This window comes from Xenopus laevis, chromosome 2L, assembly GCF_017654675.1.
Source record: "Xenopus laevis strain J_2021 chromosome 2L, Xenopus_laevis_v10.1, whole genome shotgun sequence".
NCBI lineage: Eukaryota > Metazoa > Chordata > Amphibia > Anura > Pipidae > Xenopus > Xenopus laevis.
This window is the reverse complement of record NC_054373.1, coordinates 32565464-32637552: the sequence shown is the minus strand read 5'-3', so window position 1 is coordinate 32637552 and position 72089 is coordinate 32565464. Positions and strand designations below refer to the sequence as shown.

At 40.8% G+C, this 72089-nt stretch overlaps 2 protein-coding genes and 3 long non-coding RNA genes across 9 annotated transcripts in view; 1 reads left to right on the top strand and 4 right to left on the bottom strand.

Moving 5' to 3' along the window:
* Positions 1-6304: 6304 nt before the first annotated feature.
* LOC121399859 lies at positions 6305-7724 on the bottom strand. Its single transcript, XR_005965294.1, has 3 exons — positions 7622-7724; positions 6713-7029; positions 6305-6496 (listed from the first exon to the last, which is right to left on the bottom strand). It is a non-coding gene; the product is annotated as an uncharacterized LOC121399859 (long non-coding RNA).
* Positions 7725-7729: 5 nt separating this feature from the next.
* LOC121399860 lies at positions 7730-8917 on the bottom strand. Its single transcript, XR_005965295.1, has 3 exons — positions 8832-8917; positions 7854-8045; positions 7730-7751 (listed from the first exon to the last, which is right to left on the bottom strand). It is a non-coding gene; the product is annotated as an uncharacterized LOC121399860 (long non-coding RNA).
* A 28816-nt stretch (positions 8918-37733) lies between these two features.
* Positions 37734-49297, bottom strand: LOC121399858 (protein kinase C delta type-like). 3 transcript variants are annotated; one of them, XM_041581698.1, is made up of 11 exons: positions 49035-49297; positions 46178-46384; positions 43895-44898; positions 43084-43190; positions 42583-42750; positions 41134-41225; positions 40352-40414; positions 39616-39754; positions 38695-38886; positions 38464-38592; positions 37734-37871 (listed from the first exon to the last, which is right to left on the bottom strand). In XM_041581698.1, exons 3-11 carry the CDS (start codon positions 44649-44651, stop codon positions 37755-37757), a joined length of 1764 nt encoding a protein of 587 aa, XP_041437632.1. In that variant the 5' UTR covers positions 44652-44898; positions 46178-46384; positions 49035-49297; the 3' UTR covers positions 37734-37754. The 3 variants fall into 3 exon arrangements, with proteins under 3 accessions (XP_041437632.1, XP_041437633.1, XP_041437634.1); XM_041581699.1 differs by having other exon boundaries at positions 43895-44665; XM_041581700.1 differs by lacking the exon at positions 49035-49297 and adding an exon at positions 48256-48349.
* Positions 49298-62300: 13003 nt separating this feature from the next.
* LOC121399857 lies at positions 62301-68615 on the top strand. Its single transcript, XR_005965293.1, has 3 exons — positions 62301-62403; positions 64625-64919; positions 68241-68615. It is a non-coding gene; the product is annotated as an uncharacterized LOC121399857 (long non-coding RNA).
* The window catches only part of LOC121399852 (protein kinase C delta type-like), a 15090-nt gene continuing 7763 nt past the window's right edge, over positions 64763-72089 (bottom strand). For all 3 annotated transcript variants that reach the window (XM_041581693.1, XM_041581691.1, XM_041581692.1), the window contains exons 3-11: positions 70989-71759; positions 70175-70281; positions 69670-69837; positions 68221-68312; positions 67439-67501; positions 66702-66840; positions 65724-65915; positions 65493-65621; positions 64763-64900 (exon numbers count right to left, since the gene is read on the bottom strand). In XM_041581693.1, coding sequence (XP_041437627.1) covers positions 64784-64900; positions 65493-65621; positions 65724-65915; positions 66702-66840; positions 67439-67501; positions 68221-68312; positions 69670-69837; positions 70175-70281; positions 70989-71745 — 1764 coding nt within the window. In that variant the 5' untranslated portion in view covers positions 71746-71759 and the 3' untranslated portion in view covers positions 64763-64783. The remainder of the gene's footprint in view (positions 64901-65492; positions 65622-65723; positions 65916-66701; positions 66841-67438; positions 67502-68220; positions 68313-69669; positions 69838-70174; positions 70282-70988; positions 71760-72089) is intronic.

Below are 72089 nucleotides of genomic sequence, written 5' to 3'. Positions count from 1 at the left end.
TTGAGCCGTGAGAGTTAAGATTATTGTTTGACTGCGAGGTGATTAAAAATGTATCAAACTTTTCAATGATGCTCATATTCGAATGAAATGTTTCTTATCTGCTGACTGGATTTAGCCAAAGGGAGTGGAGTGTGAGTGTCGAAAAATTCAGGTCACCTCAGTACCAAAGAAAGTATGAACAAAAAGGTAGCACTGGGGAAGCAGGGAGGCGCATCAAGGAGGGCATAGAATCACTGTGGGATAACATCCCATACCTGTTACTATAGAATCAGGGAATTTCAGATTGAATTCGCGTAGGGCGCTTGGCCTAACACTTTTGCATTTCCCCCTTGTCACAAGGCAAAATTGATAAAGAAGATTATAATCTGGGAAAGAACCCTTCTTAAATTTTGTTAATCTTTATTAAAATTGCAGTTCCTATCCCCAATTCCTATAAATCAGGCATGGTCCAAAGTCGGGCCCGGGGGCCCAAAATTGGGCCGCTTTTAAATTTACACCGGCCCTCAGCTCTCATCATGAAATTAATGAATAATGAGGCCCCCAGGACAGTACGATCAGGAATCCTTCAGCAAAAGGTCTAATCCCATGACGCAAGATTTTTCTGTGCCGAACGACCTATTTTAGCAAAGTCCGACCAATCAGCTTCAGTAGAGACCAAGTGGCAGATCATTCACTAATGTGCCCAAGTTTACTGCTAGATTACTCGATTCGTAATTTAATTATGGTGTTCAAGAGTGTCAGCTGAATGGTCGGCCCCCCACACATTTTCCCCTCTGCCCTCGGTGCCAAAACGTTTGGGCACTCCTTTATAAGCTTTAGGAAACACTCCCTGATGGCTGCCTAAATATTTCTCTTAAACAAACAGGAAAGTGTGGATTATCCTGTTTATTTGAACCAATAAGGACTTTAGGTTTTTTATACCTGTGCTCCAAAGTTTGGTATTTACAGGGGTTTATGCATGACTTTATCTTTATTATTAGCAGCTATCTTGGTTACTGTTCCATTGGTGTTGAATCAGGGTCTATTCTAACCCTGCTATTATAAGATTGTGGTGTGGATCCCTGGGGAAACATTAAGAGCCTGCCATAAGGGACAGGGAAGGTACCACCAAAAACATTAACCATTCTATGATCACTAGATTGGAAGGCTTGGACCCCTGCACAAAACTCCCTGCCACCTGAAGGAGATTCAATCTCTCTCCGCAACACTCCACTCTGTGAAGCACTGGTCTCCAGCACTTTAATGGTTTTCTCCGACTTTCAGACGGATGCGTCCGATTAAGGGATCCAAATGGCTTACAGGATTCCACCATTTAGACCAATATGCATGTACCAGAAAGTCTAACTGGAACGAAGAAAACAGGTACCGGCACACAGGGCAATTCAGAGGAATTAACCCTTGTCGTATGTGAAGTGACGACTTCCTAGGGTCCGAGCACCGGGTTCTTACCACTTCATAGGGCTCGGGTGTGCACGTGATTGGTTCTTATAACAGAAAGTCTAACTCCCAACATATGTTTAGGTACTGCCAGCTCAAGATGCGGCATGTCTTTCACTCGATGGGGACCTTAAAATGGAAGCTACTATCTATTCAAAATAAGCTCCAGCTTCATATTTCTGCCTAGATGTCCTCAAGTCCTATGCTCCCAACAACCAAAGCAACTCGCCTTGCTGTGGTAAATGGCGCAGTTACCTCCCCTCTTTGAAAAAAACTGGGCTTACCATGTTTGTGCATCTCCACTTTGAATGGTATCACCAAGACAGCTAAACAAATTTATATTTATTTATTCTTTATATATTTTTTATTGCGTGCTGACCATACATTTTCAAGTACTGTCCCAGTAATTTGCCTTTGTATTTAAGTAATGGTTCAGAACAACAGAACCTCCCCTGCCGACTGACACTTGGCACAGTTACCTCCAATGAAAAGCAGAACTGGGATAGAGGAAGTGGGTCAATAAAGCCCTATCATTTTACAAACAACGATATTGCCAGGGGATTTAGGGGCAAGTTTATCAACATTTGGCTGCTATAGGCAACAAAAACCACCCTAACAACAGTCCATATTGTTTCTGTAAGAAAAAAATTCACTTGATTTGAAACTGAGATTGTGAGCCATATTTGGACCCCGAACTCCCATCATCCTCCCCTCTTCTTGCGAAAAGTTAATTCAGAGCTAAAATTGTAGTTGTTCCTACTCAAAAGGCTTGTAGTTTGGGTCCCCAGCAAAATAAAATATTAGACTGCCATTTACTACCTTTAATGATAGTTTGTCACTTGTGCACTTTTTAATTCGAATCTATGAGGATACACACACAGCTTGAATGTGTCTCACTGTTAAATTTACGTAAACAAACCTTATTCTGAAGACACATTAATATGAACACTGTTGTGAGGAGTGAAGATAAAATCTGCTGTTTAATGGGCACGTTTGAAGGCCATGTATCACTGACATAAGAGAGGCTTGGAAACATAATAAGCAGATAATGCAGTGGTTGCACTAGTATGAATCTGCACATCACGTTAACCTGCAGGAACCTTAGATGTAACAGTATATTTAATAATGGTGTAATGGATAAGGAACTTTTGGAGGCACACATCTGGCTTGTTTGTCCTACTGTTGGATAGCCATGCTCTAAAGGACACAATTGTATAGTGCAGGGGTCCCCAACCACCGGGCTGCGGCCAAGAACCGGGCAGCGGACAGTCCTGAACTGGGCCGCCTAACAATGAACGTGGTGCTCGAATTTCACCCAAATGGTCGCCGACCCCTCTTACTCCCACTGCTAACCTTCCTTAAACCCCCCCGCCCCACCGTCCCCGACCTCCCCCGGTCCTTGAAAAAAAAATTGCCTCTTTTTTGGTCCAGGGCCAAAAAAGGTTGGGGACCCCTGGTATAGTGGCTACCATCATAAGATAAACCCTATGTTATTGGGTGCGTTAACCAACACGTATGTGCATGTGTATGTACCCCAATCAATTTCTGTCTATGTGTATTTGTTCCCAAATGCTTCCCACATAGCAAGATACAAAATGTGTTTTATGGTAGATTCAGATCCATCAAGCTCAAGCATCAGATCATCACAAACAAAATCAAACAGGTTCATATAATCCAGTTATGAGTGTTGAATGTGTTTATTTCAATTATTTTTATTTGCTCATTTGTACAATATCTAGACTCCAAACTTCTATTGTGAAAGGTGCGGGGTGAGTAATGCCGTGCAGATGCTTAAACAATGTCACTGGTGTGACAGTTGTGCCTCTTAGGGTAAGGTTACACTGGGCGATTTGGGGAGATTTAGGAAACTTCGGAAGACTTTGGAATACGAAGCGACGCGTGTGCCATGCCGTAGGCGATTTTTCATTTTAGCCGGCGCAAGACAGAGGTAAAGCATTTGGGGAGATTGAGGCGATTAGTCACCAGGCGACTAAATCTCCCCAAATCGCCCAGTGTGACCTTATCCTTACCTTTTCGATGGTTATACTTGGAAACACCTGTGGGGAGATAGACAACTATATTGTTATCATCATCCTTTATTGACAACATGCTGAAATATTCTGCTGCCTTTTACAGAGATTATACATCATTCCCATCAGTCCCTTCCCCAACAGAGCTTACAATCTAAGGTCACAATCTAATTTATTACATTCACACATACAAGGATCAGTTTTATCAGGAGCCAATTAACCTGCCTGTATGTAGTTGGAGTGTTGGAGGAAACCCACACAAGCCAGGGGAGAACATCCATACCCTTTAGATAAGCCACAATTGCCTCCATTGATATTTTATAGTGATTGCACAATCAATAATTTTCAACGCTTTGCATCTGAAATTACCCCCACACTGGAAATTGTACCTGGTCTGACACCTCAAGCCATTTTCCCATGTCATTTTGGGCCACATAGTTCCCTCCAGCACCTCCAGCCTGCCTATATCTAGGTAAGTCTCCAACAGTTTTTTATTTGATTGTTTTTAAAAATATCTTATTTCCTGCTGTTACTATAAAGAATGAAAATCACAATGTATCATTACTATTTTTATTCTATCTTTTTTTCTATTTGCAGTTCTGGCAGTGCTGATGGCTTGTTTTTACCTGTAGCAGTCCATTCCACAAGGAAGTAAAGAAGTGCAATTTATTTCTGTAATGCCAGCGCCATGCGATGAAAAAATTCCAGGAGTGAAGTGAAAGTAACAATTGAGTGCAGCCAGTCCTGTACAATGAGTGGAAATCCTGGACAATTACATACCTGAACTGGAAAAGGCCAGTGTCTCCCGGGACATGTATGAATGTGAATGTTTAACTGCAATGAAAATGAAACTGGTAAGTGGACAGAGCTGAACAGAGGCGCCTACAACACAACATATTCATTATAGTGACACTTTGGTTAGAAACTTTATTCCAGTGATTTCCCTGCAATGCCCTCCAGCAATAAAGAACAATACATTTATCAAAGAACAGTTTCAAGTTAAACACCCTCCTAAGAGTTAGAGCTTGTTGTGCAGCCTCCGAGCAGCAATAAGCACAGTGCTCTCTGGTTACGATCTGCTGGAGCTGTAAAGCCCTGTTACTCATATATATATATTCCACCACTTCCACCATGAAAACTGAAAAGAATAGATCAGAATGACTCATGAACACTGCACAAAGCTGGAATATATTAAGTAGTAGGAGGTGAAGGCAATTTGCATACTATTAATAATAACATGTTAGAATCAAGTCTCACAAGTGGTTGAATTAGCACATGGTTACCCATGTGAGCAGTAACGCCACGTCAAGGCTTCAACTCTTGTTACTGTCCATTCACACATCTATTGCAGCAAATGGCTCACCCTATCACTTGCTGCAATAGTTTCCTCTCTGGTCCTGCATGGAGTGACATAAACTGTCATGGGACCTTTCCTCTTCAGCAAATACTGAGAGGTATCTGACTAGTCACACACACACATCATTGGCTTTTACATATTTAGATTTACTTTTACTCAAACATATTTAGATTTAGTTTAAAATTTTGATTTTTAGGTTTAGATGATATATACACAGTACTGATACAGGAATCATGATGGACCTATTAAGCTGACTACATATGACTATGGTAAGAATACGTTTGTTCCTAGTTGGCATTTTGGGTCATACACCTCTGCCCAGTCTGTTTATGAACCTTTCCCCCCATCCTTGAGCTGACCTGCAATTTATTCTAAATATGGACCCAGGTATTTTGGACTAGTTGTTACAACAGAACCAATATTCACATTCACACACACATATCTCACACAACCATACAACATTCCTACACATTACAGAATATCACACATGCTATAATTATTGCTGTTCTTGACTGCAGTTGATTTTTCATCCTTTCGTCCTCTCCTGTACATAGGTGGTGATGATAATAATGGAGATAAAGGGAGGCTTAACATAACCCCAAAAGGAAGTGTGCTACAGTATATAATAATAAATACATTCTTCTTTTAGTAGCCTCCCCAAGAACCCTGCTCCCCTCTAACTACTGGTTTATAAACGTCAACCTGTGACATCCCTATTTAATTTAGTTTTTTGACATGCCTTTTCCATTTTTGTGGGGTTGTATTTAGGTTATATTTATATTTTAATGGGCAATTATTTGCAATTAAATAAATTTAGATGATCCAGAGGAAGGCAAAAAACCCCCTTCTGAGGCGGTCTCCAATCTGCCTCAGAAGGGGAAAAAAATTCCTTCCTGACTCCAAAATGGCAATCGGACATGTCCCTGGATCGACAGTAGCCTTGTAAAGGAAATACAATGCCACATAGGGAGTGTACGGGTCCAATTCTATTGCTCCCGTATTGGCATGCCATTAATGAAGCACCAGGTTATAAAAATAACCTGATACTAGTGACTGATTCCTTGAAAGGGAGAACAGGTCATTTCCAATACAGAAATGCTTGCGGATTCCAAAAGGGAATTCAACTCCGTGTTCTCCTGTTCAAGGAATGGGTGAGCATTGCAAATAAGCTAATTCAACTGATGCACACACACACTCTCACACACACACACATACACACAGACACACTCACACATACACTCACTCTCACACATACACACACTCACTCTAACACATACACATGCACACTCACTCTCACACACACTCACTCTAACACATACACACACTCACTTTCACACATACAAACACACTCCCTCTAACACACACACACACACACTCACTCTCACACACAGACACACACACTCACTCTCACACATACACACACTCACTTTCACACATACAAACACACTCCCTCTAACACACACACACACACACTCACTCTCACACACAGACACACACACTCACTCTAACACATACACACACTCACTCTCACACATACACACACATATATATACAATGGTAAGGTGGTAACAAGAAACCCCTATATATTTAGGTCTCCAGGGGGTATACTTACCACTACTTACCATTAGGGAGCTCAGCGGCTGCTGAGTGATAACAACCCGCCCTACCTTCCCTAAAAGAAAATGATTTTAGATGTATTTTAAGAAAAGTTTCTATAGAGCATATGTTTTCTTTCTACCTTATTCTAGATGCTTGCCTGTCAATAGTTATATAATATCTATTATCCTGTCAATAAACTATTGTATAACATTTTATCTAAAGACCTAAAACCAGCCTAATCTTTTACATTACTCTACACTGTCTCATTTCATCTAACATTTATACTCACGATGGTTAACTCTTCCGTTCTTTCTTTTTCTCTTCTCCAAGTCAAAGCCAGGGATCCCGTGTGGTGGCGACATTGATGGCAGACGCAGGTGGATGAGTTGTTGAGAGGTGCAGCTTGCCATAGAGGGTATGATGTCAATTGGCCCAGGTTGTTGTATTGTCCAGGCAGTATTGATGTTTTCCCATATTAGAACCAATGCCTTACTCCTGCCAACTCCAGCTGGGATCCACGTGGGAGAAATCTGCCAAGTTGGTTTCCTCGTTCCGAATTTGAGAGGAGAATGACAGCGGGATTTCAGTGAAGTCATCTGCTGATGGCTATATGAAAGGAAACAAGGTGCTTCTTACATACTTCATTTCACTCAAGATAAGTCGTAACTTAATATGTGGCTTTAATTATATGTAAAAAGTCATTACTGGATTCAGATATTAATGCCCAAAAATGAGAAAATGAGAAGCAGGTGAAAGTTAAAATCAGACTATCACTATCCACCAAAACCCAACAACTTTATTTTAGAAATAAAATTACAAAAAGTTTCTGAAGGCCAAAGAATGAGCTATTGAAAAAGGAAACGGTCAATAAATGAATAAGGGACCCATTCATTTCACTATGGACACGTGATTATCTGTCTTTGTTACAGCAGTAACCACAGTGGCGACCAAGTCCAGGTTGGGTCAAATCTGAAGGTGAATTGTGTTTTATCAGTCTTGGATATTACTAGAACTTTAGGAAAGTTACTGTTAGCAATATGTTTTCATATCTAAGTGAATCCCAAACCAATGTTGGGAGCCTTAACCCAAAAGCTCCGAAGACCTCTGGCCTACCAAGTGGTGGATGAGTAAAAAAGAGCAGCAGTTTTTCTGCAGTGTGAGAGTGGGTGGATGTATCATATATAGCACATGTATTTACCATTCCTGGCTGGAAAGGGGTCTTCACTCTCCGGTTCTCCAGCTCTTCCCACTTCACTGTGCTGTAGAAAGCGTGCTCCCTGATGTTTCCGTTGACACCGATCCGCTGGATTCTCATCCATCTCCAAAAGCTAAAAAGAAACATGAACATGAATTTCAATATTGCAGGTGCTGTGTCATGTACCTTCTTAATATATATATTATTCTGTAATTCTGCTTTGGCTCATATTTACCTTCGGCAGGAGGTCCAGCATTTCCTTGCTCATATAATATGGGTAATAAGGCGTATTCTTCTTTATTGCAAAGAATTGCCTTAAAATACTGCCTGATGGTGAAAATGGCAAGCTGCCCGTGGCCATTTGGTACATGGTAATCCCAAAAGACCACCAATCCACGCCTGCGTTATACTCTGCCTTTGATAGAACCTATGACATAAAATGATTACAGAGAAAACATGAGTCATGAACTTGATAGGCTACTTGCAGAACACAAAATAACGTGTTATTTCCATATTAAATTGCAGATGGATTACATTTAACTTCTGTATTACTATTAATTAATATATTAATAATATTAATTAATATTAAATGAGCACAGATCCAATACATGTGGAATTATCAGAGATGCTGTTCTCATTTAAATGGGTTGTTTTTCACCTTCAGGTCAACTCTTCGTATGTTATAAAACATAACATTCTTAGCAACCCTGCACTGATTGAATCAGACCTCTCTATCTACCGAAGCGATAAATTAGTATTAAGGGCATCTTCTCTTTCAATTAAGTTTTATTCTTAGCAACCTTTGCATTGGTCTTCATTTTTTATCTTTTATAGTTTTTCAACTATTTGCCTTTCTCTCCAGGATTCAGATGGGGTTTAGTGACACCTTCCGCTAAAATCAAATCGCACTATAAGGCTACAGTTTTGTTGTTACTGAAACTTTTTATTACTTATCTTTATATTCAGGCCCATTCCTTTTAATTTCCCAGTATCTCATTCAATTCAGGCCCTGGTTGCTAAGTTAAATTAAACCCTAGCAACCAGATAGCTGCTGGAACTCCAAAATAGAGAGCAGCTGAACAAAAAGCTAAATAATTAAAAAATCATTTAAAATGAAGACCAATTTCAAATTGTCTCAGAATATCACTCTCTGCATGAGACTAAAGGTTAAATTAAAGGTGAATATGTTTGTATTTTAAATGTTTGTTGTCACCTCTGGTGCGCGGTATCCAGGGGTTCCTATTACTCCGTTGGTTCTTGTCTGGTCGAAGATGTTCTCTGCGGCGAGGCCAAAGTCGGCAGATCTTGATATGGCCGTATCTGTCCACCAACACGTTGTCAGGTTTCAGGTCACTATAGGATAAGCATTAGGAGCAAGTTACATAGGTAACAGTTCTTGGGACCAACATTGCCCTCCACTGCCCCTATAAGTAGGCTGCCATCAGAGTGGGGATCCTGCAGGGGGCCCATAGTAACAGAGAACCCAAAGAAATGTGAAGGTACAATTCATAGAGTAAAAAAGATATTGGACCTGCAGAGGGAATTAGTAGTGTTTGGGTGGGGATGCTGACGTGTTTGAGCAGAACGGAGTGTGTGTTCTATAACATATTCTATATTCTTTTAATTGGGGCCATGTTTTACTTTATTGGATTTGCCCACCTCCCACAGGGGTGAGGGGCCAACCTGGCAGTGGGATAAAAACCTGGGCTTATATGGCTCTATGTAGTATGGGGGTCCCATGACTTCTAACAGCACCCTGCAGTCTGACTGTGTAAGTGCTTTCTTGTATTGGCTAATTTAAAAAGGAGTTGGGAGAGATGAGTAGCTACTATGGGAAATGCTTGCCTACAGCACATGTAGTGGTGACAGTCCATCATCACTCAGTGAATCTATGTGTCAGAAAGCACATAGAGACAACACAATATACTGAGAATTTACTCACCGATGAATGATGCCCTTAGAGTGCAGGAACTGGAGAGCAACCACCATCTCCGCTGTGTAGAACCTTTTACAAAAAGAAAATCATCATCGTTCCTATATCACATTCATTACATAGGATTTTTTACAGTTAACTATAGAGTTGCCTCGCAGTGTTCTCTGTGCTTGCATCTGATGCAAATATCTAAGTGTAACATACAAAAGGGTGCAGAACACGTCTTACTGACAGCACAGGCAAACATGCTACATATGTAACTTGTTATGGGAACAAATTCAGCCCATTCAAGTGCCCAGCGTTTTCTACTTATAAAAGAGCTGTAGTAACACTGTCCCAGAGAAAATCCATTAAAGTGATCCAGCTACAATTCCTTAAACATGTCCTGTTCATATCAGTAAAATTAAATCAGAGAAATAAAAAAGGGAAATGTATGAAATGTGCAAAGTATAAAAAGTACAGTTTCTAATGCAATTCCTCTACAATGGGCCATTGGTTGGGGCAGCTGGGAGGGGTGATATTGCAAGTCTATGGCATCTTTTAACAACTCCTTTAGTATTGGCCATAATCTAAAGATTGCCACCTGAATGAAACACAAGTTCGGGTGCAGGAAAGGGGACACTGCTACTCAAGCTTGTCCCTCGGTAATACACTGCTGCCAGAGAGCAAAAACCTATTAAGGGCCAAGAGGTAGGCAGTGAGCAAAGTATGAAAAACATGGTGAGCTGCATCTATTCTTTCCAGTTTGCTCCCTGTCCCATGTACTGTAAATGGGTCCTAATGTCACTTACATGATTCTTGCCATTGGCAGATTTCCTTTGCGAAGAATCATTTGCATTAAAGATTTCCCGCTGGCATACTCCAGGACGAAGAAGGATTCCAGCTGTTAAAGAGAGAATAGAAGAAGGTGAGACCTAGAACATCCAGCCTCCCACCCAAAAACTTTAAAACTGTCTGAATAGAAGAGGTAATGTGAATAAGTGGAAAGCAACATCTTGGCGCTCCATGGAGATATAGAAACCGCCATGTATGAGGAGCAAATGAGACCCCACCGCATAGTTTGTCTAACACTGGTCTAATTATGCTAAAAGAGATAAGGACATCAGAAAATAACCTTTTTCATTATCTTTCATAACATTGTCTTTGAATGTGATTTATAATTTTGCCATAAAAATATTTGCCGGAAGTTTTTACATTACCTTTCTTACTACCCCGTTCCTCTATGAGGAGGCTGCCATATTTGTGGAGCAGAAATCCGTTAGCATTAGACTGACCGGTTAAGATTGGACAGTCAGGTTGGCAAAACAGTCAGGTTTAAGAACTTCAAGTGTCAATTACAAAAGCAGAACTATCAGCGAAAAACAATCAACATGACCTATAGGTAACTTTTAATGTAGATTAATATTTTGAAAAGAAAATTTTTAGTGTCGGTATCACTTTAAAGTTAATTTTAATGCTAGATTCCATTTAAAGACATTGTGGGACATTCACTAAGATTCAGAGTTGCACCAGGTGTAACTTCGCCGCACTTTGCCGCACTTCGCCAGGCGTAGTTTCGCCAGCGCTCCGCAAATTCACTAAAATCCGAAGTTGCGCTCAGGGGTAGGGTAAGGTTGCGAAGTTGCGCTAGCGTTGATTCGCTAAGCGAAGCGAAGTTACGCTAGCGATGGTTAATTTGCATACGGCGCCAAATTCAAATTTCAATGGAGGAATATGTAGCAGCACTACAAATGCCTGGGAAACCTTCAAAACATCAAATAAAATTTTTATTTTGCCCTACACATGTGCCCACTGTATAGTTAAGTTGCCATAAGTTAGGAAATGAAGGGGGGAAGGATGGGAGCCCCAAAAAAATATTTCAATCTTTTTTAACCTATCACACATAATATAGAAAAAACACCGGCGTTGGGAATTAGAATTTTTTTTTACTTTTTTTGAAGAAATCCCTATCTACTCTATTGTGCTTCGCCTGGTCTGAGGTGGCGAAGGAAGTCTAGCGTAAAAGGTAGCGTTCAGAACACTGCACGCATTAGTGAATTTGCGTAGTTATGTCTGTTGCGCAAATTCGCCAGGTGTAAGGGTGCGAAGTTACACTAGCGAAGTTACGCCAGCGTCCGTTAGTGAATTTGCAAAGTAACGAAAATGCCCAACGCTAGCGAACTGACACTAGCGTTAGGCGCTTCGGCGCATAGTGAATTTGCCCCATTATATGCAATCAGGCACGTTTCAGGGGCTGCTGCCACCTGAGGCAGCAGCCCCAATGCCGCCCCTCCTCCTGCTCCGCTCTTCTAACTGCCAGCGTCGGAGCGGGTGGAGGAGGGGCCGCATCGCTAGTGCAGTGAGCGCTATTGCGCTCGCTGCGCTAGAAGAGACGAATTTCAGTTTTAAAAAACGGAAATTCGGCTCTTAAAGGTACCAGAGGCGGCTTTTTGCCGCCCCTGGTAACTGGCCGCTTCGTGCCGCCTGAGGCAAGATTCTCACCTTGCCTCGTGGCCGGAGCGGCCCTGTATGCAATTAAAAGCAGTATTTACCTCTGATTGAAAAGCTGCGTAGGAATGGCATAAAAATGTGCTTCCTCTAGCGACCGACAGCACTCGGGCCTCCTTCATCATGATGTTGAAGTTGTTCTTGTCTGGACTTTTCTGCATGATCTTTACTGCTACCAGTTGCTTCTTCGGTGTAAACGAAGCCAACATCACCTAATAACGAAGGGCAAATATTAGATATGACATGGTGTTTGGTAAAGATAAATGCTAAACACTGAGAGGCTAAAATGAAAAAGTTATCTGTTTTCACTTTACACCGTAGGTGGAAAATAATAAATAGTCTCCCCAATTTATTAGAAACAGTATCTTCCAGTGATTCCTTCCCCAACATAAATGTCCCCGTTCTATATCACCACTTTATAATGATATTCTTAGAACTGTATTTACAAAACAATGAGTAATAATACTAAACTACTTTATTCTCGCCTATGTTTTCTGCTTCCCTATGATTTATACTAAGAGAAATCATTCCTGGGAAGCCTTTCACTTACCCGGCCAAAGCCTCCTTTTCCCAGCTCTGAATAAAACCTGTAGTTCTTAATATCCAGGGGGACAGGTCTGCTGATATCCACACAGAGTTTCTTCGCTGCGCTTCCACCTAGGAAAAAAACTCCATTAGTACCTTGTATTACAAATAACCTGTACATAGCATATATTAATAAACCCATCAGCAAGCATAAGGCAGGGCTCCTTAATATGAGGCAGCACAAGGGACTGGAGAGGGGACACCTACACCTATGTGCCTCCCCCAGATGGCCCCCATGAATACATCTCCCAGAAAACTTAAGCCTTTGATTATATATTTAGAAATGCTGGAAGCCTGGGTTTCTGACATATTGACACGGCAGACCATTAGTGATAGTAATGTTCATCAGAATCAATCAGTAATTAGATTTGAACAGTTACATACAAGGTAGAAGATGAAAGCAGATGTGATTGGTTGACATTGGCATCACTGATAATACTAATTTCCTATACTATGGAAAACCAGCCCTGATTGGTTGATACTGGCAATATCACTAGTGATTTTTATTTTCCCTTACAGTAAACCAGCCCTAGTTTCATACCAAGATTAAAAAAGAAGAAGAAAGAATAAATAAAAAGATGGGTAATTTTTAGTCAGAACAAGACCTTGGGTAAATCAGCAAGCTATAAACATCAGGCAAACAAATTAATTGCAGAAATCCTGATAAAAAGACATCCCAGCAAGTTAGGGCAGATAGATCCTATGGGGCCACTTCTTATTAGAAAGTTAGGGGAGAGATTAAGCACAAAAGCGGCAACTGTGTTTTCTTACCTTCTAAGGGATCCTCTGGACTTCTTGATTTTTGATCCTTATTCACTCCTTCGCTGGTCTTTTCCAACTGACTTTTCTTTTCTTCTAACTGTAACTTTTCACTCTTCTCTATGGGGCTTTTCTCCTTGTCTTTTAATTTACTCCTTCTGCTTTTATTGCTCCCATCTTGACGGGTCTTCTTTTCCATGGGGTGTTTCTTCTTTTCTTCCAACTCATCTCCACTCCTTCTCCTTTTATTTCTCCCATCTTCACTGGTCTTCCTTTCCATGGGGCTTTTCTCCTTTTCTTTTACCTGCCCTTCACTCCTTCTCCTTTTACTGCCCCCATCTACACTGATCTTTTTCATTTGACTTTTCTTCTGATCTTCTAACTCACCTTCACTCCTTCTATTATTGCTCCAATCTCCACAGTTCTTCCTTTGTATGGAGCTTTTCCTCTCTTCTATCTGTCCTTCACTCATTCTCCTGCCCCCATCTTCACTGGTCTTCTTTTTCACCAGGCTTTTCTTCTTGTCTTCCAAATCACCATCACCCCTTCTGTTCTTGCTCCTATCTCCACTGGTCTTCCTTTCTTTAGGGCTTTTCTTCATCTCTTCCAGCTCCCTTTCTCTCCTTCTCCTTTTACTGCCCCCATCTTCACTGGTTTTCTTTTTCACCAGGCTTTTCTTCTTCTCTTCTAAATCTCCATCACTCCATCTCCTTTTCTTGCCTTGTCCTTCCTCCTCCGAATTCCGACTCCTCTTCTTCGTCACCTCCATGTTAATCTCTCCTCCTATAGTGTTTTTTTTAATTTTATTTAAGCTCTATCGCAATTTATCTACTTTTATTTATCGCCACTCTCACTCCATGTCTCTTCTCCTCACTGTCCAAACAGCAGTTGGCCTGAACCAACTGAACAAGTAACTGAACTAGGTGAGTCATGTGACCACCAGCAGTGTCATGCAGGCAGGCAACATGGAGCGACAATGGAGAGCCATTGACACTACAGAGGACATTGCTATGGCACTACAGAGAAGAAAAACTTCTCTAAGAGCAAATGTTTAAAGTTGAGAATATGATTTATTAGTAAAACCATTAAGGGGCAGAGCTGAAATCCCTGCAGTCCACAAGGGTTATCAAATGGAACTGCTAACAGAGTTGTATTATATTTACACTGATTGATGCTAATTGTATCAGAGTTCCAGAACTGTGCTGAGATTCTGTGTTCACTTCAGCTCCTTCATGGGAAATCGGAAGTTGCTGATTACCTCAACAGTTCCCACATATTAGTAGGCTGGTGGCCATTATCAGGACAAACACCAAGTTGTTGCTTAGAGGAACTCCTATTTTAAATGGCGCCTATCTATGCTGCCAGAATTCCAAACCTTATTGGAGGTTTAGTGGGACCTATGTCTTTGTTGAAGCATGACATGCTGACAATTATCTACATTCTTTATCTATAGACCCTTCTTCACCATTTCCATATTTCACTGCACTGCATTGTAAACTCCTAAATAGAAAGATTTATAGACACTGATAAATGTAACAGCTCTATATATTTGTGGACTAATGTAAAAGGTAAAAAATAAAGGGCTAAACAGAAGCAAATTATTGTGAGTGCCACGTATAGGTGGCTCTGCTCTGTATTGCTTCTTCTTTTTCCCTGTTAATGTGTAATGTGGAAAACTGTATAGGGCAAATGCTATATAAATACAGCACCTTACATGCATCCAATTCTCACATAGTAACATAGTAGATGAGGTTGAAAAGAAAAAATGTGTCCATCAAGTGCAACATGCACAACTGCTAGTGAATCCAGAGACGGCAAAAAAAACTACCAATCTGAAGCCCTGGGGCTGGGGGAATTCCTTCCTGACTCCCAGATGTCAGTTGGACCAGTCCCTGAATTAATTTTGGATTAAGAGCTATTTTTAGAAACCTTGTGTTTCATCCCTTGCTTAAAAGCCATCCAACGCCTGTAGGCAGTGCCACCATTAGAAATCATGGGGCCCTGTACAACAACATTTTTGGTGCCCAGATTTTATAAGAGTGAAATGTTCTAGACCTGACCTGCTGGTAATTCAACCCACATCCTCTCCATACTTGCACTCTATTGCCAATGACCTGCTCAATGCCCACCTACCATGGTGGATACCCACGGCTATCTGAATCACTGCACGGCCCAAACATGGGGAAATACAATATTAAAATAACCTGCTAAGATCAGTAGTAAGGTGTCATTTCCGTCTTAGCCAGAACTTTGCATTGAACAGCTCAGTGAAAATCTATTGGCAAAACTAGAAGAGATTTGTTTCTTACCTGGCAGCAAACTTTGGGGCAAAGCTTCTTGTCATGTTTATCAAAGAACACTGACGATGGCCGGTCAAGCAAGTCCTGATACAAACCATCCATGTCCATTTCTTGTTCTTTAGTCCTGTCCATGTTGGCCGTTAGCCAGTTTCTAACTTCACAGAGATCTATATGTGACATCTCCAGAGTGGAGCCCCAGGTGACCAGGGCAAGAGGCTGAAGAAAGAACACAACAGGCCACAGCATAATATGATAAGACACAAACGCTTCATTGAAAGCTACAATACAACCCACAGCAAAACCACTGAGGGCATTCCTGTTAAAAAACATAACATATAATACCAATAACATTTTTACTTTCACTGCTCTACCTGCCTGAGTACTCTGTGATCTCACCTCTGGTTCATAATGAGTGGTAATGCTTGGGAACACCTGTGGGAAGCCAGATAACTATACTATTATAATCATTTATTTACAATGCACTCAAATATTCTGCATAAGTCTACAGAGCTGAATAGAAGCACTTACACCACAGTATATTCATTATATCAACACTTTGGTTATGGATTCCTAATCCGCAAACCCAAAATCCAGAAAGCTCAGTATTATAGGAAGCCCATCTCCCATAGACTCCAGTTTAAACAAATGGAGCTGAATAAATCCATATTGGTGGTAAAACAATCCTATTAGGTTTATTCAATGTTTAAATAATTTTTAGCAGACTTTGGTTCAAATTACCGAGGATCCTTTATGCAGAGGTACCGTGCATTCTGGATAATAGATCCTATACCTGTATATTTTATTACATTGATTATTGTGCAATGCCAATAAAGGACAATACACTAATTCCAGATCTGTTTCACGTTAAACATTCTTTGAATATATGCTGAAGCAGGGTTAGTGATTGTCTAGGGGCTGATTTGTGAAGCACCAAGGAGCAATAGCACAATGGCTCTCTGGTTACCTCAGTTCATTAAAAGGGTGTTTCGCCTTTGAGTTAAATTTTAGTATGTCATAGAATGGCTAATTCTAAGTAACTTTTCAATTAGTCTTCATTATTTTTTTGTTATAGTTTTTGAATAATTTGCCTACTTCCTCTGACTCTTTCCAGCTTACAAATGGGGGGTCACTGATCCCATCTAAAAAAAACAAATGCTCTGTAAGTCTAAATATGTATTGCTATCGTTCTGTTTTATTACTAATCTTTCTACTCTGGCCTGCTCCTATTCATATTCTAGCCTCTTGTTAAAATCAATGCATGGTTGCTAGGGCAGTTTGGACCCTAGCAACTAGATTGCTGAAATTGCAAACTGGAAAACTGCTGATTAAAAAGCTAAATAACTCAAACCCCACAAATAATAAAAATTAAAACCAATTGCATCATACAACATCATACTAAAAGTAAACTTAAATGTGAACAACCCCTGGTGACATGCTGTAAAGCCCTGTCCCCCACCTCTCAGGATTACCAACAGCCTGAGTGAATTGATAAGCCAATATAAAAGTTGATGGGAGTCAGCAGTGATTCTGAAAAAGGACTGAAACACGACAAGTGATTGACCGGCACTTAAGCAAAACATTGGGATCATTACAACTTCCCTATGCACAGATGTGGTCACATTTCACACGATCACCCTGATGTCAGTTGAATCCTTACTTGGTATAGCAAATAAATAATATGTATGACCTATACAGTTAAATATTGTCTCAGTGATGTAAAATAAGACAAGCGGGTCATACGTCTCCATAGCATTTCATACTGTACCAACTGCTGTTTTAATAATATGTTTAGAACAATATAAAAAAAAAATAAACAAAGACCGGAAATGCGCCTCCAGGTGGCCCCACGAGGAATACAGTAAAAAAACACACACAGTATTTTTTAAGCTGAATAACTGTTTATCTAAAATTAAATGACCAACTAGTACAAATAGCACTCCTAACCAGGTGGGAGTAAGGCCTCACTAACTAACTTGCGCTGACTATCTACCTAAGTAAAGAAGGCAAAGTCCTTTAATGTCCTTCCACAAAACAGTCTCTGTATCTTCAAGCACTTTTTTAGGGTACTGTCCCTTTAAACAGAATACTCACTTCAAATCCTTTTCAGATGCTTTACAGTTTCTCTTCAGGTGAGTACAGCACATTCAGACATATAGGGGCAAATTCACTAAACGACGAAGCGCCCAACGCTTGCGTGAATTCGCCAGCGTAGCAATTTTCGTTAATTCACAATTCACTAACGGACGCTGGCGTAAATTCGCTAGTGTTACTTCGCACCCTTACACCTGGCGAATTTGCACAACGGACGTAACTATGCAAATTCACTGGCGCGCAAATTATTCTGAACGCTACCTTTTACGCCAGACTTTCTTCGCCACCTCAGACCAGGCGAAGTGCAATAGAGTAGATAGGGATTGCTTCAAAAAAAGTTAAAAATGTTTCTAAGTCCCAAAAAAACGCTGGCGTTTTTTCTTTTTTTATGGGTGATAAGCTGAAAAAGATGGAAACATTTTTTGGGGCTACCCTCCTTCCCCCCTACATTTCCTAACTCAGTGGGCACATGTGTAGGGAAAAATAAAAATTTTATTTGCTGTTTTGTTGGTTTCCCAGGCTTGTGTAGTGATGCTACATATACCTCCATTGTAATTTCAATTTGGCGCCGTATGCAAATTAAGCATCGCTACCGTAACTTTGCTTTGCTTGGGGAATTAACGCTAGCGCAACCTCGTAACCTTACGCTTCCCCTCAGCGCAACTTCGGATTTTAGTGAATTTGCGTAGCGCTGGCGAAAATACGCCTGGCAAAGCGGATGATGGTGCAACTACTAATCTTAGTGAATTTCCCACATAGTGCGACTACCAACCCCTTTGGATGCTCAGATGGAAATCCCCTGCTGATGCTGGTTTCTCCAATCTGGATTTCTTTCATGCTCTCTGTCTCTCCAGGCACAGTATATGGCTTCCCTGTGGCAGCCTGATACAAATGTCTGCATTTGGTGAAGCCTCTCAGCTCTCTGGGCCTGCCGGCAGCTCTCTGGTCTCTCTCTCTGTCCACCGTGTGGTTCTCTATGCCAGGCTTTTCTCTTCTGCCAGCATCTGTCACTTCCTCTTCCTGCCAGCCACTCATTAGCTGCTGTGTCACTTCCTGCTACACTGAAATCACTGAACAGCTGGTTGCTAGGTAACAGCTTACAGCACACAGACACAGGCTCTGTACTTGATCTCTTACAGGGATAAGTGCGATGGTTTTGCGCTAATTCCGTACAATTATGTTACAGGAATCCCATTTGATTGGCACTAAGATTCTCACCCATAAAGCCTTGGCTAGGCTCTATGTACCGCTCAGTACACTCAAGTTACTTCAGAGTCAAATCCTGCCCAATTACCACTCACAACACCATTTCAGATGTCTCTGGTAAATATGTGATTATATGGGAAGAAATTCACCATGGTGAACATAAATATACCCCTCCCTTCCAGGATGAGTTGCCATATGCTCTAATTAACTTACTGTCACTGGTCCTATTGATGTGGGACTAGTGCCCTAGGTGCCAGCACTCCCCAGCTGACGTTTTCCACATGGTGTGGATTTGCCCACTGCTACAGTGTTTTTGGGGGAAGGCAGCTAAATATATTAGAGATAGAACAGGGCTAGTGCTCCCACTAGATCCAATAGTCGTGCCACTTAACCAGGATGAGGAATTGTCGCCCGTCACACACAAAGAACCCTGCTATCTATGGGGGGATGTATGTGGGGGGGGGGAAATGATTTCACAACTCTGGAAATCAGCGGGGGACTGACACTTACAATACGGGAAACCATGATTGAAAATATCATCCCTCTGTATAAACTTACGTATATAAGAAGAGGCTGTCCACAAAAATGTGATAAACTCTGAGCTCAATGGATAGAAGCAGAAGCTGACCAGGACCCCTAAATACACATTGAAACCTAAGGTGTGCCTTTAACTTTACTAACGTCCTCCTCCAGATATAGACCTGCCCAATGAAGTCAACACAACCCCTGAATGCACATTAATGATCCCTGCGTGTCCCACTGTAATCAGGAGTAATTGTGATACATCTTATGTGCACCAATGAGACACGACACCAAGTTTACTTGTTAGTTTGTTTATTGTATAAATAAGCATCCTGGGCATACAGTATGTATTATCAGCCTGTAATACTATGTTTTAAACATGCTAAATAAAAGAATTATTTTAAAAAAAATGAACAGGTTTAATACTACCCAGTCCTGCAAAACCTGTACCTCTAGATGTTTCTAGAGAGAAAAATCTATGGGAAAATTTCAAAAAGATCATTTCTCTCCTGTCTGTTAATGATGGTTACTGCTGAAAGAAACAATAGTTTAAACCCCTCACAGTCTTAGAGGATTCCTGCACATAAGAAACAATATGGAATTCAGCAGTTTAATCCTGGAAAGCACTTTCTGACATAATGAATCCTTATTGGAGGCAAAACCAGCCAATTGGGTTTTCATGATTTTCTAGTAGACTTAAGATCCAGCTTACATAAAGATCCCTTATCCAGAAGACCTCTGGTTCCGAGCATTCTGGATAACAGGTCCCATACCTGTACTGATTGCTGAGGGTGATCATAATGATGTACATTGGCGGCTATTATAGAAGGCCAATGTTTTCCAGGCAGCAGCACTGACAACATGGAACAGGTACGTAGAACAGTAGAAGAAAGCTTTCCATCTTCTATTATTCTCCTGGGGATTTCTTGTGTGGCCCTAGGTGGGCGTTTGCATCGTATAGACATTTTTCAGACAATTCTAGACTGTGCATATGTCCAGCAGGGGAAACCTGTGAGAATGAAAGCATATGGCACCAGAGCAGTGCATTTTTAAAGAAGAGGAGCGCAGGTCTGGGGTAGAAAGTAAGTAATTTTTGGAAAAAAAACAGAGAACTTTCCTTAACATCATAATCAATTTGATTCATCTGCAGGTAGGGCACAGGCTAATCCCTCATGCTGCAGGAAAATAGCTGCCTGTGTGCCATGCTCACTGCTTATTGCCATATTATTGAGAACAATCCTAAACAGGTATGGGATCAGGCATCTAGAAACCCGTCTATAAACCCCTTTTAATCAAATCATTGAAATTTTTAAAAACAATTTCCTTTTTCTCTGTAATAGTAAAATAGTACCTTGTACTTGATCCAAACTAAGGCATAATTAATGCTTATTAAAGGTAAAGCAATCCTATTGGGTTCATTTAAAGGAGAACTAAACCCCCTTTCGGCAAAAGTCTCCACTGACCACCTCCCTGCCTCCACCCCTGAATTCTGACCCCTCTAGAAATAGTGACCACACATGCAGAGTCAGCGCAGCGGAGCTCGCAGACACCATCTTCGGTGCTTCGAAATTGTACGTAATGTAAGCGCTGTATTGGCGCATGCTCAAGTGGAGTAATCTTCCTGTTCGATGCAACTGCGCATGCGCCGAAAGCAGCAGAATTTTTCCGAATGGACTCGAAGAATACTGAAGCATTGGAAGATGGCGCCCGTGAGCTCTGCTGACTCTGCATGTACAGTCACTATTTCTAGAGGGGAAAGAATTCAGGGGTAAGACTGTGCAGGGGGGAGGCAGGGAGGGGGCCAGCGGTGGGGACTTTTGTCAAAAGCGAGGTTTAGTTCTCCTTTAATGTTTAAATGCTTTTTTTTTTTTTTTTTTTTTTTAGCAAACTTCAGATATGGAGACCCAAGAATTCTGGATAACAGGCCCCATACCTGTATATGATATGGCACCACAAGGAGCTTTGGTAGCCAGGGCAAGGGTGGTAATGTAGGGGCCACACTTGTGACACTGCTGTAAATGTGTCTGCGCCCTAAGAAACAAGGGAGTTCATTTATGTAGGGGACAGGAAGAATCCTTCCCCTGTTTGTCTTCCAGTGACATCATCCAGCCCAGTTGCATGCTGGATAGTGACCCGATTGGCTGGGAACCCCAGTGCATCCTGGGGAGAAAGGGTGTGCCTGACTTTGGAGCCAAAAGCACAGGGTCTCCCAGGAAGAGAGCTGAGAGAGCCAGCGTGAGTAGCTGTAAGATTGTGAGGTGCAGAGAAGAAGCTGCTGAATCTGGGGAGATTGAGCCCAGCCTGTCCCCTGCCAAGTTGCTGCAAACTCAGAAGGAGAAAGGTGCCACTAGTGAGACTGATTCTGCTGCAGAGCTGTGTGTGATCTCCTGTGTGAATTCCTCTGAGAGCACCCCGGTGAGTGAGCCACCCAAGGGAGGATACTGGCACGGATACAAGCGTGGGGCCCCATACTGAAGACAGCTGTTAACCCTTTACCTGCTACAAGAGAGCTGCTGCCAACATTCAAAAGGGAGAGGTACTTTTGGGGAATAAGGTAGCGCTACCTGGGGAGTAAGAGCTCTGGGGAAGGGACAATCATTTGAACTGTGTGATTATTAACCCCTTCAGGAGGATTGGGACTGTGATATCTACCAAGGACTGTGTGAAGCAACAGTTAAGCACCTAATAGTGGTTTAGGGAGTGTCCCACGTGTCCCCAGTGTAGGAGTGCAGAGTGTATTAGTTGCCCAAGTGTTTACTTTTTGTTTATATAAAGTTTATATTGGTTCAAATTGCAAACTGTGTGTTTTATTATTCCTAGTGTAACCCCCTGAGGTGTCTTCCTCAGTGTTCACTAGGTGGAGGCACTGCGCTGTAATTCCCAGTTCCCAGTACTTTTCAATGCAAAAGGGACTCAGGGCCCCTGGATTGCCAAGGGTAAGTGGTGATTTAAAGAGACAGTAACCAAATTAGTGTTACATTTTGGAGGCACTGCTGAGATGTCGACTGGGAAGCTGGATATGTTTGATGAAAATATGTCTTCATTTGAAACTCCACAAACTGTTCGCCAGTGGTGTACTGCATTGGGACTTAACCCTCGAAAGGTTGCCGCTGTAGGGCCTATGGTGCCCAGAGTGAAAGAAGAATTTATTTACCAAATTCTCGATGGGGAACAGACTTTTTACCGCCCAAGAGTGGCTGCGTCACGGAGAGATTCTGCTGGGGTCCTACTAAATGTTCTTATAGAAAGCCCTAAAGAGATAGATCGTGACCGGGTTCCCCCTGATATTGATGCTGAAAGTGAAGGGCCCTGGAAGATTGTTCTGCCTGATATGTCTGATGATGCAGATGAGTTAACTTCCCAGGGTGATGCCCTTACTACTCAGTATGCTGTGAAGGCACAGGAAAGTGTGCTGCGGGACAAGACATTGTTTGATTCACCAGCTGGGAAGAGTCAAGTAAAGAGATGTCCATCCTGTGAGAGCGTGGTCTCCAAGGGGAGTCGGCATAGCTCTGGTTGCCGGCTGGATACCCCAGAGATTGTGAGCGCGCTGGGACAACTGACTGACCAACTAACACAGCTGGCCTGGAATGGTAATTTTAAGAGACTTAAAGTGTTTTCCGGCACAGATCCTGTACCTACTGGTGAAGAGTCCTTTGAGAGCTGGAGAGACTCCACTGTTGTGTCCGTGAGAGATTGGACTGGCCCCGAGACAACTATGAGAAGGAAGATCCTTGAGAGTCTCCGCAGTCCTGCCGTGGATGTTGTTAAATCCTATATGGTTGGCCACCCTGATGCTACTTCAGGTGATCTGATTGAAGTCCTGGAGGTGACGTTTGGCCCTGTAGAGAGTGCTACAGAGATGCTTCATCGCTTCCACTCTACCTTTCAAAAGAGAAGGAAGATTTGTCTGTTTATCTTGTGCGGCTAGAACAAGGCCTGAGACTGCTAGTGAGCCGTGGTGCAATTTCATACGGTGAAATGGATCCTCTGAGAATTCGCCAATTAAAGAGAGGGACCCTGAATAGTGACCCTGTTGCCATGACAATTAGAGCACACTACCAGGATAAGTTACCCCCTGGGTACATTGCTCTGATGGAGAGAGTGCGGCGAGAGGAGGCGGATGCCTATGTGAGGGTCAGACGAAGTCCCACTTCAGGGCATACAGAGAAATCCCCTGCTGATGCTAAACTGTTGGAGGAAAACAAGAAGCTTCGCAAAGAGTTGGAGGAGTTAAAAGCTCAACTGTCAGAGAGAGCCAGACCACCCCCAGCTGAGGCTAAGAAAATTCCTAAGTGTTACCGGTGTGGCAAGCTTGGCCACATCCAGCCAAACTGTCCAGTTCCTGATGAAGGTGAAACCTAATCTGCACTGTGTAAAGTACGCCGCAGGCGTAGAAGTTTCTTTGGAAGATGTTACAAGTGCCAAGTGATGGGTCATCAGGCCCGGAATTGTAAGACTTACAAAAATGTTACAGTACAGAAGTCTTATTATGAGCCTTCCATCTGTGAGAGTGACTCCCTTGAAGAGGATAAGGTGTTGAGTCGAGAGAAGACTACTGTGGAGAACCCTATTGGCATGAAGGTGGTCCCTGAAACCTCTGATACCCCCGATAGATCTAAAGGACTGGGTCTGGGTAAGCGCAGGTCTTCATGTTAGGGTCTCAGGTAACAGTAGTGACACCAACATTATTGACTGTTTTACTGTTCAGGCATGCCAGGGCGTACGGCAAGCGAGGTCGTTGCCGTTTTGTCCAAGGGGAGAATGTAGGGGACAGGAAGAATCCTTCCCCTGTTTGTCTTCCAGTGACATCATCCAGCCCAGTTGCATGCTGGATAGTGACCCGATTGGCTGGGAACCCCAGTGCATCCTGGGGAGAAAGGGTGTGCCTGACTTTGGAGCCAAAAGCACAGGGTCTCCCAGGAAGAGAGCTGAGAGAGCCAGCGTGAGTAGCTGTAAGATTGTGAGGTGCAGAGAAGAAGCTGCTGAATCTGGGGAGATTGAGCCCAGCCTGTCCCCTGCCAAGTTGCTGCAAACTCAGAAGGAGAAAGGTGCCACTAGTGAGACTGATTCTGCTGCAGAGCTGTGTGTGATCTCCTGTGTGAATTCCTCTGAGAGCACCCCGGTGAGTGAGCCACCCAAGGGAGGATACTGGCACGGATACAAGCGTGGGGCCCCATACTGAAGACAGCTGTTAACCCTTTACCTGCTACAAGAGAGCTGCTGCCAACATTCAAAAGGGAGAAGTACTTTTGGGGAATAAGGTAGCGCTACCTGGGGAGTAAGAGCTCTGGGGAAGGGACAATCATTTGAACTGTGTGATTATTAACCCCTTCAGGAGGATTGGGACTGTGATATCTACCAAGGACTGTGTGAAGCAACAGTTAAGCACCTAATAGTGGTTTAGGGAGTGTCCCACGTGTCCCCAGTGTAGGAGTGCAGAGTGTATTAGTTGCCCAAGTGTTTACTTTTTGTTTATATAAAGTTTATATTGGTTCAAATTGCAAACTGTGTGTTTTATTATTCCTAGTGTAACCCCCTGAGGTGTCTTCCTCAGTGTTCACTAGGTGGAGGCACTGCGCTGTAATTCCCAGTTCCCAGTACTTTTCAATGCAAAAGGGACTCAGGGCCCCTGGATTGCCAAGGGTAAGTGGTGATTTAAAGAGACAGTAACCAAATTAGTGTTACATTTACAAAGGCACTTAATGATAGCAGCAAATAACATTGACATTGAAAAGGGGAGTTTATGTGTCTTATAAGACCTGCTGTAAAGTGGCTCACCCTACTGCCCCCACTGTATAGTCATAATGGTATTAGCCATTCTAAAGCTTGGAGATAATAATCTAAGCAATTACATGCATGGGAGAGTAAATCCAAAACCTATGATATCATCCCAGCCCCCGTAGCAATGTAGCGAAGAGCAAGTCAAGTTAACTTCCCCTTTAAATTCTCCCCTGCATGTTGTTTTTAGTAAAATCCCTCTGCAATTCTTCCCAGGGACAACGTTTTCCTAATAAAGAGAGTCGGGAGCTTTTAGGGGATGTGAGGAGCCCGGCCATTACTGCGCACTTCCGCACAACTCGCAGCGATCACCGAGATTAGCAGCGGCACCACAGAGCTCAGATGCCCCATCCTGTTTTCTGACTGGGAGGAGTTAGGGGATTTACCAAGAAACACGTCATATCGCCGCACTGTTCTTTCCACTGTACACGCAGCCCAAATACGCGTGACACGATCTATCCAATCAGAGGGCTCCTGACGCTATAGCCTAATCTGATTGGGTGTTGGTAGAGACTCTATACTTTGTGCTGCAGCCTGGTAGAGTCTGTAGCGTCGCTGGCGTGGGAAGACGTGTGGGTTACATGTTACAGGGACTGCCCGGGAATTACCGTATATCTCTCTACTGAGAACACTTGGAGCCTCACTGTACGTTCTAATGAGCCGCAGTTGCCTTTCCCCTGTTTTCCATCGATATTTACAGACAGTGGATATTTCATGTATGAAGTGAAATGGCGCATGCGCTGTATAGCAATAGTTTAGATGGGAATAGTTCTGTTACCTTGTTAAAGAGTTGGGTCACGTTTAATGTTTAATTCTAAGCAACGTTTTAATTGGTTTTATTATTTTTTTTTGGATAGTTTTTGAATTATTTGCCACCTCCTAAATCTTTTCAGCTTTCAAATGGGGGGGTCACTAACCCCATCTAAAATACAAATGCTCTGTAAGGCTACACATTTATTGTTATTGCTACTTGTTGTTACCTTTCTATTCAGTCCCTCTCCTATTCACAGTCCAGTCTATTCTTCAAACCAATATATATAGTTGCTAGGGTTATCTGGACCCTAGCAACCAGATTGCTTTAATTGCAAACTAGAGAGCATCTGAATAAATCACAAATAATACGAAAACCAATTGCAAATTGTCTCAGAATATCACTGTATCATACTAAATATTACTTTTAAAGGTGAACTACCCCTTTAAATGTTATCCCATCTGTAACCTCAGACCAAGTTAATGACTCAGTGTATTATAACACTCAGTATTGTAACATACTCAATATTTCTTTTATAATAAAGGATTATTTTGTTTTATTCATGCCTGTTTGTGGGATATGTAAGTGTCTGCTATATATTATATGGGGTATGGATTAACTCTGCTGTCAAACACTGCTAATATAATAAATGTGTCTCACAAGCGACTCCCACCTCCAGTCTCAAGGTAACACAACAGTTTATCTAAATTCTGCAGAATTGTGGGGGTCAGAGTGATCAGACATGTGTATGAGGCAGTTGGCCAGTGATCTCTTTGCTTTCTCCCACCATTTCTTATTGACTGTTCTACCTCTCAGCCACCGTATTTCTGTCTTGTGCTCTTAGCCTCCCTGTTGCTAAACTGAATAATCTTCGTTTCCATCGAGGTTTTGACATCTTAAATGACATTTTGTAGATGGTTCATCCCATTTTAATTGTATGTATACTAACATCATTAAACAAATATATATGTATGAGGCAGAGGAGCCCCTGTCATTAAATTACAATAATGCCCAAGACTTGAATATGACAAGTTTAATCCCATTCCAGTTGAGCCCAGTTAGGTTTGATAAACTCCATAATTTTGCGTAATAATTTATTAAAGAAAAAAATTAGAAAAATCGCCAGAAAAAAAATAAAGGTTGTATAGAAGTGAATGGGAATATACACTCTAACAACTTTATTTATTTATTCATTTATTTGTCCAGTTTTTTTAAATATTTGGATTTCAGAATGGAAATGAATGGAACAATGTATTTCCCGCTGGCATGTGGCTTCCTATAAAAAAAATCTGTGAGAATATTTTGTTCATTTTTTTCTTAAATAAGCTAGCATTTGAGAGAAAAAAAGTGTGTTTTTTCCCCACAAACTCCAATTTTGATAAATATGCCCTAATGGTTGCCTAGGTACAGTAATAATACTCTTTTACATGCTAGTAGTAGTCATCCTAAGCATGTGATAAGAGGGATACCCACTGGGCAGTTTTTATGTCTGAGACGGATCTGCACCACTTGGGACTTCTTCAATAAGTAGGCGATGTCCCTTAGGGATCATTTCTTGGAGAGGGGTTATGCCCAAACAGATTTTAAAAAGGCATATGATAGGGCGGTGGGTGCAACCTGTAATGATTTATTGAATAACAAAGCCAGGTGTACTAGTTCTAATACCCATACAGGACAATATACAGCGATTCACACTGGATCACGATATCCCCGTGTAATTACTACTTATACATCCGATACCCCCGCCTCCAAAAGATATTACGCAAATATTGGAGTGTTCTGAGTGATCCAGTTTTGAAAAAACTTATACCTGCCCAACTAGGTTTTACATTTAGGAAAGGAAAAAGCTTAGGTTCACAACTATCACCCAGCCTCTACTCAGAGGCTAGTAACACGGCTAAGTCCAATTGGCTGAGTGTTAAGGGATGTTATAAGTGCGGGAGGCCACGATGTCATTCATGTGGTTTTATGAGGCCCTTGAAGGAATTCACCTCCAGGACAGACACCCGGTCTTACAAGATTAATTTTTTTGCTAATTGTGGCACCAAATACGTGGTCTATCTCATTACATGCAGGTGTGGTGTACAGTATATTGGTAAGACCATTAGACCGGTCAGGAAACGCACTTAAGATGTGTTTCTAAGTACGATAAGAGTTCAGCAGTGGCAAAACATCTATTAGAGGAACATGATGGTAGTACATGCATCTCTTTTCAAATTATTGATCTAGTAAACCCAGGAGCTAGAAAAGGAGATATGGAGAAGCGACTCCTCAAGAGGGAGACTTACTGGATTTACACTCTAGATACCATCATGCCCTGCGGCCTGAATAGGGATTGGGAAGTCAGTCTCAGCCTATGGGGAAGGTCCCCATAGGCTTTCTATCAATTTTTAGGTCGAAGACAATCGTTCGATCGATGGATTAAAATCCAGTTCGATCTAACGAATAGCGATAAATCCTTCGACTTCGATATTCGAAGTAAATTTGCCCCATAGTGTGCATTGTCTGTAACCATGGTTGCTATAAAGTTGTGAGGAAGTGCCTTAGTGCACGAAACGCGTCAGTGTTGAGTAATATGCATTGTACCTAAACTGACAAATTTTAATGGATTAAATAAAGTACAATATTTTATATTTTGGAAGTCGTGTCAGAGAAATCCGTATTTATCATGTCAACCAGGAGTAAATATGTAAGTATATGTAAGGTTGATTTATTCCACCAACGTCTTCAATAACTTTACATTGTGCTGACAAGCAGGGAGCACATGTACATTATTGTTTGGTGATGCGTAAGAATCACAAGTAATAGGGATTAGGTCACATGATTGTAGGTGCCTCTGAGAGGACATAGTGGTAGGGATCCTTGACTGGCACAACAAACTTGGCTCATTATGTGTGATCTGCATTATTTACCTAGTGAATACAAGAATATATTGCATACTTTATTAATGGTTTATATTTCCAATATTGTTTTTGCAACACTACAGGGCAACACCCAAGTTCTTCCTTTGACTTGTATTAATTTATAGAGGGTGCATGGGTCTGATGTAAGATCGTGGTGGGACCAGTGTGACAATTCTTTTTCATACTGAGTATCAGGAACACTTTTATACCAGATTGTTATACATCAAATATTTTTACTTGTTTTTAACTTTATCAATTTTGCCCTCATGGTATATATTTTTAACAGAGCTATTAAATGTTACGTTTTATTTCTCTGTTTTAAATATATTGATAATGGGTTGAGTGCAGAGGATTCTTGTAGTTGACTATATGTATTTTGTGGTCACAGCCTCATTGCACCCCCGCCTAATGGTTTTAAAAAATAGTGGTGAGCACAACTTTCCCTTGTATGTTTTATTTAAGTCCAATCTTTTGGTATCTGTGGATTGTGAACAGCCTATCGCATGTTTGGCACTTTAATCACTATAAGCACTTTGGGGGAAATTTACTAAAGGGCGAAATGGCTAACGCTGGCGAAAATTCGCCAGTGTGACGTCATTTCGGCACTTCGCCAATTTACTAACAGTTGCTGGTGTAATTTAGCTGGTGTAATTTCTGCAAGGAGATAGATTCTGGCACAACTTTTCACTCTAACGCCAGGTGAATTTTCACTCTGGCGAAAGAGCACTAAGATGCGGATTTTACTGAACGTTACCTCTATCGCCAGACTTGCCTTCGCCACCGCAGACGAGGCGAAGTGCAATAGAGTAGATAGGAGTTTTTCAAAAAAAAAGTTAAAAATTTTTCTAAGTCCCAAAAAACTCTGGTGTCCTTTTTACAGGGTGATAGGCTGAAAAAGATCGAAACAATTTTTTTGGGGTACCCTCATTCCGCCCTACATTTGATAACATATGGCACCTAAACTAAACTGTGGGCACATGTGTAGGGCATTATAACAACTTTATATAATTGTATTAAGGTTCCCTGGCCTTGTGTAGTGTAATGGATTTGCTGCAACATATACGGCCATTGTTCTTTAACTGCACGCCATATGCAAATTAGCCGACGATATCGTAACTTCGAACTGCTGAGCGTATTTTTGCTAGCGCAACTTCGCTAGCGTTTGTTACCCTGTGCGCAACTTCGGATCTTCGTGAATTAGCAGGCGAATTTATGCCTGGCGAAGTGTTGCGATGTGCGCAGAGCCATCGCTGGCGAATTTTCGCCGGTTAGTGAATTTGCCCCTTTATATTTATGAATTTTTTAAATGAATTTGCACAATTGATTCAATGACCACAAACAGTAGTTTCTTTTTAACACATGAACTTTATTTGAATCACTATGAATTTCTTACATGAATTGAATTAATATATTTTCCAGTTTGTTTTTTCCTTTTGTCCACACAAATTACTTTCGAATTTATAAATACAGGTATAGGATCCGTTATCACATTATCCAGAAGGTTCTGAATTACGGAATGAACATCTCCCATAGACTCCATTATAATCAAATAATCCAATTTTTTTTTTAAAGGATTCCCTTTTTCTCCGTAATAATAAAACAGTACCTTGTACTTGATCCCAACTAAGATATAATTAATCCTTATTGGAAGCAGACCCAGCCTATTGGGGTTATTTAATATTTTCATGATTTTCTAGTAGACTTAAGGTATAAAGATCCAAATTACGGAAAAATCTGTTATCTGCAAAACCCCAGGTCCCAAGCATTCTGGATAACAGGTCCCATACCTATATTGGATTGTGCGACTGCAATAACTCTTCTGGTGGTTCCTTTCTTTTTGGACATTTTGTAACAAACTCTTGATATTAATAATTGTGTTTTGGTTTTGTGGAAAGAAACGCAATATCAAATTTGAAAAAAAATATTAGACATTCGAGTTTTTCTTAAATAAACTCCCAGTCTAATTGTGAGTATATTCAAATTGGAAAAAAAAAATCACATGAATTTGAAATTCAGCCTTTGATAAATGGGCCTCTAAATATTTACATGATTTTCTAGTACATCGCTGGTGGCCCATGGGTCCTTCATTTGTGGCCCGCAAACCTCAGGGGGAATAAATGCAGTTTATATAAAGCCATCCTTGCAGAACATCTGATTTGCATTGTGCGCTTCTCTAGATAAAGTTTTGAGCCGTGAGAGTGAGATTATGTTGGACTGCAGGTGATTAAAAATGTATCAAACTTTTCAATGATGCTCATATTCGGAATTGAAATGTTTCTTATCTGCTGCTGGATTTAGCCAAAGGGAGTGGAGTGTGAGTGTGAAAAATTGCAGTCCTCAGTACCAAAGAAGTAGAAAAAAAGGTAAGCACTGGGGAGCAGGGGGGCGGCATCACAGGAGGCATAGAATCACTGTGGATAACAGGTCCCATACCTGTACTATAGAATCAGGGAATTTCAGATTGAATTCGCTAGGGGGCTGCCCAACATTTGCATTTCCCCCTTGTCACAAGGCAAATTTGATAAAGAAGATTATAATCTGGGAAAGGAACTTCTAAATCTTGTTAATCTTATTAAAATGCAGTTCCTATCCCCAATTCCTATAAATCAGGCATGTCCAAAGTGCGGCCCGGGGGCCAATTGTGGCCCTTTTTTAAATTTACACCGGCCCTCAGCCTCCATCATGAAATTAATAATAATGAGGCCCCCCAGCACAGTACGATCAGGAATCCTATAGCAAAGGTCTAATCCCATAGACACAAAGATTTTTCTTGCCGAACGACCGATTTTAACGAAGTCCGACCAATCAGCTTCAGTATAGACCAAGTGGCAGATCATTTCACTAATGTGCCCAAATATTACTGCTACGATTACTCGATTCCTGTAATTTAATTAATGGTTCAAAGAGTGTCAGGCTGAATGGTCGGCCCCCACACATTTTCCCCTCTGGCCCTCGGTGCAAAACGTTTGGGCACTCCTGTTATAAGTCTTTAGGAACACTCCCTGATGGCTGCCTAAATATTTCTTTAAACAACAGAATTATCTGATTATCCTGTTTATTTGAAACAATAAGGACTTTAGGTTTTTTATACCTGTGCTTCAAAGATTGGTATTTACAGGGGGTTATGCATGACTTTTATCTTTATTATTTAGCAGCTATCTTGGTTACTGTTCCATGGTGGTGTGAATCAGGTCTATTCTAACCCTGCTATTGTTATAGAGATTGTGGTGCTGGGATCCCTGGAAACATTAAGAGCTCTGCCATAAGGGGACAGGGAGGTACACCAAACCATTACCACTTCTATGATCACTAGATTGAAGGCTTGGACCACTGCACAAAAACTCCTGCCACCTAAAGGAGATTCAATCTACTCTCCCAACACTCCACTCTGGTGAAGCCTGGTCTCCAGCACTTTAATGGTTTCTCCGACTTTCAGCGGTGCGTCCGATTAGGGATCAAATGCTTACAGGATTTCCACCATTTAGACCAATTGCATGTTACAGAAGGTCTAACTCCCAACATATGTTTTAGGTACTGGCAGCTCAAGTATGCGGCATGTCTTCACTCGATGGACCTAAACTGGAAGCTACTATCTTTCAAAATAAGCTCCAGCTTCATATTTCTGCCTAGATTTCTCAAGTCCTTATGCTCCCAACAACCAAAAGCAACTCGCCTGCTATGGAAAATGGTCGGCAGATATACCTCCCTTCATTGAAAAAACTGGGCTACAATGTTGCGGCATCTCCTAGTTTGAATGGTATCAGCCAAAGACAAGCTTAAACAAATTTATATTTATTATTTTATATATTTTTATATGGTGCTGACCATACATTTTCAAGTACTGGTCCCAGGTATTTGCCTTTGTATTAGAACCTCGCCCTGCGACTGACACTTGGCACAGTTACCTCCAATGAAAGCAGAACCTTGGATAGATGGAAGTGGTCAATAAAGCCCTATCATTTTACAAAACAACGTATATTGCCAGGGGATTTAGGGCAAGTTTATCAACATTTGGCTGCTATAGGCAACGAACACCCTTACCACAGTCCATATGTTCTGTAAGAAAAAAATTCACTGATTGTGAACTGATGTGAGCCATATTTGACCGAACTCCCATCATCCTCCCCTCTTCTTGAAAAGTAATTCAGAGCTAAAATTGTAGTTGTTCCTACTCAAAAGGCTTGTAGTTTGGGGTCCCCAGCAAATAAAATGAATCTAGACTGCCATTTACTACCTTTAATGATAGTTTGGTCACTTGTGGCACTTTTAATTCGAATCTATGAAGGATACACACACAGCTTGAATGTGTTTCACTAATTCTGAAGACACATTAATATGAACACTGTTGTGAGGAGTGAAGATAAAATCTGCTGTTTAATGGGCACGTTTGAAGGCCATGTATCACTGACATAAGAGAGGCTTGGAAACATAATAAGCAGATAATGGCAGTGGTTGCACTAGTATGAATCTGCACATCACGTTAACCTGCAGGAACCTTAGATGTAACAGTATTATTTAATAATGGTGTAATGGATAAGGAACTTTTGGAGGCACACATCTGGCTTGTTTGTCCTACTGTTGGATAGCCATGCTCTAAAGGACACAATTGTATAGTGCAGGGGTCCCCAACCACCGGGCTGCGGCCAAGAACCGGGCAGCGGACAGTCCTGAACTGGGCCGCCTAACAATGAACGTGGTGCTCGAATTTCACCCAAATTGGTCGCCGACCCCTCTTACTCCCACTGGCAACCTTCCTTAACCCCCCCGCCCCACCGTCCCCGACCTCCCCCCGGTCCTTGAAAAAAAAATTGCCTCTTTTTTGGTCCCAGGGCCAAAAAAGGTTGGGGACCCCTGGTATAGTGGCTACCATCATAAGATAAACCCTATGTTATTGGGTGCGTTAACCAACACGTATGTGCATGTGTATGTACCCCAATCAATTTCTGTCTATGTGTATTTGTTCCCAAATGCTTCCCACATAGCAAGATACAAAATGTGTTTTATGGTAGATTCAGATCCATCAAGCTCAAGCATCAGATCATCACAAACAAAATCAAACAGGTTCATGTAATCCAGTTATGAGTGTTGAATGTGTTTATTTCAATTATTTTTATTTGCTCATTTGTACAATATCTAGACTCCAAACTTCTATTGTGAAAGGTGCGGGATGAGTAATGCCGTGCAGATGCTTAAACAATGTCACTGGTGTGACAGTTGTGCCTCTTAGGGTAAGGTTACACTGGGCGATTTGGGGAGATTTAGGAAACTTCGGAAGACTTCGGAATACGAAGCGACGCGTGTGCCATGCCGTAGGCGATTTTTCATTTTAGCCGGCGCAAGACAGAGGTAAAGCATTTGGGGAGATTGAGGCGATTAGTCACCAGGCGACTAAATCTCCCCAAATCGCCCAGTGTGACCTTATCCTTACCTTTTCGATGGTTATACTTGGAAACACCTGTGGGGAGATAGACAACTATATTGTTATCATCATCCTTTATTGACAACATGCTGAAATATTCTGCTGCCTTTTACAGAGATTATACATCATTCCCATCAGTCCCTTCCCCAACAGAGCTTACAATCTAAGGTCACAATCTAATTTATTACATTCACACATACAAGGATCAGTTTTATCAGGAGCCAATTAACCTGCCTGTATGTAGTTGGAGTGTTGGAGGAAACCCACACAAGCCAGGGGAGAACATCCATACCCTTTAGATAAGCCACAATTGCCTCCATTGATATTTTATAGTGATTGCACAATCAATAATTTTCAACGCTTTGCATCTGAAATTACCCCCACACTGGAAATTGTACCTGGTCTGACACCTCAAGCCATTTTCCCATGTCATTTTGGGCCACATAGTTCCCTCCAGCACCTCCAGCCTGCCTATATCTAGGTAAGTCTCCAACAGTTTTTTATTTGATTGTTTTTAAAAATATCTTATTTCCTGCTGTTACTATAAAGAATGAAAATCACAATGTATCATTACTATTTTTATTCTATCTTTTTTTCTATTTGCAGTTCTGGCAGTGCTGATGGCTTGTTTTTACCTGTAGCAGTCCATTCCACAAGGAAGTAAAGAAGTGCAATTTATTTCTGTAATGCCAGCGCCATGCGATGAAAAGATTCCAGGAGTGAAGTGAAAGTAACAATTGAGTGCAGCCAGTCCTGTACAATGAGTGGAAATCCTGGACAATTACATACCTGAACTGGAAAAGGCCAGTGTCTCCCAGGACATGTATGAATGTGAATGTTTAACTGCAATGAAAATGAAACTGGTAAGTGGACAGAGCTGAACAGAGGCGCCTACAACACAACATATTCATTATAGTGACACTTTAGTTAGAAACTTTATTCCAGTGATTTCCCTGCAATGCCCTCCAGCAATAAAGAACAATACATTTATCAAAGAACAGTTTCAAGTTAAACACCCTCCTAAGAGTTAGAGCTTGTTGTGCATCCTCCGAGCAGCAATAAGCACAGTGCTCTCTGGTTACGATCTGCTGGAGCTGTAAAGCCCTGTTACTCATATATATATATTCTACCACTTCCACCATGAAAACTGAAAAGAATAGATCAGAATGACTCATGAACACTGCACAAAGCTGGAATATATTAAGTAGTAGGAGGTGAAGGCAATTTGCATACTATTAATAATAACATGTTAGAATCAAGTCTCACAAGTGGTTGAATTAGCACATGGTTACCCATGTGAGCAGTAACGCCACGTCAAGGCTTCAACTCTTGTTACTGTCCATTCACACATCTATTGCAGCAAATGGCTCACCCTATCACTTGCTGCAATAGTTTCCTCTCTGGTCCTGCATGGAGTGACATAAACTGTCATGGGACCTTTCCTCTTCAGCAAATACTGAGAGGTATCTGACTAGTCACACACACACATCATTGGCTTTTACATATTTAGATTTACTTTTACTCAAACATATTTAGATTTAGTTTAAAATTTTGATTTTTAGTTTTAGATGATATATACACAGTACTGATACAGGAATCATGATGGACCTATTAAGCTGACTACATATGACTATGGTAAGAATACGTTTGTTCCTAGTTGGCATTTTGGGTCATACACCTCTGCCCAGTCTGTTTATGAACCTTTCCCCCCATCCTTGAGCTGACCTGCAATTTATTCTAAATATGGACCCAGGTATTTTGGACTAGTTGTTACAACAGAGCCAATATTCACATTCACACACACATATCTCACACAACCATACAACATTCATACACATTCCAGAATATCACACATGCTATAATTATTGCTGTTCTTGACTGCAGTTGATTTTTCATCCTTTCGTCCTCTCCTGTACATAGGTGGTGATGATAATAATGGAGATAAAGGGAGGCTTAACATAACCCCAAAAGGAAGTGTGCTACAGTATATAATAATAAATACGTTCTTCTTTTAGTAGCCTCCCCAAGAACCCTGCTCCCCTCTAACTAATGTTTTATAAACGTCAACCTGGGACATCCCTATTTAATTTAGTTTTTGACATGCCTTTTCCATTTTCGTGGGGTTGTATTTAGGTTATATTTATATTTTAATGGGCAATTATTTGCAATTAAATAAATTTAGATGATCCAGAGGAAGGCAAAAAACCCCCTTCTGAGGCGGTCTCCAATCTGCCTCAGAAGGGGAAAAAAATTCCTTCCTGACTCCAAAATGGCAATCGGACATGTCCCTGGATCGACAGTAGCCTTGTAAAGGAAATACAATGCCACATAGGGAGTGTACGGGTCCAATTCTATTGCTCCCGTATTGGCATGCCATTAATGAAGCACCAGGTTATAAAAATAACCTGATACTAGTGACTGATTCCTTGAAAGGGAGAACAGGTCATTTCCAATACAGAAATGCTTGCGGATTCCAAAAGGGAATTCAACTCCGTGTTCTCCTGTTCAAGGAATGGGTGAGCATTGCAAATAGCTAATTCAACTGATGCACACACACACTCTCACACACACACACACTCTGTCTCTCTCTCTCTCTCTCTCACACACACACACATACACACACACACAGACACACACACACTCGGACATACACATACACTCACTCTCACACATACACACACTCACTCTAACACATACACATGCACACTCACTCTCACACACACTCACTCTAACACATACACACACTCACTTTCACACACACTCACTCTAACACACACACACACTCACTCTCACACACAGACACACACACTCACTCTAACACATACACACACTCACTCTCACACATACACACACATATAGATACAATGGTAAGGTGATAACAATAAACCCCTATATAATCAGGTCTCCAGGGGGTATACTTACCACTACTTACCATTAGGGAGCTCAGCGGCTGCTGAGTGATAACAACCCGCCCTACCTTCCCTAAAAGAAAATGATTTTAGATGTATTTTAAGAAAAGTTTCTATAGAGCATATGTTTTCTTTTCTACCTTATTCTAGATGCTTGCCTGTCAATAGTTATATAATATCTATTATCCTGTCAATAAACTATTGTATAACATTTTATCTAAAGACCTAAAACCAGCCTAATCTTTTACATTACTCTACACTGTCTCATTTCATATAACATTTATACTCACGATGGTTAACTCTTCCGTTCTTTCTTTTTCTCTTCTCCAAGTCAAAGCCAGGGATCCCGTGTGGTGGCGACATTGATGGCAGACGCAGGTGGATGAGCTGTTGAGAGGTGCAGCTTGCCATAGAGGGTATGATGTCAATTGGCCCAGGTTGTTGCTATGTCCAGGCAGTATTGATGCTTTCCCATATTAGAACCAATGCCTTACTCCTGCCAACTCCAGCTGGGATCCACGTGGGAGAAATCTGCCAAGTTGGTTTCCTCGTTCCGAATTTGAGAGGAGAATGACAGCGGGATTTCAGTGAAGTCATCTGCTGATGGCTATATGAAAGGAAACAAGGTGCTTCTTACATACTTTATTTCACTCAAGATAAGTCGTAACTTAATATGTGGCTTTAATTATCTGTAAAAAGTGATTACTGGATTCAGATATTAATGCCCAAAAATGAGAAAATGAGAAGCAGGGGAAAGTTAAAATCAGACTATCACTATCCACCAAAACCCAACAACTTTATTTTAGAAATAAAATTACAAAAAGTTTCTGAAGGCCAAATAATGAGCTATTGAAAAAGGAAACGGTCAATAAATGAATAAGGGACCCATTCATTTCACTATGGACACGTGATTATCTGTCTTTGTTACAGCAGTAACCACAGTGGCGACCAAATCCAGGTTGGGTCAAATCTGAAGGTGAATTGTGTTTTATCAGTCTTGGATATTACTAGAACTTTAGGAAAGTTACTGTTAGCCACATGTTTTCATATCTAAGTGAATCCCAAACCAATGTTGGGAGCCTTAACCCAAAAGCTCCGAAGACCTCTGGCCTACCAAGTGGTGGATGAGTAAAAAAGAGCAGCAGTTTTTCTGCAGTGTGAGAGTGGGTGGATGTATCATATATATCACATGTATTTACCATTCCTGGCTGGAAAGGGGTTTTCACTCTCCGGTTCTCCAGCTCTTCCCACTTCACTGTGCTGTAGAAAGCGTGCTCCCTGATGTTTCCGTTGACACCGATCCGCTGATTCTCATCCATCTCCAAAAGCTAAAAAGAAACATGAACATGAATTTCAATATTGCAGGTGCTGTGTCATGTACCTTCTTAATATATATATTATTCTGTAATTCTGCTTTGGCTCATATTTACCTTCGGCAGGAGGTCCAGCATTTCCTTGCTCATATAATATGGGTAATAAGGCGTATTCTTCTTTATTGCAAAGAATTGCCTTAAAATACTGCCTGATGGTGAAAATGGCAAGCTGCCCGTGGCCATTTGGTACATGGTAATCCCAAAAGACCACCAATCCACGCCTGCGTTATACTCTGCCTTTGATAGAACCTATGACATAAAATGATTACAGAGAAAACATGAGTCATGAACTTGATAGGGTACTTGCAGAATACAAAATAACGTGTTATTTCCATATTAAATTGCAGATGGATTACATTTAACTTCTGTATTACTATTAATTAATATATTAATAATATTAATTAATATTAAATGAGCACAGATCCAATACATGTGGAATTATCAGAGATATAACATAACATTCTTAGCAACCCTGCACTGATTGAATCAGACCTCTCTATCTACCGAAGCGATAAATTAGTATTAAGGGCATCTTCTCTTTCAATTAAGTTTTATTCTTAGCAACCTTTGCATTGGTCTTCATTTTTTATCTTTTATAGTTTTTCAACTATTTGCCTTTCTCTCCAGGATTGAGATGGGGTTTAGTGATACCTTCCGCTAAAATCAAATCGCACTATAAGGCTACAGTTTTGTTGTTACTGAAACTTTTTATTACTTATCTTTATATTCAGGCCCATTCCTTTTAATTTCCCAGTATCTCATTCAATTCAGGCTCTGGTTGCTAAGTTAAATTAAACCCTAGCAAACAGATAGCTGCTGGAACTCCAAAATAGAGAGCAGCTGAACAAAAAGCTAAATAATTAAAAAATCATTTAAAATGAAGACCAATTTCAAATTGTCTCAGAATATCACTCTCTGCATGAGACTAAAGGTTAAATTAAAGGTGAATATGTTTGTATTTTAAATGTTTGTTGTCACCTCTGGTGCGCGGTATCCAGGGGTTCCTATTACTCCGTTGGTTCTTGTCTGGTCGAAGATGTTCTCTGCGGCGAGGCCAAAGTCGCAGATCTTGATATGGCCGTATCTGTCCACCAACACGTTGTCAGGTTTCAGGTCACTATAGGATAAGCATTAGGAGCAAGTTACATAGGTAACAGTTCTTGGGACCAAAATGCCCAAAATTGCCCTCCACTGCCACTATAAGTAGGCTGCCATCAGAGTGGGGATCCTGCAGGGGGCCCATAGTAACAGAGAACCCAAAGAAATGTGAAGGTACAATTCATAGAGTAAAAAAGATATTGGACCTGCAGAGGGAATTAGTAGTGTTTGGGTGGGGATGCTGACGTGTTTGAGCAGAACGGAGTGTGTGTTCTATAACATATTCTATATTCTTTTAATTGGGGCCATGTTTTACTTTATTGGATTTGCCCACCTCCCACAGGGGTGAGGGGCCAACCTGGCAGTGGGATAAAAACCTGGGCTTATATGGCTCTATGTAGTATAGGGGTCCCATGACTTCTAACAGCACCCTGCAGTCTGACTGTGTAAGTGCTTTCTTGTATTGGCTAATTTAAAAGGAGTTGGGAGAGATGAGTAGTTACTATGGGAAATGCTTGCCTACAGCACATGTAGTGGTGACAGTCCATCATCACTCAGTGAATCTATGTGTCAGAAAGCACATAGAGACAACACAATATACTGAGAATTTACTCACCGATGAATGATGCCCTTAGAGTGCAGGAACTGGACAGCAACCACCATCTCCGCTGTGTAGAACCTTTTACAAAAAGAAAATCATCATCGTTCCTATATCACATTCATTACATAGGATTTTTTACAGTTAACTATAGAGTTGCCTCGCAGTGTTCTCTGTGCTTGCATCTGATGCAAATATCTAAGTGTAACATACAAAAGGGTGCAGAACACATCTTACTGACAGCACAGGCAAACATGCTACATATGTAACTTGTTATGGGAACAAATTCAGCCCATTCAAGTGCCCAGCGTTTTCTACTTATAAAAGAGCTGTAGTAACACTGTCCCAGAGAAAATCCATTAAAGTGATCCAGCTACAATTCCTTAAACATGTCCTGTTCATATCAGTAAAATTAAATCAGAGAAATAAAAAAGGGAAATGTATGAAATGTGCAAAGTATAAAAAGTACAGTTTCTAATGCAATTCATCTACAATGGGCCATTGGTTGGGGCAGCTGGGAGGGGTGATATTGCAAGTCTATGGCATCTTTTAACAACTCCTTTAGTATTGGCCATAATCTAAAGATTGCCACCTGAATGAAACACAAGTTCGGGTGCAGGAAAGGGGACACTGCTACTCAAGCTTGTCCCTCGGTAATACACTGCTGCCAGAGAACAAAAACCTATTAAGGGCCAAGAGGTAGGCAGTGAGCAAAGTATGAAAAACATGGTGGGCTGCATCTATTCTTTCCAGTTTGCTCCCTGTCCCATGTACTGTAAATGGGTCCTAATGTCACTTACATGATTCTTGCCATTGGCAGATTTCCTTTGCGAAGAATCATTTGCATTAAAGATTTCCCGCTGGCATACTCCAGGACGAAGAAGGATTCCAGCTGTTAAAGAGAGAATAGAAGAAGGTGAGACCTAGAACATCCAGCCTCCCACCCAAAAACTTTAAAACTGTCTGAATAGAAGTGGTAATGTGAATAAGTGGAAAGCAACATCTTGGCGCTCCATGGAGATATAGAAACAGCCATGTATGAGGAGCAAATGAGACCCCACCGCATAGTTTGTCTAACACTGGTCTAATTATGCTAAAAGAGATAAGGACATCAGAAAATAATCTTTTTCATTATCTTTCATAACATTGTCTTTGAATGTGATTTATAATTTTGCCATAAAAATATTTGCCGGAAGTTTTTACATTACCTTTCTTACTACCCCGTTCCTCTATGAGGAGGCTGCCATATTTGTGGAGCAGAAATCCGTTAGCATTAGAAACTCTAACTGACCGGTTAAGATTGGACAGTCAGGTTGGCAAAACAGTCAGGTTTAAGAACTTCAAGTGTCAATTACAAAAGCAGAACTTTCAGCGAAAAACAATCAACATGACCTATAGGTAACTTTTAATGTAGATTAATAGTTTGAAAAGAAAATTTTTAGTGTCGGTATCACTTTAAAGTTAATTTTAATGCTAGATTCCATTTAAAGACATTGTGGGACATTCACTAAGATTCAGAGTTGCACCAGGTGTAACTTCGCCGCACTTTGCCGCACTTCGCCAGGCGTAGTTTCGCCAGCGCTCCGCAAATTCACTAAAATCCGAAGTTGCGCTCAGGGGTAGGGTAAGGTTGCGAAGTTGCGCTAGCGTTGATTCGCTAAGCGAAGCGAAGTTACGCTAGCGATGGTTAATTTGCATACGGCGCCAAATTCAAATTTCAATGGAGGAATATGTAGCAGCACTACAAATGCCTGGGAAACCTTCAAAACATCAAATAAAATTTTTATTTTGCCCTACACATGTGCCCACTGGATAGTTAAGTTGCCATAAGTTAGGAAATGAAGGGGGGGAGGAGGGGAGCCCCAAAAAAATATTTCAATCTTTTTCAACCTATCACACATAATTTAGAAAAAACCACGGCGTTGGGAATTAGAAATTTTTTTTACTTTTTTTGAAGAAATCCCTATCTACTCTATTGTGCTTCGCCTGTTCTGAGGTGGCGAAGGAAGTCTAGCGTAAAAGGTAGCGTTCAGAACACTGCACGCATTAGTGAATTTGCGTAGTTACGTCTGTTGCGCAAATTCGCCAGGTGTAAGGGTGCGAAGTTACACTAGCGAAGTTACGCCAGCGTCCGTTAGTGAATTTGCAAAGTAACGAAAATGCCCAACGCTAGCGAATTGACACTAGCGTTAGGCGCTTCGGCGCATAGTGAATTTGCCCCATTATATGCAATTAAAAGCAGTATTTACCTCTGATTGAAAAGCTGCGTAGGAATGGCATAAAAATGTGCTTCCTCTAGCGACCGACAGCACTCGGGCCTCCTTCATCATGATGTTGAAGTTGTTCTTGTCTGGACTTTTCTGCATGATCTTTACTGCTACCAGTTGCTTCTTAGGTGTAAACGAAGCCAACATCACCTAATAACAAAGGGCAAATATTAGATATGACATGGTGTATGTAAAGGTAAACGCTAAACATTGAGAGGCTAAAATAAAAAAGTTATCTGTTTTCACTTTACACCGTAGGTGGAGAATAATAAATAGTCTCCCCAATTTATTAGAAACAGTATCTTCCAGTGATTCCTTCCCCAACATAAATGTCACCGTTCTATATCACCACTTTATAATGATATTCTTAGAACTGTATTTACAAAACAATGAGTAATAATACTAAACTACTTTATTCTCGCCTATGTTTTCTGCTTCCCTATGATTTATACTAAGAGAATTCCTGGGAAGCCTTTCACTTACCCGGCCAAAGCCTCCTTTTCCCAGCTCTGAATAAAACCTGTAGTTCTTAATATCCAGGGGGACAGGTCTGCTGATATCCACACAGAGTTTCTTCACTGCGCTTCCACCTAGTTAGGGAAAAAAACTCCATTAGTACCTTGTATTACAAATAACCTGTACATAGCATATATTAATAAACCCATCAGCAAGCATAAGGCAGGGCTCCTTAATATGAGGCAGCACAAGGGACTGGAGAGGGGACACCTACACCTATGTGCCTCCCCCAGATGGCCCCATGAATACATCTCCCAGAAAACTTAAGCCTTTGATTATATATTGAGAAATGCTGGAAGCCTGGGTTTCTGACATATTGACACGGCAGACCATTAGTGATAGTGATGTTCATCAGAATCAATCAGTAATTAGATTTGAACAGTTACATACAAGGTAGAAGATGAAAGCAGTTCTGATTGGTTGACATTGGCATCATCACTGATATTACTAATTTCCTATACTATAGAAAACCAGCCCTGATTGGTTGATACTGGCAATATCACTGGTGATTTTTATTTTCCCTTATAGTAAACCAGCCCTAGTTTCATACCAAGATTAAAAAAGAAGAAGAAAGAATAAATAAATAGATGGGTAATTTTTAGTCAGAACAAGACCTTGGGTAAATCAGCAAGCTATAAACATCAGGCAAACAAATTAATTGCAGAAATCCTGATAAAAAGACATCCCAGCAAGTTAGGGCATAGATCCTATGGGGCCACTTCTTATTAGCAAGTTAGGGGAGAGATTAAGCACAAAAGCGGCAACTGTGTTTTCTTACCTTCTAAGGGATCCTCTGGACTTCTTGATTTTTGATCCTTATTCAATCCTTTACTGGTCTTTTCCAACTGACTTTTCTTTTCTTCTAACTGTAACTTTTCACTCTTCTCTATGGGGCTTTTCTCCTTGTCTTTTAATTTACTCCTTCTGCTTTTATTGCTCCCATCTTGACGGGTCTTCTTTTCCATGGGGTGTTTCTTCTTTTCTTCCAACTCATCTCCACTCCTTCTCCTTTTATTTCTCCCATCTTCACTGGTCTTCCTTTCCATGGGGCTTTTCTCCGTTTCTTTTACCTGTCCTTCACTCCTTCTCCTTTTACTGCCCCCATCTACACTGATCTTTTTCATTTGACTTTTCTTCTGATCTTCTAACTCACCTTCACTCCTTCTATTATTGCTCCAATCTCTACAGTTCTTCCTTTGTATGGAGCTTTTCCTCTCTTCTATCTGTCCTTCACTCATTCTCCTGCCCCCATCTTCACTGGTCTTCTTTTTCACCAGGCTTTTCTTCTTGTCTTCCAAATCACCATCACCCCTTCTGTTATTGCTCCTATCTCCACTGGTCTTCCTTTCTTTAGGGCTTTTCTTCTTCTCTTCCAGCTCCCTTTCTCTCCTTCTCCTTTTACTGCCCCCATCTTCACTGGTTTTCTTTTTCACCAGGCTTTTCTTCTTCTCTTCTAAATCTCCATCACTCCATCTCCTTTTCTTGCCTTGTCCTTCCTCCTCCGAATTCCGACTCCTCTTCTTCGTCACCTCCATGTTAATCTCTCCTCCTATACTGTTTTTTTTAATTTTATTTAAGCTCTATCGCAATTTATCTACTTTTATCTATCGCCACTCTCACTCCATGTCTCTTCTCCTCACTGTCCAAACAGCAGTTGGCCTGAACCAACTGAACAAGTAACTGAACTAGGTGAGTCATGTGACCACCAGCAGTGTCATGCAGGCAGGCAACATGGAGCGACAATGGAGAGCCATTGGCACTACAGAGGACATTGCTATGGCACTACAGAGAAGAAAAAATGTTTAAAGTTGAGAATATGATTTATTAGTAAAACCATTAAGGGGCAGAGCTGAAATCCCTGCAGTCCACAAGGGTTATCAAATGGAACTGCTAACAGAGTTGTATTACATCTACACTGATTGATGCTAATTGTATCAAGAGTTCCAGAACTGTGCTGAGATACTGTGTTCACTTCAGCTCCTTCAGGGGAAATTGGAAGTTGCTGATTACCTCAACAGTTCCCACATATTAGTAGGCTGGTGGCCATTATCAGGACAAACACCAAGTTGTTGCTTAGAGGAACTCCTATTTTAAATGGCGCCTATCTATGCTGCCAGAATTCCAAACCTTATTGGAGGTTTAGTGGGACGTATGTCTTTATTGAAGCATGACATGCTGACAATTATCTACATTCTTTATCTATAGACCCTTCTTCACCATTTCCATATTTCACTGCACTGCATTGTAAACTCCTAAATAGAAAGATTTATAGACACTGATAAATGTAACAGCTCTATATATTTGTGGACTAATGTAAAAGGTAAAAAATAAAGGGCTAAACAGAAGCAAATTATTGTGAGTGCCACGTATAGGTGGCTCTGCTCTTTATTGCTTCTTCTTTTTCGCTGTTAATGTGTAATGTGGAAAACTGTATAGGGCAAATGCTATATAAATACAGCACCTTACATGCATCCAATTCTCACATAGTAACATAGTAGATGAGGTTGAAAAGAAAAAATGTGTCCATCAAGTGCAACATGCACAACTGCTAGTGAATCCAGAGACGGCAAAAAAAACTACCAATCTGAAGCCCTGGGGCTGGGGGAATTCCTTCCTGACTCCCAGATGTCAGTTGGACCAGTCCCTGAATTAATTTTGGATTAAGAGCTGTTTTTAGAAACCTTGTGTTTCATCCCTTGCTTAAAAGCCATCCAACGCCTGTAGGCAGGGCCGCCATTAGAAATCACGGGGCCCTGTACAACAACATTTTTGGTGCCCAGATTTTATAAGAGTCAAATGTTCTAGACCTGACCTGCTGGTAATTCAACCCACATCCTCTCCATACTTGCACTCTATTGCCAATGAACTGCTCAATGCCCACCTACCATTGTGGATACCCACGGCTATCTGAATCACTGCACGGCCCAAACATGGGGAAATACAATATTAAAATAACCTGCTAAGATCAGTAGTAAGGTGTCATTTCCGTCTTAGCCAGAACTTTGCATTGAACAGCTCGGTGAAAATCTATTGGCAAAACTTGAAGAGATTTGTTTCTTACCTGGCAGCAAATTTTGGGGCAAAGCTTCTTGTCATGTTTATCAAAGAACACTGACGATGGCCGGTCAAGCAAATCCTGATACAAACCATCCATGTCCATTTCTTGTTCTTTAGTCCTGTCCATGTTGGCCGTTAGCCAGTTTCTAACTTCACAGAGATCTATATGTGACATCTCCAGAGTGGAGCCCCAGGTGACCAGGGCAAGAGGCTGAAGAAAGAACACAACAGGCCACAGCATAATATGATAAGACACAAACGCTTCATTGAAAGCTACAATACAACCCACAGCAAAACCACTGAGGGCATTCCTGTTAAAAAACATAACATATAATGCCAATAACATTTTTACTTTCACTGCTCTACCTGCCTGAGTACTCTGTGATCTCACCTCTGGTTCATAATGAGTGGTAATGCTTGAAAACACCTGTGGGAAGCCAGATAACTATACTATTATAATCATTTATTTACAATGCACTCAAATATTCTGCATAAGTCTACAGAGCTGAATAGAAGCACTTACACCACAGTATATTCATTATATCAACACTTTGGTTATGGATTCCTAATCCGCAAACCCAAAATCCAGAAAGCTCAGTATTATAGGAAGCCCATCTCCCATAGACTCCAGTTTAAACAAATGGAGTTGAATAAATCCATATTGGTGGTAAAACAATCCTATTAGGTTTATTCAATGTTTAAATAATTTTTAGCAGACTTTGGTTCAAATTACCGAGGATCCGTTATGCAGAGGTACCGTGCATTCTGGATAATAGATCCTATACCTGTATATTTTATTACATTGATTATTGTGCAATGCCAATAAAGGACAATACACTAATTCCAGATCTGTTTCACGTTAAACATTCTTTGAATATATGCTGAAGCAGGGTTAGTGATTGTCTAGGGGCTGATTTGTGAAGCACCAAGGAGCAATAGCACAATGGCTCTCTGGTTACCTCAGTTCATTAAAAGGGTGTTTCGCCTTTGAGTTAAATTTTAGTATGTCATAGAATGGCTAATTCTAAGTAACTTTTCAATTACTCTTCATTATTTTTTTGTTATAGTTTTTGAATAATTTGCCTACTTCCTCTGACTCTTTCCAGCTTACAAATGGGGGGTCACTGATCCCATCTAAAAAAAACAAATGCTCTGTAAGTCTAAATATGTATTGCTATTGTTCTGTTTTATTACTAATCTTTCTACTCTGGCCTGCTCCTATTCATATTCTAGCCTCTTGTTAAAATCAATGCATGGTTGCTAGGGCAGTTTGGACCCTAGCAACTAGATTGCTGAAATTGCAAACTGGAAAACTGCTGATTAAAAAGCTAAATAACTCAAACCCCACAAATAATAAAAATTAAAACCAATTGCATCATACAACATCATACTTAAAGTAAATTTAAATGTGAACAACCCCTGGTGACATGCTGTAAAGCCCTGTCCCCCACCTCTCAGGATTACCAACAGCCTGAGTGAATTGATAAGCCAATATAAAAGTTGATGGGAGTCAGCAGTGATTCTGAAAAAGGACTGAAACACGACAATTGATTGACCGGCACTTAAGCAAAACATTGGGATCATTACAACTTCCCTATGCACAGATGTGGCCACATTTCACATGATCACCCTGATGTCAGCTGAATCCTTACTTGGTATAGCAAATAAATATGTATGACCTTTACAGTTAAATATTGTCTCAGTGATGTAAAATAAGACAAGCGGGTCATACGTCTCCATAGCATTACATACTGTACCAACTGCTGTTTTAATAATATGTTTAGAACAATAAAAAAATAAATAAACAAAGACCGGAAATGCGCCTCCAGGTGGCCCCACGAGGAATACAGTGAAAAAACACACACAGTATTTTTTAAGCTGAATAACTGTTTATCTAAAATTAAATGACCAACTAGTACAAATAGCACTCCTAACCAGGTGGGAGTAAGGCCTCACTAACTAACTTGTGCTGACTATCTACCTAAGTCAAGAAGGCAAAGTCCTTTAATGTCCTTCCACAAAACAGTCTCTGTATCTTCAAGCACTTTTTTAGGGTACTGTCCCTTTAAACAGAATACTCACTTCAAATCCTTTTCAGATGCTTTACAGTTTCTCTTCAGGTGAGTACAGCACATTCAGACATATAGGGGCAAATTCACTAAACGACGAAGCGCCCAACGCTTGCGTGAATTCGCCAGCGTAGCGAATTTTCGTTAATTCACAATTCACGGACGCTGGCGTAAATTCGCTAGTGTTACTTCGCACCCTTACACCTGGCGAATTTGCACAACGGACGTAACTACGCAAATTCACTGGCGCGCAAATTATTCTGAACGCTACCTTTTACGCCAGACTTTCTTCGCCACCTCAGACCAGGCGAAGTGCAATAGAGTAGATAGGGATTGCTTCAAAAAAAGTTAAAAATGTTTCTAAGTCCCAAAAAAACGCTGGCGTTTTTTCTTTTTTTATGGGTGATAAGCTGAAAAAGATGGAAACATTTTCTGGGGCTACCCTCCTTCCCCCCTACATTTCCTAACTCAGTGGGCACATGTGTAGGGAAAAATAAAAATTTTATTTGCTGTTTTGAAGGTTTCGCAGGCTTGTGTAGTGATGCTACATATACCTCCATTGTAACTTCAATTTGGTGCCGTATGCAAATTAAGCATCGCTAGCGTAACTTTGCTTTGCTTGGGGAATTAACGCTAGCGCAACTTCATAACCTTACGCTTCCCCTCAGCGCAACTTCGGATTTTAGTGAATTTGCGTAGCGCTGGCGAAAATACTCCTGGCGAAGCGCGGCAAAGCGGACACTGGCGCAACTACTAATCTTAGTGAATTTCCCACATAGTGCGACTACCAACCCCTTTGGATGCTCAGATGGAAATCCCCTGCTGATGCTGGTTTCTCCAATCTGGATTTCTTTCATGCTCTCTGTCTCTCCAGGCACAGTATATGGCTTCCCTGTGGCAGCCTGATACAAATGTCTGCATTTGGTGAAGCCTCTCAGCTCTCTGGGCCTGCCGGCAGCTCTCTAGTCTTTCTTTCTGTCCACCGTGTGGTTCTCTATGCCAGGCTTTTCTCTTCTGCCAGCATCTGTCACTTCCTCTTCCTGCCAGCCACTCATTAGCTGCTGTGTCACTTCCTGCTACACTGAAATCACTGAACAGCTGGTTGCTAGGTAACAGCTTACAGCACACAGACACAGGCTCTGTACTTGATCTCTTACAGGGATAAGTGCGATGGTTTTGCGCTAATTCCGTACAATTATGTTACAGGAATCCCATTTGATTGGCACTAAGATTCTCACCCTTAAAGCCTTGGCTAGGCTCTATGTACCGCTCAGTACACTCAAGTTACTTCAGAGTCAAATCCTGCCCAATTACCACTCACAACACCATTTCAGATGTCTCTGGTAAATATGTGATTATATGGGAAGAAATTCACCATGGTGAACATAAATATACCCCTCCCTTCCAGGATGAGTTGCCATATGCTCTAATTAACTTACTGTCACTGGTCCTATTGATGTGGGACTAGTGCCCTAGGTGCCAGCACTCCCCAGCTGACGTTTTCCACATGGTGTGGATTTGCCCACTGCTACAGTGTTTTTGGGGGAAGGCAGCTAAATATATTAGAGATAGAACAGGGCTAGTGCTCCCACTAGATCCAATAGTTGTGCCACTTAACCAGGATGAGGAATTGTCGCCCGTCACACACAAAGAACCCTGCTATCTATGGGGGGATGTATGTGGGGGGAAATGATTTCACAACTCTGGAAATCGGCGGGGGACTGACACTTACAATACGGGAAACCATGATTGAAAATGTCATCCCTCTTTATAAACTTACGTATATAAGAAGAGGCTGTCCACAAAAATGTGATAAACACTGAGTTCAATGGATAGAAGCAGAAGCTGACCAGGACCCCTAAATACACATTGTGACCTAAGGTGTGCCTTTAACTTTACTAACGTCCTCCTCCAGATATAGACCTGCCCAATGAAGTAAACACAACCCCTGAATGATCCCTGTGTGTCCCACTGTATTTAGGAGTAATTGTGATACATCTTATGTGCACCAATGAGACACGACACCAAGTTTACTTGTTAGTTTGTTTATTGTATAAATAAGCATCCTGGGCATACAGTATGTATTATCAGCCTGTAATACTATGTTTTAAGCATGCTAAATAAAAGAATTATTTTTTAAAAAATGAACAGGTTTAATACTACCCAGTCCTGCAAAACTTGTACCTCTAGGTGTTTCTAGAGAGAAAAATCTATGGGAAAATTTCAAAAAGATCATTTCTCTCCTGTCTGTTAATGATGGTTACTGCTGAAAGAAGCAATAGTTTAAACCCCTCACAGTCTTAGAGGATTCCTGCACATAAGAAACAATATGGAATTCAGCAGTTTAATCCTGGAAAGCACTTTCTGACATAATGAATCCTTATTGGAGGCAAAACCAGCCAATTGGGTTTTCATGATTTTCTAGTAGACTTAAGATCCAGCTTACATAAAGATCCCTTATCCAGAAGACCTCTGGTTCCGAGCATTCTGGATAACAGGTCCCATACCTGTACTGATTGCTGAGGGTGATCATAATGATGTACATTGGCGGCTATTATAGAAGGCCAATGTTTTCCAGGCAGCAGCACTGACAACATGGAACAGGTATGAAGATCAGTAGAAGAAAGCTTTCCATCTTCTATTATTCTCCTGGGGATTTCTTGTGTGGCCCTAGGTGGGCGTTTGCATCGTATAGACATTTTTCAGACAATTCTAGACTGTGCATATGTCCAGCAGGGGAAACCTGTGAGAATGAAAGCATATGGCACCAGAGCAGTGCATTTTTAAAGAAGAGGAGCGCAGGTCTGGGGTAGAAAGTAAGTAATTTTTGGAAAAAAAACAGAGAACTTTCCTCAACATCATAATCAATTTGATTCATCTGCAGGTAGGGCACAGGCTAATCCCTCATGCTGCAGGAAAATAGCTGCCTGTGTGCCATGCTCACTGCTTATTGCCATATTATTGAGAACAATCGTATACAGGTATGGGATCAGGCATCTAGAAACCCGTCTATAAACCCCTTTTAATCAAATCATTGAAATTTTTAAAAACAATTTCCTTTTTCTCTGTAATAGTAAAATAGTACCTTGTACTTGATCCAAACTAAGGCATAATTAATGCTTATTAAAGGTAAAGCAATCCTATTGGGTTCATTTAAAGGAGAACTAAACCCCCTTTCGGCAAAAGTCTCCACTGACCACCTCCCTGCCTCCACCCCTGAATTCTGACCCCTCTAGAAATAGTGACCACACATGCAGAGTCAGCGCAGCGGAGCTCGCAGACACCATCTTCGGTGCTTCGAAATTGTACGTAATGTAAGCGCTGTATTGGCGCATGCTCAAGTGGAGTAATCTTCCTGTTCGATGCAACTGCGCATGCGCCGAAAGCAGCAGAATTTTTCCGAATGGACTCGAAGAATACTGAAGCATTGGAAGATGGCGCCCGTGAGCTCTGCTGACTCTGCATGTACAGTCACTATTTCTAGAGGGGAAAGAATTCAGGGGTAAGACTGTGCAGGGGGGAGGCAGGGAGGGGGCCAGCGGTGGGGACTTTTGTCAAAAGCGAGGTTTAGTTCTCCTTTAATGTTTAAATGCTTTTTTTTTTTTTTTTTTTTTTTTAGCAAACTTCAGATATGGAGACCCAAGAATTCTGGATAACAGGCCCCATACCTGTATATGATATGGCACCACAAGGAGCTTTGGTAGCCAGGGCAAGGGTGGTAATGTAGGGGCCACACTTGTGACACTGCTGTAAATGTGTCTGCGCCCTAAGAAACAAGGGAGTTCATTTACAAAGGCACTTAATGATAGCAGCAAATAACATTGACATTGAAAAGGGGAGTTTATGTGTCTTATAAGACCTGCTGTAAAGTGGCTCACCCTACTGCCCCCACTGTATAGTCATAATGGTATTAGCCATTCTAAAGCTTGGAGATAATAATCTAAGCAATTACATGCATGGGAGAGTAAATCCAAAACCTATGATATCATCCCAGCCCCCGTAGCAATGTAGCGAAGAGCAAGTCAAGTTAACTTCCCCTTTAAATTCTCCCCTGCATGTTGTTTTTAGTAAAATCCCTCTGCAATTCTTCCCAGGGACAACGTTTTCCTAATAAAGAGAGTCGGGAGCTTTTAGGGTATGTGAGGAGCCCGGCCATTACTGCGCACTTCCGCACAACTCGCAGCGATCACCGAGATTAGCAGCGGCACCACAGAGCTCAGATGCCCCATCCTGTTTTCTGACTGGGAGGAGTTAGGGGATTTACCAAGAAACACGTCATATCGCCGCACTGTTCTTTCCACTGTACACGCAGCCCAAATACGCGTGACATGATCTATCCAATCAGAGGGCTCCTGACGCTATAGCCTAATCTGATTGGGTGTTGGTAGAGACTCTATACTTTGTGCTGCAGCCTGGTAGAGTCTGTAGGGAAGACGTGTGGGTTACATGTTACAGGGTCTGCCCGGGAATTACCGTATATCTCTCTACTGAGAACACTTGGAGCCTCACTGTACGTTCTAATGAGCCGCAGTTGCCTTTCCCCTGTTTTCCATCGATATTTACAGACAGTGGATATTTCATGTATGAAGTGAAATGGCGCATGCGCTGTATAGCAATAGTTTAGATGGGAATAGTTCTGTTACCTTGTTAAAGAGTTGGGTCACGTTTAATGTTTATTTCTAAGCAACGTTTTAATTGGTTTTATTATTTTTTTTTGGATAGTTTTTGAATTATTTGCCACCTCCTAAATCTTTTCAGCTTTCAAATGGGGGGGTCACTAACCCCATCTAAAATACAAATGCTCTGTAAGGCTACACATTTATTGTTATTGCTACTTGTTGTTACCTTTCTATTCAGTCCCTCTCCTATTCACAGTCCAGTCTATTCTTCAAACCAATATATATAGTTGCTAGGGTTATCTGGACCCTAGCAACCAGATTGCTTTAATTGCAAACTAGAGAGCATCTGAATAAATCACAAATAATACGAAAACCAATTGCAAATTGTCTCAGAATATCACTGTATCATACTAAATATTACTTTTAAAGGTGAACTACCCCTTTAAATGTTATCCCATCTGTAACCTCAGACCAAGTTAATGACTCAGTGTATTATAACACTCAGTATTGTAACATACTCAATATTTCTTTTATAATAAAGGATTATTTTGTTTTATTCATGCCTGTTTGTGGGATATGTAAGTGTCTGCTATTTATTATATGGAGTATGGATTAACTCTGCTGTCAAACACTGCTAATATAATAAATGTGTCTCACAAGCGACTCCCACCTCCAGTCTCAAGGTAACACAACAGTTTATCTAAATTCTGCAGAATTGTGGGGGTCAGAGTGATCAGACATGTGTATGAGGCAGTTGGCCAGTGATCTCTTTGCTTTCTCCCACCATTTCTTATTGACTGTTCTACCTCTCAGCCACCGTATTTCTGTCTTGTGTTCTTAGCCTCCCTGTTGCTAAACTGAATAATCTTCGTTTCCATCGAGGTTTTGACATCTTAAATGACATTTTGTAGATGGTTCATCCCATTTTAATTGTATGTATACTAACATCATTAAACAAATATATATGTATGAGGCAGAGGAGCCCCTGTCATTAAATTACAATAATGCCCAAGACTTGAATATGACAAGTTTAATCCCATTCCAGTTGAGCCCAGTTAGGTTTGATAAACTCCATAATTTTGCGTAATAATTTATTAAAGAAAAAAATTAGAAAAATCGCCAGGAAAAAAATAAAGGTTGTATAGAAGTGAATGGGAATATACACTCTAACAACTTTATTTATTTATTCATTTATTTGTCCAGTTTTTTTAAATATTTGGATTTCAGAATGGAAATGAATGGAACAATGTATTTCCCGCTGGCATGTGGCTTCCTATAAAAAAAATCTGTGAGAATATTTTGTTCATTTTTTTCTTAAATAAGCTAGCATTTGAGAGAAAAAAAGTGTGTTTTTTCCCCACAAACTCCAATTTTGATAAATATGCCCTAATGGTTGCCTAGGTACAGTAATAATACTCTTTTACATGCTAGTAGTAGTCATCCTAAGCATGTGATAAGAGGGATACCCACTGGGCAGTTTTTATGTCTGAGACGGATCTGCACCACTTGGGACTTCTTCAATAAGTAGGCGATGTCCCTTAGGGATCATTTCTTGGAGAGGGGTTATGCCCAAACAGATTTTAAAAAGGCATATGATAGGGCGGTGGGTGCAACCTGTAATGATTTATTGAATAACAAAGCCAGGTGTACTAGTTCTAATACCCATACAGGACAATATACAGCGATTCACACTGGATCACGATATCCCCGTGTAATTACTACTTATACATCTGATACCCCCGCCTCCAAAAGATATTACGCAAATATTGGAGTGTTCTGAGGCAAGATCCAGTTTTGAAAAAACTTATACCTGCCCAACTAGGTTTTACATTTAGGAAAGGAAAAAGCTTAGGTTCACAACTATCACCCAGCCTCTACTCAGAGGCTAGTAACACGGCTAAGTCCAATTGGCTGAGTGTTAAGGGATGTTATAAGTGCGGGAGGCCACGATGTCATTCATGTGGTTTTATGAGGCCCTTGAAGGAATTCACCTCCAGGACAGACACCCGGTCTTACAAGATTAATTTTTTTGCTAATTGTGGCACCAAATACGTGGTCTATCTCATTACATGCAGGTGTGGTGTACAGTATATTGGTAAGACCATTAGACCGGTCAGGAAACGCACTTAAGATGTGTTTCTAAGTACGATAAGAGTTCAGCAGTGGCAAAACATCTATTAGAGGAACATGATGGTAGTACATGCATCTCTTTTCAAATTATTGATCTAGTAAACCCAGGAGCTAGAAAAGGAGATATGGAGAAGCGACTCCTCAAGAGGGAGACTTACTGGATTTACACTCTAGATACCATCATGCCCTGCGGCCTGAATAGGGATTGGGAAGTCAGTCTCAGCCTATGGGGAAGGTCCCCATAGGCTTTCTATCAATTTTTAGGTCGAAGACAATCGTTCGATCGATGGATTAAAATCCAGTTCGATCTAACGAATAGCGATAAATCCTTCGACTTCGATATTCAAAGTAAATTTGCCCCATAGTGTGCATTGTCTGTAACCATGGTTGCTATAAAGTTGTGAGGAAGTGCCTTAGGGCACGAAACGCGTCAGTGTTGAGTAATATGCATTGTACCTAAACTGACAAATTTTAATGGATTAAATAAAGTACAATATTTTATATTTTGGAAGTCGTGTCAGAGAAATCCGTATTTATCATGTCAACCAGGAGTAAATATGTAAGTATATGTAAGGTTGATTTATTCCACCAACGTCTTCAATAACTTTACATTGTGCTGACAAGCAGGGAGCACATGTACATTATTGTTTGGTGATGCGTAAGAATCACAAGTAATAGGGATTAGGTCACATGATTGTAGGTGCCTCTGAGAGGACATAGTGGTAGGGATCCTTGACTGGCACAACAAACTTGGCTCATTATGTGTGATCTGCATTATTTACCTAGTGAATACAAGAATATATTGCATACTTTATTAATGGTTTATATTTCCAATATTGTTTTTGCAACACTACAGGGCAACACCCAAGTTCTTCCTTTGACTTGTATTAATTTATAGAGGGTGCATGGGTCTGATGTAAGATCGTGGTGGGACCAGTGGGACAATTCTTTTTCATACTGAGTATCAGGAACACTTTTATACCAGATTGTTATACATCAAATATTTTTACTTGTTTTTAACTTTATCAATTTTGCCCTCATGGTATATATTTTTAACAGAGCTATTAAATGTTACGTTTTATTTCTCTGTTTTAAATATATTGATAATGGGTTGAGTGCAGAGGACTCTTGTAGTTGACTATATGTATTTTGTGGTCACAGCCTCATTGCACCCCCCCCTAATGGTTTTAAAAAATAGTGGTGAGCACAACTTTCCCTTGTATGTTTTATTTAAGTCCAATCTTTTGGTATCTGTGGATTGTGAACAGCCTATCGTATGTTTCGCACTTTAATCACTATAAGCACTTTGGGGGAAATTTACTAAAGGGCGAAATGGCTAACGCTGGCGAAAATTCGCCAGTGTGACGTCATTTCGGCACTTTGCCAATTTACTAACAGTTGCTGGTGTAATTTAGCTGGTGTAATTTCTGCAAGGAGATAGATTCTGGCACAACTTTTCACTCTAACGCCAGGTGAATTTTCACTCTGGCGAAAGAGCACTAAGATGCGGATTTTACTGAACGTTACCTCTATCGCCAGACTTGCCTTCGCCACCGCAGACGAGGCGAAGTGCAATAGAGTAGATAGGAGTTTTTCAAAAAAAAAGTTAAAAATTTTTCTAAGTCCCAAAAAACTCTGGTGTCTTTTCCTTTTTACAGGGTGATAGGCTGAAAAAGATCGAAACAATTTTTTTGGGGTACCCTCATTCCGCCCTACATTTGATAACATATGGCACCTAAACTAAACTGTGGGCACATGTGTAGGGCATTATAACAACTTTATATAATTGTATTAAGGTTCCCTGGCCTTGTGTAGTGTAATGGATTTGCTGCAACATATACGGCCATTGTTCTTTAACCATATGCAAATTAGCCGACGATATCGTAACTTCGAACTGCTGAGCGTATTTTTGCTAGCGCAACTTCGCTAGCGTTTGTTACCCTGTGCGCAACTTCGGATCTTCGTGAATTAGCAGGCGAATTTATGCCTGGCGAAGTGTTGCGATGTGCGCAGAGCCATCGCTGGCGAATTTTCGCCGGTTAGTGAATTTGCCCCTTTATATTTATGAATTTTTTAAATGAATTTGCACAATTGATTCAATGACCACAAACAGTAGTTTCTTTTTAACACATGAACTTTATTTGAATCACTATGAATTTCTTACATGAATTGAATTAATATATTTTCCAGTTTGTTTTTTCCTTTTGTCCACACAAATTACTTTCGAATTTATAAATACAGGTATAGGATCCGTTATCGCATTATCCAGAAGGTTCTGAATTACGGAATGAACATCTCCCATAGACTCCATTATATAGTGAATAAAGTACCCCCTCTTGTAAAATATAAGGATATTATAAGTTACCGAGGAGTTTCATGACCATATAAAAACACGAGTCCGAAGGCCGAGTGTTTTTATACAGGTCATGGAACTCCGAGATAACTTCTAATATCCTCATATTTTACAACTGGGGGTACTTTATTAATTATAATACACAAATTTTAGTGAGTCATGTGACAGAAATGACATCACTACTCACCGTTTATAACTGATGACATCACTACTCACCGTTTATAAGGATATAATTTACAGGATATTCATGGCTTTTGTGTATTATAATCAAATAATCCAATTTTTTTTTTTAAAGGATTCCCTTTTTCTCCGTAATAATAAAACAGTACCTTGTACTTGATCCCAACTAAGATATAATTAATCCTTATTGGAAGCAGACCCTGCCTATTGCGGTTATTTAATATTTTCATGATTTTCTAGTAGATTTAAGGTATAAAGATCCAAATTACGGAAAAATCTGTTATCTGCAAAACCCCAGGTCCCAAGCATTCTGGATAACAGGTCCCATACCTATATTGGATTGTGCGACTGCAATAACTCTTCTGGTGGTTCCTTTCTTTTTGGACATTTTGTAACAAACTCTTGATATTAATAATTGTGTTTTGGTTTTGTGGAAAGAAACGCAATATCAAATTTGAAAAAAAATATTAGACATTCGAGTTTTTCTTAAATAAACTCCCAGTCTAATTGTGAGTATATTCAAATTGGAAAAAAAAATCACATGAATTTGAAATTCAGCCTTTGATAAATGGGCCTCTAAATATTTACATGATTTTCTAGTACATCGCTGGTGGCCCATGGGTCCTTCATTTGTGGCCCGCAAACCTCAGGGGGAATAAATGCAGTTTATATAAAGCCATCCTTGCAGAACATCTGATTTGCATTGTGCGCTTCTCTAGATAAAGTTTTGAGCCGTGAGAGTGAGATTATGTTGGACTGCAGGTGATTAAAAATGTATCAAACTTTTCAATGATGCTCATATTCGGAATTGAAATGTTTCTTATCTGCTGCTGGATTTAGCCAAAGGGAGTGGAGTGTGAGTGTGAAAAATTGCAGTCCTCAGTACCAAAGAAGTAGAAAAAAAGGTAAGCACTGGGGAGCAGGGGGGCGGCATCACAGGAGGCATAGAATCACTGTGGATAACAGGTCCCATACCTGTACTATAGAATCAGGGAATTTCAGATTGAATTCGCTAGGGGGCTGCCTAACATTTGCATTTCCCCCTTGTCACAAGGCAAATTTGATAAAGAAGATTATAATCTGGGAAAGGAACTTCTAAATTTTGTTAATCTTATTAAAATGCAGTTCCTATCCCCAATTCCTATAAATCAGGCATGTCCAAAGTGCGGCCCGGGGGCCAATTGTGGCCCTTTTTTAAATTTACACCGGCCCTCAGCCTCCATCATGAAATTAATAATAATGAGGCCCCCCAGCACAGTACGATCAGGAATCCTATAGCAAAGGTCTAATCCCATAGACGCAAAGATTTTTCTTGCCGAACGACCGATTTTAGCAAAGTCCGACCAATCAGCTTCAGTATAGACCAAGTGGCAGATCATTTCACTAATGTGCCCAAATATTACTGCTACGATTACTCGATTCTTGTAATTTAATTAATGGTTCAAAGAGTGTCAGGCTGAATGGTCGGCCCCCACACATTTTCCCCTCTGGCCCTCGGTGCAAAACGTTTGGGCACTCCTGTTATAAGTCTTTAGGAACACTCCCTGATGGCTGCCTAAATATTTCTTTAAACAACAGAATTATCTGATTATCCTGTTTATTTGAAACAATAAGGACTTTAGGTTTTTTATACCTGTGCTTCAAAGATTGGTATTTACAGGGGGTTATGCATGACTTTTATCTTTATTATTTAGCAGCTATCTTGGTTACTGTTCCATGGTGGTGTGAATCAGGTCTATTCTAACCCTGCTATTGTTATAGAGATTGTGGTGCTGGGATCCCTGGAAACATTAAGAGCTCTGCCATAAGGGGACAGGGAGGTACACCAAACCATTACCACTTCTATGATCACTAGATTGAAGGCTTGGACCACTGCACAAAAACTCCTGCCACCTAAAGGAGATTCAATCTACTCTCCCAACACTCCACTCTGGTGAAGCCTGGTCTCCAGCACTTTAATGGTTTCTCCGACTTTCAGCGGTGCGTCCGATTAGGGATCAAATGCTTACAGGATTTCCACCATTTAGACCAATTGCATGTTACAGAAGGTCTAACTCCCAACATATGTTTTAGGTACTGCCAGCTCAAGTATGCGGCATGTCTTCACTCGATGGACCTAAACTGGAAGCTACTATCTTTCAAAATAAGCTCCAGCTTCATATTTCTGCCTAGATTTCTCAAGTCCTTATGCTCCCAACAACCAAAAGCAACTCGCCTGCTATGGTAAATGGTCGGCAGATATACCTCCCTTCATTGAAAAAACTGGGCTACAATGTTGCGGCATCTCCTACTTTGAATGGTATCAGCCAAAGACAAGCTTAAACAAATTTATATTTATTATTTTATATATTTTTATATGGTGCTGACCATACATTTTCAAGTACTGGTCCCAGGTATTTGCCTTTGTATTTAAGGTAATGGTTCAGACAACAGAACCTCGCCCTGCGACTGACACTTGGCACAGTTACCTCCAATGAAAGCAGAACCTTGGATAGATGGAAGTGGTCAATAAAGCCCTATCATTTTACAAAACAACGTATATTGCCAGGGGATTTAGGGCAAGTTTATCAACATTTGGCTGCTATAGGCAACGAACACCCTTAACAACAGTCCATATGTTCTGTAAGAAAAAAATTCACTGATTGTGAACTGATGTGAGCCATATTTGACCGAACTCCCATAATCCTCCCCTCTTCTTGAAAAGTAATTCAGAGCTAAAATTGTAGTTGTTTCTACTCAAAAGGCTTGTAGTTTGGGGTCCCCAGCAAATAAAATGAATCTAGACTGCCATTTACTACCTTTAATGATAGTTTGGTCACTTGTGGCACTTTTAATTCGAATCTATGAAGGATACACACACAGCTTGAATGTGTTTCACTGTACATTTACGTAAACAAAACCCTTATTCTGAAGACACATTAATATGAACACTGTTGTGAGGAGTGAAGATAAAATCTGCTGTTTAATGGGCACGTTTGAAGGCCATGTATCACTGACATAAGAGAGGCTTGGAAACATAATAAGCAGATAATGGCAGTGGTTGCACTAGTATGAATCTGCACATCACGTTAACCTGCAGGAACCTTAGATGTAACAGTATTATTTAATAATGGTGTAATGGATAAGGAACTTTTGGAGGCACACATCTGGCTTGTTTGTCCTACTGTTGGATAGCCATGCTCTAAAGGACACCGGTATCACAATTGTATAGTGCAGGGGTCCCCAACCACCGGGCCGCGGCCAAGAACCGGGCAGCGGACAGTCCTGAACTGGGCCGCCTAACAATGAACGTGGTGCTCGAATTTCACCCAAATTGGTCGCCGACCCCTCTTACTCCCACTGCTAACCTTCCTTAACCCCCCCGCCCCACCGTCCCCGACCTCCCCCTGGTCCTTGAAAAAAAATTGCCTCTTTTTTGGTCCCAGGGCCAAAAAAGGTTGGGGACCCCTGGTATAGTGGCTACCATCATAAGATAAACCCTATGTTATTGGGTGCGTTAACCAACACGTATGTGCATGTGTATGTACCCCAATCAATTTCTGTCTATGTGTATTTGTTCCCAAATGCTTCCCACATAGCAAGATACAAAATGTGTTTTATGGTAGATTCAGATCCATCAAGCTCAAGCATCAGATCATCACAAACAAAATCAAACAGGTTCATGTAATCCAGTTATGAGTGTTGAATGTGTTTATTTCAATTATTTTTATTTGCTCATTAGTACAATATCTAGACTCCAAACTTCTATTGTGAAAGGTGCGGGGTGAGTAATGCCGTGCAGATGCTTAAACAATGTCACTGGTGTCACAGTTGTGCCTCTTAGGGTAAGGTTACACTGGGCGATTTGGGGAGATTTAGGAAACTTCGGAAGACTTCGGAATACGAAGCGACGCGTGTGCCATGCCGTAGGCGATTTTTCATTTTAGCCGGCGCAAGTCAGAGGTAAAGCATTTGGGGAGATTGAGGCGATTAGTCACCAGGTGACTAAATCTCCCCAAATCGCCCAGTGTGACCTTATCCTTACCTTTTCGATGGTTATACTTGGAAACACCTGTGGGGAGATAGACAACTATATTGTTATCATCATCCTTTATTGACCACATGCTGAAATATTCTGCTGCCTTTTACAGAGATTATACATCATTCCCATCAGTCCCTTCCCCAACAGAGCTTACAATCTAAGGTCACAATCTAATTTATTACATTCACACATACAAGGATCAGTTTTATCAGGAGCCAATTAACCTGCCTGTATGTAGTTGGAGTGTTGGAGGAAACCCACACAAGCCAGGGGAGAACATCCATACCCTTTAGATAAGCCACAATTGCCTCCATTGATATTTTATAGTGATTGCACAATCAATAATTTTCAACGCTTTGCATCTGAAATTACCCCCACACTGGAAATTGTACCTGGTCTGACACCTCAAGCCATTTTCCCATGTCATTTTGGGCCACATAGTTCCCTCCAGCACCTCCAGCCTGCCTATATCTAGGTAAGTCTCCAACAGTTTTTTTATTTGATTGTTTTTTAAAATATCTTATTTCCTGCTGTTACTATAAAGAATGAAAATCACAATGTATCATTACTATTTTTATTCTATCTTTTTTTCTATTTGCAGTTCTGGCAGTGCTGATGGCTTGTTTTTACCTGTAGCAGTCCATTCCACAAGGAAGTAAAGAAGTGCAATTTATTTCTGTAATGCCAGCGCCATGCGATGAAAAAATTCCAGGAGTGAAGTGAAAGTAACAATTGAGTGCAGCCAGTCCTGTACAATGAGTGGAAATCCTGGACAATTACATACCTGAACTGGAAAAGGCCAGTGTCTCCCGGGACATGTATGAATGTGAATGTTTAACTGCAATGAAAATGAAACTGGTAAGTGGACAGAGCTGAACAGAGGCGCCTACAACACAACATATTCATTATAGTGACACTTTGGTTAGAAACTTTATTCCAGTGATTTCCCTGCAATGCCCTCCAGCAATAAAGGACAATATATTTATCAAAGAACAGTTTCAAGTTAAACACCCTCCTAAGAGTTAGAGCTTGTTGTGCAGCCTCCGAGCAGCAATAAGCACAGTGCTCTCTGGTTACGATCTGCTGGAGCTGTAAAGCCCTGTTACTCATATATATATATTCCACCACTTCCACCATGAAAACTGAAAAGAATAGATCAGAATGACTCATGAACACTGCACAAAGCTGGAATATACTTACCCCAAAATACTTAAAGATGTTGTTGCTACAAAAGTCAGTGCTACAAAATATTAAGTAGTAGGAGGTAAAGGCACTTTGTATAATATAAATAATAACATGTCAGAATCAAGTCTCACAAGTGGTTGAATTAGCACATGGTTACCCATGTGAGCAGTAACGCCACGTCAAGGCTTCAACTCTTGTTACTGTCCATTCACACATCTATTGCAGCAAATGGCTCACCCTATCACTTGCTGCAATAGTTTCCTCTCTGGTCCTGCATGGAGTGACATAAACTGTCATGGGACCTTTCCTCTTCAGCAAATACTGAGAGGTATCTGACTAGTCACACACACACATCTTTGGCTTTTACATATTTAGATTTACTTTTACTCAAACATATTTAGATTTAGTTTAAAATTTAGATTTTTAGGTTTAGATGATATACACACAGTACTGATACAGGAATCATGATGGACCTATTTAGCTGACGTTTGTTCCTAGTTGGCATTTTGGGTCATACACCTCTGCCCAGTCTGTTTATGAACCTTTCCCCCCATCCTTGAGCTGACCTGCAATTTATTCTAAATATGGACCTGGGTTTTTTGGACAGAGCCAATATTCACATTCACACACACATATCTCACACAACCATACAACATTCCTTCACATTCCAGAATATCACACATGCTATAATTATTAAGATCTTCTTTTAGTAGCCTCCCCAAGAACCCTGCTCCCCTCTAACTAATGGTTTATAAACGTCAACCTGGGACATCCCTATTTAATTTAGTTTTTGACATGCCTTTTCCATTTTCGTGGGGTTGAATTTAGGTTATATTTATATTTTAATGGGCAATTATTTGCAATTAAATAAATTTAGATGATCCAGAGGAAGGCAAAAAACCCCTTCTGAGGCGGTCTCCAATCTGCCTCAGAAGGGGAAAAAAATTCCTTCCTGACTCCAAAATGGCAATCGGACATGTCCCTGGATCGACAGTAGCCTTGTAAAGGAAATACAATGCCACATAGGGAGTGTACGGGTTCAATTCTATTGCTCCCGTATTGGCATGCCATTAATGAAGCACCAGGTTATAAAAATAACCTGATACTAGTGACTGATTCCTTGAAAGGGAGAACAGGTCATTTCCAATACAGAAATGCTTGCGGATTCCAAAAGGGAATTCAACTCCGTGTTCTCCTGTTCAAGGAATGGGTGAGCATTGCAAATAGCTAATTCAACTGATGCGCACACACACACTCTCACACACACACACATACACACACACACAGACACACACACACTCACACATACACTCACTCTCACACATACACACACTCACTAACACATACACATGCACACTCACTCTCACACACACTCACTCTAACACATACACACACTCACTTTCACACATACACACACACTCACTCTAACACACACACACACTCTCACACACAGACACACACACTCACTCTAACACATACACACACTCACTCTCACACATACACACACATATATATACAATGGTAAGGTGGTAACAAGAAACCCCTATATATTTAGGTCTCCAGGGGGTATACTTACCACTACTTACCATTAGGGAGCTCAGCGGCTGCTGAGTGATAACAACCCGCCCTACCTTCCCTAAAAGAAAATGATTTTAGATGTATTTTTAGAAAAGTTTCTATAGAGCATATGTTTTCTTTTCTACCTTATTCTAGATGCTTGCCTGTCAATAGTTATATAATATCTATTATCCTGTCAATAAACTATTGTATAACATTTTATCTAAAGACCTAAAACCAGCCTAATCTTTTACATTACTCTACACTGTCTCATTTCATATAACATTTATACTCACGATGGTTAACTCTTCCGTTCTTTCTTTTTCTCTTCTCCAAGTCAAAGCCAGGGATCCCGTGTGGTGGCGACATTGATGGCAGACGCAGGTGGATGAGTTGTTGAGAGGTGCAGCTTGCCATAGAGGGTATGATGTCAATTGGCCCAGGTTGTTGTATTGTCCAGGCAGTATTGATGTTTTCCCATATTAGAACCAATGCCTTACTCCTGCCAACTCCAGCTGGGATCCACGTGGGAGAAATCTGCCAAGTTGGTTTCCTCGTTCCGAATTTGAGAGGAGAATGACAGCGGGATTTCAGTGAAGTCATCTGCTGATGGCTATATGAAAGGAAACAAGGTGCTTCTTACATACTTTATTTCACTCAAGATAAGTCGTAACTTAATATGTGGCTTTAATTATCTGTAAAAAGTGATTACTGGATTCAGATATTAATGCCCAAAAATGAGAAAATGAGAAGCAGGGGAAAGTTAAAATCAGACTATCACTATCCACCAAAACCCAACAACTTTATTTTAGAAATAAAATTACAAAAAGTTTCTGAAGGCCAAATAATGAGCTATTGAAAAAGGAAACTATCAATAAATGAATAAGGGACCCATTCATTTCACTATGGACACGTGATTATCTGTCTTTGTTACAGCAGTAACCACAGTGGCGACCAAGTCCAGGTTGGGTCAAATCTGAAGGTGAATTGTGTTTTATCAGTCTTGGATATTACTAGAACTTTAGGAAAGTTACTGTTAGCAACATGTTTTCATATCTAAGTGAATCCCAAACCAATGTTGGGAGCCTTAACCCAAAAGCTCCGAAGACCTCTGGCCTACCAAGTGGTGGATGAGTAAAAAAGAGCAGCAGTTTTTCTGCAGTGTGAGAGTGGGTGGATGTATCATATATATCACATGTATTTACCATTCCTGGCTGGAAAGGGGTTTTCACTCTCCGGTTCTCCAGCTCTTCCCACTTCACTGTGCTGTAGAAAGCGTGCTCCCTGATGTTTCCGTTGACACCGATCCGCTGATTCTCATCCATCTCCAAAAGCTAAAAAGAAACATGAACATGAATTTCAATATTGCAGGTGCTGTGTCATGTACCTTCTTAATATATATATTATTCTGTAATTCTGCTTTGGCTCATATTTACCTTCGGCAGGAGGTCCAGCATTTCCTTGCTCATATAATATGGGTAATAAGGCGTATTCTTCTTTATTGCAAAGAATTGCCTTAAAATACTGCCTGATGGTGAAAATGGCAAGCTGCCCGTGGCCATTTGGTACATGGTAATCCCAAAAGACCACCAATCCACGCCTGCGTTATACTCTGCCTTTGATAGAACCTATGAAACAAAATGATTACAGAGAAAACATGAGTCATGAACTTGATAGGGTACTTGCAGAATACAAAATAACGTGTTATTTCCATATTAAATTGCAGATGGATTACATTTAACTTCTGTATTACTATTAATTAATATATTAATAATATTAATTAATATTAAATGAGCACAGATCCAATACATGTGGAATTATCAGAGATGCTGTTCTCATTTAAATGGGTTGTTTTTCACCTTCAGGTCAACTCTTCGTATGTTATAAAACATAACATTCTTAGCAACCCTGCACTGATTGAATCAGACCTCTCTATCTACCGAAGCGATAAATTAGTATTAAGGGCATCTTCTCTTTCAATTAAGTTTTATTCTTAGCAACCTTTGCATTGGTCTTCATTTTTTATCTTTTATAGTTTTTCAACTATTTGCCTTTCTCTCCAGGATTCAGATGGGGTTTAGTGACACCTTCCGCTAAAATCAAATCGCACTATAAGGCTACAGTTTTGTTGTTACTGAAACTTTTTATTACTTATCTTTATATTCAGGCCCATTCCTTTTAATTTCCCAGTATCTCATTCAATTCAGGCCCTGGTTGCTAAGTTAAATTAAACCCTAGCAAACAGATAGCTGCTGGAACTCCAAAATAGAGAGCAGCTGAACAAAAAGCTAAATAATTAAAAAATCATTTAAAATGAAGACCAATTTCAAATTGTCTCAGAATATCACTCTCTGCATGAGACTAAAGGTTAAATTAAAGGTGAATATGTTTGTATTTTAAATGTTTGTTGTCACCTCTGGTGCGCGGTATCCAGGGGTTCCTATTACTCCGTTGGTTCTTGTCTGGTCGAAGATGTTCTCTGCGGCGAGGCCAAAGTCGCAGATCTTGATATGGCCGTATCTGTCCACCAACACGTTGTCAGGTTTCAGGTCACTATAGGATAAGCATTAGGAGCAAGTTACATAGGTAACAGTTCTTGGGACCAAAATGCCCAAAATTGCCCTCCACTGCCCCTATAAGTAGGCTGCCATCAGAGTGGGGATCCTGCAGGGGGCCCATAGTAACAGAGAACCCAAAGAAATGTGAAGGTACAATTCATAGAGTAAAAAAGATATTGGACCTGCAGAGGGAATTAGTAGTGTTTGGGTGGGGATGCTGACGTGTTTGAGCAGAACGGAGTGTGTGTTCTATAACATATTCTATATTCTTTTAATTGGGGCCATGTTTTACTTTATTGGATTTGCCCACCTCCCACAGGGGTGAGGGGCCAACCTGGCAGTGGGATAAAAACCTGGGCTTATATGGCTCTATGTAGTATGGGGGTCCCATGACTTCTAACAGCACCCTGCAGTCTGACTGTGTAAGTGCTTTCTTGTATTGGCTAATTTAAAAACGAGTTGGGAGAGATGAGTAGTTACTATGGGAAATGCTTGCCTACAGCACATGTAGTGGTGACAGTCCATCATCACTCAGTGAATCTATGTGTCAGAAAGCACATAGAGACAACACAATATACTGAGAATTTACTCACCGATGAATGATGCCCTTAGAGTGCAGGAACTGGAGGGCAACCACCATCTCCGCTGTGTAGAACCTTTTACAAAAAGAAAATCATCATCGTTCCTATATCACATTCATTACATAGGATTTGTTACAGTTAACTATAGAGTTGCCTCGCAGTGTTCTCTGTGCTTGCATCTGATGCAAATATCTAAGTGTAACATACAAAAGGGTGCAGAACACGTCTTACTGACAGCACAGGCAAACATGCTACATATGTAACTTGTTATGGGAACAAATTCAGCCCATTCAAGTGCCCAGCGTTTTCTACTTATAAAAGAGCTGTAGTAACACTGTCCCAGAGAAAATCCATTAAAGTGATCCAGCTACAATTCCTTAAACATGTCCTGTTCATATCAGTAAAATTAAATCAGAGAAATAAAAAAGGGAAATGTATGAAATGTGCAAAGTATAAAAAGTACAGTTTCTAATGCAATTCCTCTACAATGGGCCATTGGTTGGGGCAGCTGGGAGGGGTGATATTGCAAGTCTATGGCATCTTTTAACAACTCCTTTAGTATTGGCCATAATCTAAAGATTGCCACCTGAATGAAACACAAGTTCGGGTGCAGGAAAGGGGACACTGCTACTCAAGCTTGTCCCTCGGTAATACACTGCTGCCAGAGAACAAAAACCTATTAAGGGCCAAGAGGTAGGCAGTGAGCAAAGTATGAAAAACATGGTGGGCTGCATCTATTCTTTCCAGTTTGCTCCCTGTCCCATGTACTGTAAATGGGTCCTAATGTCACTTACATGATTCTTGCCATTGGCAGATTTCCTTTGCGAAGAATCATTTGCATTAAAGATTTCCCGCTGGCATACTCCAGGACGAAGAAGGATTCCAGCTGTTAAAGAGAGAATAGAAGAAGGTGAGACCTAGAACATCCAGCCTCCCACCCAAAAACTTTAAAACTGTCTGAATAGAAGTGGTAATGTGAATAAGTGGAAAGCAACATCTTAGCGCTCCATGGAGATATAGAAACAGCCATGTATGAGGAGCAAATGAGACCCCACCGCATAGTTTGTCTAACACTGGTCTAATTATGCTAAAAGAGATAAGGACATCAGAAAATAACCTTTTTCATTATCTTTCATAACATTGTCTTTGAATGTGATTTATAATTTTGCCATAAAAATATTTGCCGGAAGTTTTTACATTACCTTTCTTACTACCCCGTTCCTCTATGAGGAGGCTGCCATATTTGTGGAGCAGATATCCGTTAGCATTAGAAACTCTAACTGACCGGTTAAGATTGGACAGTCAGGTTGGCAAAACAGTCAGGTTTAAGAACTTCAAGTGTCAATTACAAAAGCAGAACTATCAGCGAAAAACAATCAACATGACCTATAGGTAACTTTTAATGTAGATTAATATTTTGAAAAGAAAATTTTTAGTGTCGGTATCACTTTAAAGTTAATTTTAATGCTAGATTCCATTTAAAGACATTGTGGGACATTCACTAAGATTCAGAGTTGCACCAGGTGTAACTTCGCCGCACTTTGCCGCACTTCGCCAGGCGTAGTTTCGCCAGCGCTCCGCAAATTCACTAAAATCCGAAGTTGCGCTCAGGGGTAGGGTAAGGTTGCGAAGTTGCGCTAGCGTTGATTCGCTAAACGAAGCGAAGTTACGCTAGCGATGGTTAATTTGCATACGGCGCCAAATTCAAATTTCAATGGAGGAATATGTAGCAGCACTACAAATGCCTGGGAAACCTTCAAAACATCAAATAAAATTTTTATTTTGCCCTACACATGTGCCCACTGTATAGTTAAGTTGCCATAAGTTAGGAAATGAAGGGGGGAAGGAGGGGAGCCCCAAAAAAATATTTCAATCTTTTTCAACCTATCACACATAATATAGAAAAAACACCGGCGTTGGGAATTAGAAATTTTTTTTACTTTTTTTGAAGAAATCCCTATCTATTCTATTGTGCTTCGCCTGGTCTGAGGTGGCGAAGGAAGTCTAGCGTAAAAGGTAGCGTTCAGAACACTGCACGCATTAGTGAATTTGCGTAGTTACGTCTGTTGCGCAAATTCGCCAGGCGTAAGGGTGCGAAGTTACACTAGCGAAGTTACGCCAGCGTCCGTTAGTGAATTTGCAAAGTAACGAAAATGCCCAACGCTAGCGAATTGACACTAGCGTTAGGCGCTTCGGCGCATAGTGAATTTGCCCCATTATATGCAATTAAAAGCAGTATTTACCTCTGATTGAAAAGCTGCGTAGGAATGGCATAAAAATGTGCTTCCTCTAGCGACCGACAGCACTCGGGCCTCCTTCATCATGATGTTGAAGTTGTTCTTGTCTGGACTTTTCTGCATGATCTTTACTGCTACCAGTTGCTTCTTCGGTGTAAACGAAGCCAACATCACCTAATAACGAAGGGCAAATATTAGATATGACATGGTGTATGTAAAGGTAAACGCTAAACATTGAGAGGCTAAAATAAAAAAGTTATCTGTTTTCACTTTACACCGTAGGTGGAGAATAATAAATAGTCTCCCCAATTTATTAGAAACAGTATCTTCCAGTGATTCCTTCCCCAACATAAATGTCACCGTTCTATATCACCACTTTATAATGATATTCTTAGAACTGTATTTACAAAACAATGAGTAATAATACTAAACTACTTTATTCTCGCCTATGTTTTCTGCTTCCCTATGATTTATACTAAGAGAAATCATTCCTGGGAAGCCTTTCACTTACCCGGCCAAAGCCTCCTTTTCCCAGCTCTGAATAAAACCTGTAGTTCTTAATATCCAGGGGGACAGGTCTGCTGATATCCACACAGAGTTTCTTCGCTGCGCTTCCACCTAGTTAGGGAAAAAAACTCCATTAGTACCTTGTATTACAAATAACCTGTACATAGCATATATTAATAAACCCATCAGCAAGCACAAGGCAGGGTTCCTTAATATGAGGCAGCACAAGGGACTGGAGAGGGGACACCTACACCTATGTGCCTCCCCCAGATGGCCCCCATGAATACATCTCCCAGAAAACTTAAGCCTTTGATTATATATTTAGAAATGCTGGAAGCCTGGGTTTCTGACATATTGACACAGCAGACCATTTGTGATAGTAATGTTCATCAGAATCAATCAGTAATTAGATTTGAACAGTTACATACAAGGTAGAAGATGAAAGCAGATGTGATTGGTTGACATTGGCATCATCACTGATAATACTAATTTCCTATACTATAGAAAACCAGCCCTGATTGGTTGATACTGGCAATATCACTGGTGATTTTTATTTTCCCTTATAGTAAACCAGCCCTAGTTTCATACCAAGATTAAAAAAGAAGAAGAAAGAATAAATAAATAGATGGGTAATTTTTAGTCAGAACAAGACCTTGGGTAAATCAGCAAGCTATAAACATCAGGCAAACAAATTAATTGCAGAAATCCTGATAAAAAGACATCCCAGCAAGTTAGGGCAGATAGATCCTATGGGGCCACTTCTTATTAGCAAGTTAGGGGAGAGATTAAGCACAAAAGCGGCAACTGTATTTTCTTACCTTCTAAGGGATCCTCTGGACTTCTTGATTTTTGATCCTTATTCAATCCTTCACTGGTCTTTTCCAACTGACTTTTCTTTTCTTCTAACTGTAACTTTTCACTCTTCTCTATGGGGCTTTTCTCCTTGTCTTTTAATTTACTCCTTCTGCTTTTATTGCTCCCATCTTGACGGGTCTTCTTTTCCATGGGGTGTTTCTTCTTTTCTTCTAAATCATCTCCACTCCTTCTCCTTTTATTTCTCCCATCTTCACTGGTCTTCCTTTCCATGGGGCTTTTCTCCTTTTCTTTTACCTGTCCTTCACGCCTTCTCCTTTTACTGCCCCCATCTACACTGATCTTTTTCATTTGACTTTTCTTCTGATCTTCTAACTCACCTTCACTCCTTCTATTATTGCTCCAATCTCCACAGTTCTTCCTTTGTATGGAGCTTTTCCTCTCTTCTATCTGTCCTTCACTCCTTCTCCTGCCCCCATCTTCACTGGTCTTCTTTTTCACCAGGCTTTTCTTCTTGTCTTCCAAATCACCATCACCCCTTCTGTTATTGCTCCTATCTCCACTGGTCTTCCTTTCTTTAGGGCTTTTCTTCTTCTCTTCCAGCTCCCTTTCTCTCCTTCTCCTTTTACTGCCCCCATCTTCACTGGTTTTCTTTTTCACCAGGCTTTTCTTCTTCTCTTCTAAATCTCCATCACTCCATCTCCTTTTCTTGCCTTGTCCTTCCTCCTCCGAATTCCGACTCCTCTTCTTCGTCACCTCCATGTTAATCTCTCCTCCTATACTGTTTTTTTTAATTTTATTTAAGCTCTATCGCAATTTATCTACTTTTATCTATCGCCACTCTCACTCCATGTCTCTTCTCCTCACTGTCCAAACAGCAGTTGGCCTGAACCAACTGAACAAGTAACTGAACTAGGTGAGTCATGTGACCACCAGCAGTGTCATGCAGGCAGGCAACATGGAGCGACAATGGAGAGCCATTGGCACTACAGAGGACATTGCTATGGCACTACAGAGAAGAAAAACTTCTCTAAGAGCAAATGTTTAAAGTTGAGAATATGATTTATTAGTAAAACCATTAAGGGGCAGAGCTGAAATCCCTGCAG

Excerpts from the sequence above, each read along its gene's own strand:
- LOC121399858 (XM_041581698.1), bottom strand. The coding sequence starts at position 44,651 with ATGGAGGTGACGAAGAAGAGGAGTCGGAATTCGGAGGAGGAAGGACAA. Across the intron at positions 41,226-42,582 it reads ACGCAGCTTTTCAATCAGAG|CTGGAATCCTTCTTCGTCCT; the intron begins GTAAATACTGCT and ends TCTCTTTAACAG. Across the intron at positions 40,415-41,133 it reads CTGCCAATGGCAAGAATCAT|GTTCTACACAGCGGAGATGG; the intron begins GTAAGTGACATT and ends TTTTTGTAAAAG.